A 60,948-nucleotide genomic window follows, 5' to 3' on the forward strand; every position below is an offset into this window, starting at 1 on the left:
AATCTATGGGGATCCTGGGTTGCTAATGCTTACTAACACTTGTTCTCCTGTGTTTTCACCACTATTGTTACCTCTGCAAACTATCATCTATGCTAACAAGTACTACCTTCATTTCACTGCATAAATATGTCCCTGTCCTTGTTTTCCATCAAGCTAATAAATTGGTTGGGGTTTCAAAAAAAAAATTTTTTTTTAAAAAGTAAGAGTGGTAATAATTATTATTTCAGGCAATCAATGATCATTGACTATTCTTGTGTTTCTTACTGCTGAGCATGTCTTGGTTTGTAACAAATAAATAATAACATAAGGAAAGAGAATGAATTCACAGTGAAATCATAAAATGTACATATCTTACATGAATTTATGTAAGAGAGAAGTTCCTTTAAAAAAATGCAGATATAAGCATTTTTAAAATTAAGCACACTTTTTAAATTGTGCATTTTATATGGATCAAAATGTGTCTTGGTATTTTTAATCTTAGACCAAATGATTAAAGATATTTTGACAGGAATGTTTCAAGTGTGAAATCCTCCACATAATATCTCAACAATCTCTACTGAGTTTAAAAAAAAAAACCAAACCTGATTTCTCTAATTTAAGATGTGCAATATTAAACTTTATAGCAACAAAATCATCATAGATGCAAAGATCTCTAGATGAATAACGGCAGCAGATACTTGTGTCATTCTTACAGACACAACTAGTAAAATTATTTTTATGTGAAAATAAAATTATTTAAAAATTAAAATTGTAATTTTCACCACAGGACAATTTGCACAAAAATCTTATGTAAGCCACCTCTTTGTTTCTTCCCCCCCTCCGCCCCGTAATGTGACTTATTCTTTGGCTTATTCTTTTTAAACCAACATTATAAAACAAATGAATTTATATGGCATTATTTTTGCATTACATGCTATAGTCATGCATTTATATGAATTTCTAAAATCATATCTATCAAATCATATCTAATCAATCATTTTGATTGTAAAATCAAAACATTTAAAATTATTTTGTTTTGATTTTACATTTCATTGCATTGTCTGAAAAAAATCTTGTGATGTACTTAACAATAACGGAAAAAGCATAACTGGAAGTGAAGAGAAGACACTTTGTAGTTAAAACCAAGACAGCAGAATGTATTTGCTGTGTGCCTTCTCACAGTATCAGGTAAATCCAAGTTTCTAAATGCTTACTTCCAAAGAAGAGAATATACTCTATTCAACACTTTTTTTTTTTTTTTTAAAGTATGAGGATTCTTTTCAGGTAGGATATATTATAAGAGGAATTAATACAAGTATCAAATCCTAGCATCAGATAGAAAGGAATTTTAAGATAACAACCAAAAGAATGACTATGGGTATGTGAAACATTTGTTTGCAAGATACAATGATGTTTTAAGCACATACCTAGTGCTTTCTCCACATGCTGAGTAACCAGGCTAATTAAAAAGCCCATACAGCTCTTGTTAAAATCTGTTCAAATTTTTGGAGCACCTGTTATAACAGAATGCCCACAGACTTGATAGTTTAGAGCCAAGACACCTGCTACCTTATGTCTCACAGTATGTTCAGTTTTATACTGATAGTAAAAAAAAAATCCACTTTCTGACATTTAACAATCTCATAAATGATAAGAAATAAATTGCAAAATTTCGTAATTTAACCCTTGACTGCCACTTCTCTTTACCTATAGCTTGTTGAGAGCAGGCAATACAATGTGTACTTTTGGAACTGTAATTTCTTTCTTGCTGAATTTATTGTATGTTTATTACACTGACCACAGTGCATAATTCTTCCATAAATTTTAAATATATGACTAATATATAAGTAGATACAGTTTATCTGGAAAAGGGAAGGTACTTCATGTCTGCAGTAAAATCCAGCTAGTCTGTATTTCTGTCTCCTTCAAGTGGACTTTCTTCTCCACTACTGATCAATAACTAAAATACACCAATGAAACAATTACATTTTATTCCAAAACTTTGTTTAAATATGATTTGGGAATATTAATGGAAAGGTACCTTAGCACACAATTTGGTTAATAAACATGCATAAGCACTGATCTCTCTAGAGAGGAAGCATATTCCAAAACAGGGAATGAGTTATTAACAAGCAGTTACCAACAGGTATAAAAAGTAGTGAAAGATTTGGTAAAAATAATAAATCATTAGCACAACAATAGCCTTGTGACAGTGGCTCAAACCTTGTCAACATTTATGTATATGACTGATTTTACACATATGTAAATATAGCTTATGACTATCTGCAGAACCAATGGCAGTCACCTTTTTTAAGTATCTGAGTCATGCTGGAATCACTTTATGTAACTGACCTCATTGAGAACAGGATTTCATCTACGTATTCTATAAGAAACCATTGTACTTATGTAGCCATAGCTACTGGTTCAATCAGAATTCAGTATTTAGGAAGACACTGGGAACTGGGTTCAGTGAAGAGACTCCACAAGCACATCTTGAAGTCAGCGTACTTTAGCATTCTGCAGCTTAGATCTATAAAAATACGGATTTATATATTTTTTCATATAATAATGCTTTAGGTATATTGATGAACAGAAATACAGGTGCAGAACTACATTTTCTTAGATGAATGTTTGAGACCTCACATACTGAATACTCTACCAGACATCAAGCTATTCCCATACTAGAATGTACTACGAACTTGGAGAAAAATCTGAAAAAACACCCATGGGAAACACTTTGTATATCTCTACTGTGGTACGAATAGTAGTGAATGAAAACCTGGGCCTCAAAGCACAACATAAGAAAAAATATAAAAGAACAGAACGTGAAGCAGAAATGACAGAGAAATAAAAATAGCATCAGCACAGTTCTTCAACAGGTAGATTTAATCCATCCACAGCACTGTACAAGTACTGCACAGTGAATATTTTGCCAAGAATAATCACCTAATACTTAAACAATTATTTAAATTCTCTAAATATGTCTTTGTATTTCAAATTTCCTTTTCATATAGCTTTTCTATGTATTAGAAGTAGAAATGCTGATGTTTTAACATATCCCATTTCCATTTAGAATTTATTTTAGTATAAGCCAAGAAAACTAATTAGTAGCAGAAATTAAAAGTTCTTGCAAGTTCTGTAAACTGTGAGTTGTGGGAATGGCATCTTTTCCGTACTCTGTCTATTGATTTCCCTTTGAGATAAAGCACAACAAGAAAGCAGGTGATAAGCCTTTGTTAATGCCTCTGGGATGAAATGCTGGAGCTACAGACTACTGTTGATAAACAGATTTTGAATTAATTAGTTCTGCATAATTATCTGAATTACCAAGTCTTAAAATTGAATGCAACTGGTCTTCATACATTTGTTTATGCACCGCCTGCCAGCCATGAAAAATGTTTTTATTTTCTAAAAGATCATCAATTTAAAAACCTAATTTTAAACAAGGTAATAATAAAATATTCTTCTACTGTAAGATGGCATATGGCAGAAGAAATATTAATTGCAGTTATTTTTGTTGAATTCCAGAGGCACATAGGACAGCTCTGCAAAATTCAGGTCAATCTGTTGGCAAACGAAGAGATACGCTCTGTGCTGAGAATTTTTTCAGTATATGTAGTAAATTCTCTTTGCCTTTTGGGCTTTACATTGATAAAGGTGGGCAACTAGACTTCTAAATTGAAGGGAATTAAAAGAGAGGCACTCTGTACTTTCCTGTGTCCACTTGAAAGTCATGGATTTGAACCACCTCAGGTGACAGCAATTTTAAAATATTGAAACATAACAGCTATATCCCTCATATTGCTTTGAAAAACTAAGTGCTTGGGGATATTTTAGATTTATTTATTTTTCTGCTAAAACCTGACTTCAAAGCTCAGGATGACTCTTGTCAAAGCTTAGAAGGCTGTTAATATACAAAGCAAGAACATAAAGCTGTATTCTTTAACTATAATCTGCATTTTAAATTGCTCTTTTTCCGGTTTTCTTTTTTGGTGCGTCAAAGACAAAAAGTTGAGAAAAAACGATCATTGTGTTTCTACCTCCTGATCGTTGATTTTGCTGGAGGACTTCTTACAAAATTTGCCTTATCTCTGTGCTATTCAAGTGACATCCTCTCCCTCTGGCCAAAAAGTATGCATTGCAACTAAAAATTCCGTAATTGTTCCAATGTCACTCTTCTGTGGTATCAATACTTTGCCAGTTCTCCAATTCCTAACAAGTCCTTGGGGAAGATAAGACTGACATTCTTAATATAAAACAAACTTTCGGGGGTTTAGGCTTTAAAGGACAGGAATACATGCAAACTTGGCTACATTTTCCTTTGCAGCTTACTGTATGTAAAGCTCTTGCATCATTTAGTCTAGGGGGAAGCACATGGGACAGGAAGTCCTGGCATATATAAGCAAATTATGTTATTTTGAATAGGTCATTTTTAAAGTGTATATTGTAAAACATGCAAATTAGATGTCAACTAATAATTAGGATTTAAATCCTGTCTGTTGGAACAGCATTTCAGTCCAACTTCTTTGATATGACAAAGTCTTTACTTGAGCCTCAGCAATCTCAAAAATTTCCAGGAACAAATGACACTAATAGCCATAACAAGACAGCAATTTGCACTTAGCTCTGACCTTCTCTTCAACGTGTCATACAGAATTTGACCAATACCCATGTACAGCATATCAAGAAAGAGGAAGCATTGTTACTTTCACCCCTCAAATAAACACAAAGAACAAAATCATGTGATCTGTGATTAAAAATTTTGACAAAACATTATATCCATCAAGCAAGAAACACACAGATGTACAACTTCTCTGTGGATCACTTTCCACCCCATCTCCTACTCTCAGCTTTCCTTTTCTTCTCATTTCATTACCTTTCTTTTTCCAGTCCACAATTCTCCCACTTACACCAGCTGTTGCTTCCTTTTTCTTTCAATTTTTCATCCAGTATTTTCTCCCCTATTTTTCACAAGGATAGTAGGTGTTGTATCTGAACCAAAAACATCATAAAAGGAAGCTGGCTGCGGTCAGTACAAAGAAAGTGTGCTCACTGCAGTCCAGAGTGTACTGGCTTCCAACAGAAAGAGTCATTTTGTGTGGATGGTAGTCTGGTCATCGCAAAGAGACACAATGCCAGAATCAGCACAGATTCAGTTGATTTCTAGATTAAACAAACTGATTTCTAGTTTAAGATGTATTCAGATATCTAAAATGGCCAGAATGCTTCAAGGGTTTACAACTAAATCAGGAGGATTTTCAGAGGGATGACAAAAGCATATCTATGTCAAAAAGTATAGTTGCAGTCAAATTCTCAGTCCTTCCCTTAATTCATGGTTCATTTCAGCATCTCAAATAAATTCTTCCATGCAATTTAGAAGGAGAAAGTTATGTACTTTTCCCCCTGATTTATTCTAAGAAATGACTGCTGTTTGAAATTTTTTTCTAAACAATTGTGAAAATCTAGGATGAGGAAGTCACTAGTTAAGTGACTAATAGTTAAATCACTAACAGTTAAGATTATGAAAAACTATAAGGAGCTAGAAATAGATCATATACAGAAAGGTTTTGGGAAAAGTGATTATTAGGCCAGTACTGTGAACCCCATATATTTGAAGAAAATATTGGTCTCTCCAGTGTAGAAGCTTCACAAAATAAAGAACTTAATAAGAGCTACAGATTTTCCAAAGAGAGAGAGATATTCAGAGAGCTGGTTATGTCCCACTCCATCTAGCCTTGTGTAGCACTTGTTTGTAGAACTCCCCTGCTCTGCGACCAAATGTACCGGATGTAAATGACCCACCTCGTTGTGGTGGGTTGACCCTGGCTGGGGGCCAGGTGCCCACCAGAGCCACTCTATCAATCCCCTCCTTCACTAGACAGGGGAGAAAAGGTATAATGAAACGCTTGTGGGTCGAGATAAGGACAGGGAGAGATCACTCACTAATTATCGTCACAAGCAAAACAGACCAAACTTAGAGAGGGAATTCATCTAATTTATTACTAAGCAAAACAGAGTAGAGGAATGAGAAAATAAAATCAAATCTTAAAACACCTCCCCCCACCCCTCCCATCTTCCCAACCTGCACTCCCAGGTTCAACCTCCGGCCCCCCTCAGTGGCACAGGGGGACGGGGAATGGGGGTTATGGTCAGTTCATCACACGTTGGTTCTGCCGCTTCTTCATCCTCAGGGGGAGGACTCCTCTCATCGTTCCCCTGCTCCAGCATGGAGTCCCTCTCACGGGAGACAGTCCTTCATGAACTGCTCCAGCATGGGTCTCTTCCATGGGGTGCAGACCTTCAGGAGCAAACTGCTCCAGCCTGGGTCCCCCACGGGGTCACAAGTCCTGCCAGCAAACCTGCTCTGGCTTGGGCTCCTCTCTCAATGGGTCCACAGGTCCTGCCAGGAGCTTGCTCCAGCATGGGCTTCCCACGGGCCACAGCCTCCTTCGGGTGCCTCCACCTGCTCCAGCATGGTCTCTTCCATGGGCTGCAGGTGGAATCACTACACCCCCTCATCCTTCCTCCATGGGCTGCAGGGGGACAGCCTGCCTCACCATGGTCTTCACCACGGGCTGCAGGGGGATCTCTGCTCCGGCACCTGGAGCTCCTCCTGCCCCTCCATCTGCACTGACCTTGGTGTCTGCAGAGTTTCTCACATCTTCTCACTCCTCTCTCTGGCTGCAAAAGCTCTCTCTAACTGGTTTTTTTCTTCTTAATTATGTTATCACAGAGGCGCTGATTGGCTTGGCCTTGGCCAGCGGCGGGCCCGTCTTGGAGCCAGCTGGCATTGGCTCTATCAGACACAGGGGAAGCTTCTAGCAGCTTCTCACAGAAGCCACCCCTGTAGCCCCCCCCGCTACCAAAACCTTCCCACGCAAACCCAACACACTCGTCTATGATCCCTTAATGTCTAATCTCTCTAGAGAAGCTGTGGTACTTCACTAAACTACAAAAGAGTTTGTGTTACTTAGCACGACCCTGTGCTCAACCAAGTTGTACTAGACGGTACATCCCACAGCAGCAGCTTAGTTTCAGAGCTTTTTTCCCCTTGGTGACTTGCTCAGCTACAACTCCTATACCCAGCCCTGAATCATAGGACTCCAATATATGATGTCTTGGATACAAGGGGGAAAAAAAAGACTTGAGATTTTAATGGGCAAACATGACAAGAGTTCCTATGGAAATCCCTGTGACAACATAAACTGGCTTTTAAAACCTTCTGTATTTTTAAGGCTACTTCAATTTCTTTAATGAGCAGGGCCAAACACCAGAGCCCTATATTTCAAAATCTGCCATGATAACTTGACATAGACCTCTACTGCACCAGCTCTTTCCAGGATATTTCCCCCCCTTTCAAAAAGTGCACACATAGTTCCCCAGCTTCACTTTCAAAAAACTGGACTTTTCCAGTCTTCGGAGGAAAGTATTAGAATACAGTGATCCTAGTTTACTTTGTTAAGGAGCAGAATAGATTTGCGCCTTAATGTGGGTGATAGTATTTGTCATTCAGTGAGATAAAAATATTGCATACTTGGTACATTTTATGCTCTGTAAGTACAGAAGCTGGACATTCCATCAAAGAGATTTCATTGTAAAATTACAAAGAGCTAAAAAAAATAAATCCATTGAAGTTCAGTATTTATGCAACATATTAGCAAATACAATTCAATTTCAACAATTTTTATAGAAAATTTCCACATTATAAATTTAATATATTTTATCTGATGAAAAACATCCTCTAATAGAGGGCATTCTTAGTTATCTGGTTTTGTATTTTGCCTTTATTACATTTAGAATGTATGCAACACTGTGATTTTCTGAACCATATCTGAAAACCAGTTAAATACTCTTATTCAAAATCCTGTGAATTGTCATATGATACATATGGACATCAGTTAATGAGATGAAATACTTACATTAGAATGAATCATAGTTAGAAAGAAAGATGAGTTAATTATTTTTTAAATTAATGAAATGGCAATTTTTATTTCATAGTTCAATTTACATCATATTTTGGAATGTATTTCACCCCATTTCCACAAAGTTGGTTTTCAAAAGTGTTATTAGCTTGATGAGGCTAATTTTTTTTCATATGCTTTTCAAGTTGCCTGAAATGGCTGTAATGTGATTATATATTGGCTTGATAAGAGTGACTTATCCATTTCTCAGACTCAATAAGAATTTTATAAAAACATATTCTTTTGCTGTCTTAGTGTGTGAATACAGAAGACTCTACCCAGGTCCACAGAATGACTTCAGCATTATAGAGCCTATCTACTTAGCTGTTATGGGCTGTGGACTCTTGGAATATATCCATGGTTAGGCCTGGGCTGGATTGGATATGCAGACACAATCCACACACAACAGGGTGAATCAAAGCCAAGAACTGGAGAGAACAAGGGAAGCAACAGTTCAAAGCAAAGAACGGTCAAGGACAAATATAAGGCCCAGTTTGGGTGCTAGAGAATCCACATTCTTTGATCCAAATGGAAAAAGAAGAAAGATATGCAGAAGTCAGTCAGGTCAACCAGAAGAGCCCAAGGTGAAGAGCAGGCAGAAATGGAATACATCTAGGCTAGATGATCACCCATAAGAATCAAGGCTAAAAGACGAGAAGGTCAAAGCTTGGATTCCAGGATCAGAACTGAAGAGAAATCAGAAATGGACCAAGATGGTGGGATGGTACTCCAGGAGTATTTCTTCAGACCAATTTCATTTCCACAGAATAGCTATAAGGTTTGAGCACAGAGACTTCAGCTACTGCATGATTCCTGCTGACTACAAGTTTCTAGGAGCCAGTAAAGAAACTTTTAAGTAAGAACCTGACTTGAGACTTGTGATAAGAGCATTTCTCTGGGAGAAGGGAGACCTGCGCTCGGGTCCCTAATCTGCAGGACTGCTTCTTTTTCCAGTGTTTACACACAGAAAAACACAGAAATAGAGCATAAGTTCTCGGGGAGGAGTAAGGAGTGGGAGAAAGGAAGGTTTCTTTGAGGAACTTTGGAATTTAGGAACTTTGAGTATCTAGGCTTGTAATATGGTGGGAGGGAAACACCTAGAATGTAGAGACACACAGATTTTTAGACAACCTTTCTCCTTTAGCACTTTTACTTATGTAAGTGTGCTGTCCCCTTCTTCATTATTTTACTTTTCAAATGCAGAGTCTCCCAGCTATTGTGATTGCCATTGTGGGATCTGTGTAAAAACCATTGTAAAAACAATTGTAAAAACTATTTTCCCCAAGTTCCAGTTCTTAGAGCTCTTTGAGAATTGAGCTAGCTAGTAGGTAGGATACATTATCATAAACATCTGAATTAGTAATACTATATCGAGTCCTGAGGACTCGCTATTAGGAGCTAGAACCTGGGCAAAGACACACTCCAGTATGTAGCACACGATGGCAGTAGGTTGCTCGCACAGTACTTCCTGTGCAGAGGCAAACGGAGCAGGAGGGAAGTGGTTTCTGGGGCCACTGCATGTTAGGCAAGACCTCAGCACTGCCCTTCTCATCTTCTGTGAGTCAGAACAAGGAAAGTGGTAAAAATAGGTGTGTGAGAGGTGGGGGAAATGCATTATAGTTCTACTTTAATTACAAATGGATCATTCAAGTCACGGTGCCTTTACAGATGTGCCATTTTGAATTGTGCAGAAAATAGCAATGGGATGCTTAATGTACTGCAGAAACTAGCAGTGTTGCTAAATGTGGGGCAATCCTAAAATAGGTGGGTGTCACGGGTGTCTGCATAATGCCAAGGGATTGTCAGTTTTTAACAGAGATCATGGTGGTTACCAAGCTGCTCTGATCTGCTGGGTTTTTTCCTCCCTGGAGCTTCTTCTCACAGACACATGAAATAAAACAAACAAAATAACACCAACAAATTGATTAGTTAGTTACAGTTCAACCTTCTCTTGAGCTTCTAGGTGTCCGAAGCTCATCTTAACTACCTCTGAAATAGATGTGTTTCTTAAATAATGTTTGAAGGGAGATTGTAATTTTGGATTTTCCAAAGTGTGGGAAAAGGTAAATCAATTCTTCTGAAGTATACTGATCTCCCACCATTCAAAGCTACAGTCAAGGATTTGCGCACAGTAGTTGGAGCCAAGGCAGAACATTTTATGTTCTAGAGCCATTGCAGGTGCAGGAAGTTTCTCTCTTTACTTCGAAAAGTAGCTATTTAAAAGTCTATTTTCCCCCTTTGATTTTAATATAAAATCCAGAGAAATGCTGATTTGTACTTTGTATACAAACTAGAAGTCTGCTGTTCCCTGAAGGATGATGGTATTATTCATCATTTGTATGTGCTATAAATGTGTAAAGAGCATTGCAGTACAGAGTGAATTATTTGGTACTGAAGAATTATCTATCTAAACTAAATTGAGAGCTTAAGCATGAAACATCAGCCAAAGGAAAAGCAGGAGAAGGGGAAGATGAGAAGGAAAAAAGAATTTTTGCAGGGTCGTGTGGAAAGCTAATCCTGGTGCTGGATAGCAATGAAGACTTCCTATTTGAAAAAAAGACTTTATAGCCTGTGGTGACAGTATGACTATTTAAGCTCTTGGTTTCTCAAAATTACATCTCTAGCATGTCTAACTATCTATAAAAATCACCCACAAAACTCTGTTGGACTACCTAACTGAATCTTGTTGAAGACAGCTTGCTTTTTTCTTCCAAAAAGCTCACTGAAATAAGAGCTACTGAGTAACAAACTCAACATTTGAGCCTTGCAATGCACAAAAGCACTGTGAGACTTCCATGCTGCTCTCTGAATGAAACTTGCATTAGAGAGGAAGACTTGTGCAAGATGAATAAGCAACTTATATCTATTCAATACCTAATTCTCACAGTTTAGTGCCCAGGTCCCAGCTGGTATTCAGCACAGTGCTAAATTTCTCCTGAGGGTCAGTTACACATATTGGATTTGGTTCTCATTTAGTCTGTTCCCAGAGGTATTCTCACCTTGATTTCTCATACATGACTGTTCTTCAGTCATAACTCTGAAAAGACCCTCGCTCACTTGCTGTACTGACCCTGAAAGTGGAGCCTGTGTGAATCTTTAGCCCGTACCAGGGAAGCCTTTGTACTGGTTGTGGTTTCAGAAAACTGTTTTGCCTAACTTGAACTTGTCTGAGTACACACCTACAGCTGAATGCAAGGTATAACTGAATACTTGTGACAAAATTTTCAGAGCAAATTCAAATCATTGGTATTGTCATAGATAATATTAAAATATGAATGTAATTGTAATGGCTATCATATAAAAATAATATATGTATATGAAATTGCAGCTCAGTTCAGAACTCAGCAATAAAAAGGGCATCTTAGGGTATGTTTACAAGTATGCCTGCCATATGCTACACTTAGGAAAAATCATGTTAACTACTTAGCGAAGACATAGAATTATTTCAGACCTCTGGGTACATGAAATACCTGCTTTTTGCAACAGGATTAGCTTTGCTCAATTCAGAAACTAAAATAGTTTCAGGTGTTTAACCTCACAGGCTTAAAGACATAACAACACAACAAATCAGAGTTGAACCATCTAGCAATACAAACAAGATCAGTACATGTCTCTGACAGCCAAAGTCTGAGGAACGTTTCTGTTTTAGAACTCATTTTTTATTTAGGCCAAAGAATATGCTTGGTGCTTTACAAAATGGAAAATTAAAAAGTTCCTACTTCAAAATAAGCAATACATAAACCTTGGCAGCTGGAAAACAAAAGAGCTGACACAGAGAAGATTTGAAGTACCACTTGCCTAATCCTGTATTCATCACTTTTTGGCAGAACTTATTTCAAAATCAATGTGAATTACACTTATGTAAAAATTACAGAATTACCCCCTACTTTGTTAGCATCATTACTACTTCAGTTATTTCTGTTATGACAGCGCACTAGAGATCTCAGACTTTGAGAATTCACATACCGTACAAACACACAGAGAACAATACTGACTGTCCTGAAAATCTTAATCTGATTTCAAGAAATTGTGAAAAGAGGAGGAGAATGAGAAAGTGAGGGTCATTTATTTATATAGACAGAGCGGGAGTACTAGTATACATAAAGGTATCAGTATATGGCTTCTGTTTTCATATGACCATAATTTATATGCAGAATGTACTTCTGTTTCTTGTAATTAATTTCTTGTGAGGAATCCATTTTTTGGACAGGTTTTGGGGAGGTTTTTTGTTTGGTTTTTTGTAAGTTTTTTTTAGCTGCAATTATGCTTTGAATTCTTACTGATGTAATGAGGTATGTTATTTCTCTCTGCTTTTTATGTCATACATATGTACCTTTCTAAATGTTTTGCACACAAGGAGAACCTCCATTTTTGAGAGAAAGTTAATACAACATATTAGAGAGGAGACATATGCAGGGATTTCATTAATTCTTTTGTTTTCTGTTTAGTTTTTTTTCTCTTAATTTAAAGGAAAATTAATTCAGACAGAATGTCTAGGGTTGATCTTTGGGTAGGGAAAAACATGATTATTATTCATGCAGCAGTGTTTATTTCCATCTGTCACCATAGCCGTTCTTTTAATAACTTCTTATACAATTAGTTCAATAGCGTTTCTGCTCCTTTTCTACCACTGCAACATGGAACTCTCTTATTCCTACAATGCTTTCACTGTCCCCATTTTACTATCCATAAGTAAATTTCTTTTGAAGGTTTTAATGGTATGCTGATTATATTTCCCATGTAGTTTCTAAGATGAATCTCCTAAACACTTTTAGAAGGTACACATACAAAATACATGCAAGGTGAATTGTGAGAGAAGAAACTAAGGACCATTTCTAGACTCTAATGAAATAGTTCTTACATCTCAAATTAAAAATAAATTTTACACCCATGGAACTTTTATGTATTTCTTCATAAGGACATGAAGGCTCCCATTTCATCTTCAGGGAGGTGGTTGAGCTCCTTCAGGTCAGCAGCTTTTGGAGGATTCACCAAGGAAAAACAAAATGCATAGGCCTTGCAGTCCTTCACAACCCTATGGGCTTAACATGAAGTTTTATAGCAGAGAGAGGACATACATGATAAGTTTATATGTACAGAACCAGCAGACAATCCCTTACAAAAAAAAAACAAAAAAACAAAAAACCACAACTGAGTGAAATGGTATTGGGAAAGGAAGGGAGAAATGAGGAGTGGAGAGAAGACAGAACAGAAGACCAACTGGCTAGGTAGCATCTAGGCAGAAAAGGACTTGGGGTCCTGGTGAGTAAGTAAGTTGAACATGAGTCAGCAGTTGTGCACTTGTGGTGATGAAGGCTGTATTAGCAAGGACATAGCTAGGGGGTTTAGAAAAGTGCTTTAGCACTGGAACAGGCTGCTCAGAGAAGTTGTGGAATTGTCTTTTTTGAGATTTTTGAAACTCAATTGGATGAATTGCTCAGGAACCAGATCTAACTCTGAAGTTGACCCAGCTTTGAGCATGAGATTGGGCTAAATGATCTTCAGAGGCCTCTTCCAACCTAAATTACTCTGTAATTCTGTAAGTATAATGCTACAGAGGTGCATCTCTTTTCTTCATCATATCTCATCTTTTTGGCTAGGTCTGCTTGGTTAATATTCCTACTCCTAGAGGAGAAAATATGAACCTGAGACTAGACTTGATCAGTTCTATTCTTAATTTCCAGCCCATGTATCTCTAAAGATCTGATATCCAGTGGATAATTTCCTGCAAAATCTATCCCACAGAATTTCAGAGGAAAAAAGTATAAGAATGTATTAGCTAAGTAAGAATGTTTTATTTCTATTTGTTTAAAACATTGGGAGATTTTGATATAAATGTTTTAAATGATCACACTAGGCCATGAGATTCATTTAAAAATCTATTTGAAATGTATAAACACAGCACAAGTGGACGAAAAAGCAGTTGTGACTGCCATCTGGTAAAAAAAAAAATAAAGAGGCCAAGGACACCTATGGCCTGTGGAGATGCAGATGAACAAATCCAATGAATAGATACTGATATTTCAATAGTTGTTATTTCAGTAAAAAAATACAGAAACCTGTTAATGAGTGTTGTACTGCTGCTTATTACTTCTCACTGTAAGGCTAAAAAAGCACCCATCTGCCATTCTGAAACTTTAAACAGTCTCTGAACAGGAAATGTAACTAAAAATTTTGTATCAGATAGCACAAATGATAGCATCACAGTACCAAAGAACACAAAGCTTTACAGTTTTATATCTGTAATAAGTTGTACATAGGTTTCTGCAGTCCTGGAAGAATGAAAATGTACTAGTGTTATTCATTCCGTTAGATACATTCTAGAAATGATAACAGGCTTCTAAGTGACTCTACGGATGGTCGTCACTGAAAAAGTCAAAGAACCACATTAGCAAGAAATAGCAAAAAACTTGCTGGAATTTCAAATCTCTCATGGCTACCTGGCTTTAAAGCATTGTGCAAATAGTAGTAGTAACGTGTATTCCTCAGCTTCTGCCAATACTTCTGGTCAGCCAGCTTTTCCTGAACTTACCCCATCCCCACTCAGTGTTTGAGAAACATCCCTTAGTTAGTTGCCTCAGATGAATGCTATGAGATAGGTATGACATTCTCCTCCTCTCTCTCATAGGTCAGAACGTGACATCTTATGCTGCAGCATACTGCTGCAAAGACATTTCTGTTTGTTTAGTTCAAAACAATTCAAAACTCATGATCAAAAATCTAAATATGTTGAGAGATAGAGAGAAACTCCAATAAAAATATGCATCCTGATAGAATATATATATATATAATGCTTAACTAAAAAGGCTTTCTTCCTGCTGTAAAATGAAGATAACCAGTGTTTTATAGGCAGCTGGTAGCTCATATGCCAGATCTACCAGATCTGAGCAGACGAGTTTGGACTAATCTAGTAAGTGTACCATGGGAGAAATGGGGGAGATCCTGCAGCATTTTATTATATGAAGTGAAATGCGAAGAAATGTAGCTATTTTGGCCTGACCTGAACACTTCACTGGGAGAAAAGGGACCCTGACCATGAGAAACTTGGCCATCACCAAACCACATATCACGTTTTTCTCTTCACTCCTTTTGTCAGACTTGGAACCTTTTCTTTCTTGTATCTTACAGGATCTCAGTTCTTTTTGCTCTTTCTGTTTGATTTTTTTATTATTATTATTTTGTATTCGAGATGTCAGCTTTTTTTTTTTCCATTTGAAGTTTAGAAACAAAGGTACTTAGAGACATGGCATTGCAGAAGAAATAGGACAGCTTCTTATGAAAATCCATGGTTTATAATAGAACCTTTCTCTAGTAATTTTTTCCTTTGTGCAAATATATTTGGATTATAGGTTTTCTTTCTATCACACCTGATCCTGCAGAAGTTCCTTTCAGCATATACCCACACGTGACTTCTCACTGTAGTCGCCCACCCCCAGTGTTACTTGTGCTGAAAAAAAGTACTTTTGCAATGCTAGTAACATTCTTTCAAATACTTACTGCCCCTAAACCACAGTGTTAGACTGAGGGGGGGAAATAAATAAATAAATAACTGTTAAAAGACAGCTTAGGTATTTCTGTATGGTATCAGTTAGGAATTTTTGACAGCTAAACTTTATTGGCCATATTTACTATATTCAAATCTGAAAATTTCCCTTATCCTTCCCAACAAACTTTCAGATTTGTGACCAATCCAATAAATTACCTATTAACTGTTTGATTCAGAGTTTATCATAATGCATTGTACAGTGAATGACTCTTCCTATTCCCAGTTATAAAATAGTATAGAAAGACAACTCAAATCTTGACAGTACTTTTCTAATAATACTTTTTCACCTGAAAAATGGATATTGCTACAGCTGGACAGAAGCTTCAGCAAAGTAAGATTCATGGAAGCAGTGTAATTTCAAATAAGAAGAGATATGTTCAATCTCTGAAATGCTGATACGTCAGAGTTCCCTGAATCAGAATACGCAAATGTAGATGTGAAACATCCTTCATGACTATTCTAACACAAAGGGCCCAAAAAATCTCTAGTTCATTGAAACTGAAGAAAAACTGGTACATAAATTTTTAACATTACAAGCACAATCTAGTGAATGACAGATGCGGAAAGAATACCATATGTTTTGTGATCCCTGTGTTTTTCTCTTTTAAAAGAAATATACATGTGTGTATTGCTTACAGCTTTGTAAATGTAGTATCCTTTCTTTACATTTAGCTTAACCATATAAATAAGAATGACTTACCTGGGAAAGATCACAGGATCAAGCACTTCAATAGAACTAGACTGTTTAACATTTTAATTAATGTCACAATCCCTGTGGTTTCTAAAGAACCGGTTTGGCTTCAAGAGTAGGTAGCGGAAATAACAGCAGTATCCAAGTTTATGTCATGAATAATCAGTAAGAGCCTGTATTATAATGTGCATAAAAAGGTATTTGCAAATTACAAAAAAGTTCTCTAAATGTCAAAATATAAAATGATATGATGAGTTGCTGTATTGAGGAAAAATGATAAATTGACATGTAGGATTCTCTCTACCGTATAATTCATATTTAACAGATGAATCTGAGGCTTAGTGAGTGTAAAGGAAATGTTTTCAAAAGCACCTTAATTAGTCAGCAAGAGATTGCACATAGAAGACAAACTTATTGTACAATAAATTTATAACATCATTATCACCTATCCTGTGAAGTCAATCATTCTAGCTTGGACACTTATTTACAGCACTATTTTGATGAGGAGTCTTTTGAGTAGGCTTACTGGTACAGGGGAAAAAGACCTGAGCAAACCAGAAAGCCACCTGCCTGAAGGTTTCCCTGCCAGTACCAAAGGTGCAGGCCAGATGATTGTGATGATGGGGGAACTTGGTAAAAACTGTCTATTTTTGAGAGGGCCAAAAAGTCAATGACAAATAGTGTACAGAACATTCAGAATGTTTTAACTCCCTTGTGAATTGGACCTTTCTTTCAGTGTCCTCAGGAGAAGTTATCATCATCAATATTGGTACACTGGGCGTAGGCAAAGAAAGCAGAGAATGTAGCAAGCATCGAGACAGACTATGGTACAATGCAGGGATTATTCTCATCTACTGTTGCATATTAAATTACAAGAGTAGAACAGAAGAAGCAAAGAGAAATAGAGGACTTCTGTGTTAGTTGTGCGGAAGTGAAATCTGTGCACATTTCTGTGTGCTAGAAATGTTTAGGATGTATTTATACTGGAAATCATAAAGCTATCAAGCCTATGTTAGATCTGCAAGCAAACAGAAACCTAATTAGAGTCACGTAATTCTTGGTTATCCTAACTGGAAGAAGCATTTTAATGACACAGCTAGAAACAATCATATAAACAAATGGCACTAGATTGTACACAGATACGATGAACAGTGATGCTATAAGCCAAGGTTCCTCTTTGGAGTGGCTGCGAATTTTAAAAAGGCCAAAACAAGGGCCAGCAAAGTGCAGGACAGACACGTGCTAGACCTTAGAAGGGAGTCAAGGCAGCTGCTTTAGGAAGCAGGAGTAACTGAGAAGTCAGACACAGAAATTGTTAGCAAAGAACTGTCTGTTGTTGTTTATTCCTAAAGTATTCACTGAAAAAAAGACTTTGTATTACCTGACCAGAAAACAAAACTAAGAACCCCAAAACATTTTCAACCATTAACTAACTCATTCATATAACAACCAATCATATAAGGTCTCAAATGCTTGCTCACTGCTTGGGCCAGGGAGCAATAGTAAAGCCTGTTGGTAAGAACTACATGGTTTTGAGAAGTCTAGAATACCAGTTCAAAGAATTTAAAAGAAAACATTCATTTAAGATGTCATGAAGCTCAATAATATGAAATTCACCATAAAGCACCTTAGCAAGCCCAACGCTGTCTTAGCTCTGAAGAAAAACCACACAGACTATTGCCAAAAGAAAGGGAAGCTAAACTGCTCTACCCATCCATGGTTGATGAAAAAGAGGAGTGCAGGAAAGGAGACAAAGTAAACCAGGGTCTACCACCTTTAAGTAGAAGGAAAAATAGAACTCTTTTTAAACCAAAAGAGAACCTGCTCTCTCTCGTTGCTAGCTCTGCTTTGTAAATATTAAGCCAAATTCCAAAATTAAATTGTATAATTTTGTTCTAGACCAGGCAAATTATTTACAAGGAGTTGAATCCATAGTTCCAAGGGCAAGTTATATCCAAGCTGGTGCCCAACTAGTAATCCTCAATTTGTAGTCCCTGGCTATCAGTATTCTGTGGAAGAGACTCAGTATGGAAGTCAGATGCTGTGTGGAGACATTTTCACAGGAATTTTTGCAGGAAGAAGTATGATAGAAAGAAAATCAAGAGCCCAAACCTATTTACTCAAATGCAATAATAAAGACTTATGAAAACCTATGGTTTAGAACAAATCATCCTATCTCTTTAGAAATTACAAGTTTATAAATATCTTGTTCCTATACTTTGGGTAGGAGTATGGGTCTGTAGTTCACCAGATCCTCCTCCTTTCCTTTTCAGAAGATGGGCACAATATTTGCCTTTTTGCTAGTCATCAGGAACTTTTCCTAATCATCAGAACTTTTCAAAAGATTTTTAGAGAGGCCTTACACCGACAACTAACTCCTTTAGCACAACCAGATAAATCCCATCTGTCCCATGGACTTACATATGCCCAGTTTACTCAAGCTGATTCTGATCAATGATCCATTGTGGACAGTAACTTTCTCCCCCAAACTTTGCTGCTAGGAACAGAGAGCTGAGAGCAGACCTTGCCAATAAAGACAGAAACAAAGAAAGCGCTGGTGTCAGCCTTCATCCTCATTATTAGATTTCTTGCCTTATTCATCAAGGGGCAATGTTTTCCCAGGTCTTCCTTCTGCTGCCGGTATACCCACACAAGTTTTTTTGGCTTGCTCTTTTTTTTTCTTTTTTTTTCTTTTTTTTTTTTGCTGTTCACATCCCTTTCAATTTCAGCTCTAGCTCAGCTCTGGTCTTCCTAATTCCATCCCTGCAAGCCCAAGCAACGCTTCAATATTCTTCCTTGATAGTCTGTCCATGCTCACATCTCCTATACACTTTCTTTTTGTGCTTGAGTTGCCAAAAGCAAGTTATGGGATTGTGAATGGGTAGGGATGATCTGTGAAATTACGAATGGACAAGACAAAATCCAAGTTAGAAGACCATATGGATGCAAAATCTGATTAATTTGAGAATACCTTCCACAGAGAAAGCTTACAGGGCTCTATGTTATTCCTTACCATTAAATAACTCTGGGTTTCATGTGAAGTTCGCCATTGCTTCAGTGATCTGACACAAAGTCTTGAAATCCATTAGACAACTTAAGAAAGTTATTTGGAAAACTACAAACCTGAAATTTTGTGAGCAATCAAGGACTACCATCTGTAATGTTCTGTTCAAAGTATGTTATAAGAAAAAAAGCTATTGAGGTCAAATCTCTATCATTTTGATATTCAAAAACATACAGTGAACCCCAATGCCAAACAAATAAATCATGCTGGTTTATTATATACACGTATTAAAAAAATGAAAATGAAGGTCATAAGAGGACCGCATTTTTAATAATTTCCCAAAACACCTTTTGTATTTGACAGCATTTCAAATCTTTTAGTGCTTTTGTATTCTCCAGTAACCTATTTTTATTCTTTGTATTATTTATGTAGCTGCTAGCTGAGACATGCTTACTAGCAATGTATGCATGTTCATCTTCAAGCGTTAGCAAGAGAAAAGTTAAAAATAATAGGAAAATGGTACCTGCAGCACAGATGGGAAAAATCCCAAAAGAGCTGGATAAGCTTCAGGTAAATGCCATATTTTTTAATTAAAAAAAAGAAGTTCAAGTCAGTTCTTGTTTTCTCAGAAGCAGTTCAATCAGTCTTAGCCAAGCTGTTTGTTGGGTTGTTTTTTTTAACATTACCCTAATGCCAAACACATTCAGATGTCAAAATGAAATAGGGGTGGAGATAAGGAAGACAAATAAATCTGATAAAATAAATAAATCTGGTAATATAATCATTGTATATTCATTACCCTTGCTGCCAGGCTGACATTTGTAGGGCCTTCAGACAGCCAAAGAATGTAGATAGATGTTTGCTTTCAAGTCAATTTGTTTTGAAAACTTAAAGGTTTAAACGACGAGCACAACAATTTGGTTAAAAATCCAATCTAGTATACTTTGAATGCTGAGTGGATTTAAAGATTCAGTCTGAACATCACGCTGAATGTTGTGGAGGGGGTGAGATCAGACAGTAAAAAATTTGCACGACAGTGAAAAGGTAAGGATGGCCAGAGAGGTAACTGGCACTATGCAGAACAGAACCCAAGTAGTCTTCTCTTTTACCTTCTGTCACTGCTAGAATTTGCTTCAAGACTCTTCTCTTTTAATTTTCCATAATCCAGTGTCCTTTGTTATTCTTACAGTCACAAGCAAGCCTGCATCTTTGCAAGTAGGATTTGTCTTTCTACAACTGCAGCCGCTCTTTAGAAAGACCTCAAAGCTGTCAACAGTCATGACTCCTTCCAGGTCGCTAGTTGAAAACTCAGATTCATCATCTAAGTACACATGATCTCGCCACATTTATCTCAGCCTGTACCTATGAATCCCTTGTTACAGCAGTGTTTTCTTCATCTCAACATTTTTGTTCCTCTTTCATCATCTCTTAAAAGGCAGGTGAATTCCTGCTTTCCATACTACTTTTTCTGCTACTTTTCCACTTCATGTATTTTTCTACTGAAGTATTAAGGCAGCAAAAGAAGAAAATCTTCTTGTTTCCTTATCTCAAGCACCAGGGAAGCTTCTTTATGCTGCCAGTTTATGGGGCTGCCATTTGTCACGCCAGAAAACATATGCTAGAAATATATGCAAGCCACTGAGAAAAGTCATGGTGGCCATAGAATTCAAAGGCTGGGAGGTTTCTGAGGTATAAAAAGCAGAATTGGAGGGAGTGGCTGAGTTAGAGAGAGTTGGTGGAGTCTGGGCAAAGTCAGAGCAAAAACTGAGAAACTCTTACAAGCCATGCAGAAGCAGCAGAGGATGAAGACGGGAGGATCTAGAAGGAATGGAAATGATTAAGGGGAAGAAAGAACAAACAGAAAGATCAATGCATGCTGAAAGACAGACAATGTCTGGCTGAACAAAAGGAAGCTTTACCTAGCATTCCTCAGTTTCGTTGGCAAAAAATTCCCAATATACAGGACCATTCCTAAGATGCTTTGCTAAATGTAGGAATAGGAGTGAAAGCTGTATTTATAATGTAACAGAACACTACTATTATAGATTAAATAATTGGTGTCTGACATCTCTCCATAATTAACCTTTTTCATTATACCGTATACCCATCTTAGCCTCTTGTCAACTGTTTTTTTCCTGTAGTGTAAGACATTACACTCTTGTTTCTTCTGATATAAAAGAGGCCAAGAGATTCATTATCGCTGTTTATTATCATTATTCCTAATGATATAATGAGGTACTACCCATGGCATTTTACTGTATGTCTGCTCAAGTAGATTGGGATTTGCAGCAAGGTCCTGTTTAGACATTGAATGAGCCCAACAGTCATGTTTAATAAGTCTTATGTTCTGTCAGAAAAAGCAGCTTATTACTAATGAGATGTATTACACTATTCAATACTCAAGTAAAACTGTATTTCTCAAGTATGCATGCCTAGGGCACAAATCTGACAAACACTTAGGGAAGCAAAATGCTGTCCAAAGAGACAGTGATTAATAAAGACCAGTTGGGGGGAGGTTGTTTCCATGTTCTAAAATACTGGCTTTGCTATACTTATTTCTTGGAGAGAATCCAGTGTGAGAGAACAGTGTAAGTATGCTAGGAAGAGCTTCAGGGAACCGAGGAATACTCGCAGGGTCTCTGCCTACTGGCTGAAACGCCGGCACCTTATATGGCTATGTTGCTGGAAGCAAGAAGAAAGATTTGCTCAGGTACTAAAGTGATGCCTGGGCATCTTCAGTTTCTTTAGTTGGGGCTGAAGCATGAATAAGAATTATGGTGAGCTAGCATTACATTTTGCATTACATTTACATAAGATTGTAGCCTGGCTGCACACTGTGGACATGGCCTTTACATGGCCACAAAACACTGTACACAAGCTACACTATGGAAAAAAAAAACATAAATGTTTTCATCCTTTGCTGGGCTACTAGTGGTAAAACCTAAAACCTGATACGTCTATAATGAGCTTACTCAACTTTCTCACACCTTGGAACAGTCACATCTACAGAATCGACGGTACCCAGTGCTAAGTCACAATCACCTAGTCTTTCCTTGCTTACTTCCATGTAAGTAGATGTTTCTGTGCAAGAATGTCCTTATTGATTCAGAGACTCCAACAGCAACTAGGAGTGGATGCCTAGGGAAGCGAGTTCTATGTGCAGAAGATTCTCTGAGTAGTTTACTTCACCCTTCCTACTTCTGCTCCATTTTATTTAAAGCTCACCTCAGCACACCTGCCAGGTGGCCAGAAAACATAGAAAAGCCCACACCACAGAGGAGTCAGAATACAGCAGAAATGTTTTGGGAGAAATACCCAGTTGGTGTAATTATAGATAATATTTATTTTCAAATTACTTCCATGTAAAAGCAAAAATTCCTACAGAATTTAAGAGAAACGGATTTTTGTTATATATTCCATAGCAGTTACAAAAAAATTAATAAAGGTGGAAAAATGCTAAAAACTCTATTAAATTATATGAACATACAGAATTCTTTCCTACTGAATTCCTCTTCAGCAAATTCTACAAAAATTGTCCACAAAGGTTTGTAACTTCATATTTTTATCCTATGTTTAGGTTTCTCCTTGAGATTGTCCTTTTTTTGTTGTTGTTGTTATTTATGATCAGTATGATGGTATTCACCAATTGAAATATTTTTATTGATATGATAAGGATTTTAAAAATAAAATAATTAAACCATGCCGTAATCTTAAAATGGCTGGCATTCCATTTGGCACAATGGAAAAGAAACATAGTGATTATGTTTTTGCAATACAATTGATGTATTCAAATAGAAGGTTTATTATTTAATAGACAATATATTGTCTTGAAGTGGCTTTATAGTGGAAAAAGAGGTTTAAGACTCAAGAAAGGCGATACAGTGATACTTGATTCAGTCTGGTATTGCCCAGATATAAGGAGGAGCTGGCCTTTGGAATAATGAGTAGGGAAAGCAGTCTGGGCAGAGCATAAACTACTGGGGAAACAGTAAGGAACAGGTTGTGCCTATTTGTGCTGCTTTTTATTGTTCCCGAATAAATGAATGTTAATTGAGAGGAAGTGCCATTACATATTTTATGACGCTCTGGGTACATGCTCTGAAATCCCATGAGGCCTGGTTTAAATTCAAATTAATCCTAAACTACACTTAATTAGCATTTCTGTAGTTGATTTTGCTTCTTCTGTTGTAAGGAAGAATATGATATCTTACAGTTTTGCTGTTTTCAAATGTTAAAATATATGATGGAGGTGAAGAAGTGATTTGGTAGCTGAATGACTTCCTGGCAGGAGAGAATCTGACAGGATGGCATTTTACTAATTAAGAAGAGTGCTGGACTAGCCAGATGGGAAAAATACATACTGAAACTTTTTTCTTTCTTTCTTTCTTTTTTTTTTTTTCGCCCAAGACAATGTAGAAATAAACAAGAACAATGAAGGGCATGCAAAGAAGGACTGGTAAGTAAAGCAATTTGCTAGCATAAAATAAACCTACACAAATCAGATAGTTACCAAATAACCCTGCTTTAATTGGATCAAAGATTAGGCAGGAATAAGGAGCCACTGATGTGAGCAAGACATTTCTGTGCTTCAGACCCACCTCTAACAGAAATGTACAGTGTGACTTCTGGCAAATCGGTCAGGACTAGATCTATACAGACATTTTAAGTGCCTAAATCCAGCATGCAGAATCATTATAATCCTCGGGGGGGGGGGGAATACATCAAGGAGTTTAATAGATTTTCCATGTCCTTTAGAAAAAGAGGAGACACAAACCACCCCAATGCTAGGAAGAAAATAATAAATGTGCTTTAAAAAATCCCAACATGCTAAATAACAGTGAGAAATTTTTTAACTACCTTAAGCTCAATAAAGTTTCTACTTTCTATGCTCTAAGTTAAATTACTGAGGAGTGTAAAAGAATAATGCATCAATGTAAAAAAGATGGCAAAATCAGAAATGTCAAGGTACAAAATGGAGTAAATAGCGAGGCAGTAAAAAGGTATATTCTGGTAATACAACTGTAGCAAGACAAAGCAAAAGGAAAGAGAAATCTGCTACTCAGTGGAGAGAAAGGACAATTAGTATTGAAATGGCTGATACTTTTTTACATTTCTTCACTAGAAGGGTCAACCTCAATCAACTGGCTAAAATAATTTGTATCAGTGACAAGGGAAGAGAATACAGGCTAGAACAATAACTGAGATAAAATATTTTCAAACCAGCTGGGCTTGAAGAAATTCCTCTCAGAATACTTAGAGAACAGAATAAAGACATTTCAGAGCCATTAGCAATTATATTTGAGAACTTGTGGAGAACAGATGAGCTTCTAAAAGAATGAAAAAGGACAGACGTCATGTTTATCTTTAAGAGGAGAGAAGAAACCAGGGATTTACTGTTCTGCTTTACTTTCATTCTGAGAAAAGTACTGGAGCAAATAATTGAACAAGTTTGTTTAAAAGCTTTTATCCTGTTTTAAGGATATAAAACAGTCAGCATGTATTTGTTGAAAACTATGGTGGAAAATCTCAGATGGAGCATATTGTCCAGTTTGTTCATTGTACCTTGTGGAAAGTGTGGTTCAACTGAAGAATAATTAGAGATTTAGAAAAAAAATCTGTAAGAAAGAACAGAAGGTCCCTCGGGAGGCTGTGAAATCTTTATCACCAATATAGATCTTCAAAACAGGCAAACATATGTTAGAAATGGTTTAGGTAAAGCTGATGCTGCCTTTGGCAAGGATGGTATCTTCAGAGGGCTGGTTCCAGGCACCAGTAAAATAGAAAATCAGTCAGTAAAGCCGATTGTCAAAAGCAGCAAAGCGGGAATAACCTACTGCCTACTGTGCCATAAAACATGCAAACATTGTTAGAATGGAGGCTGCAACCCAAAGATTGCTGTAGCCATGAGACTGGAGAATTATATATATAATCTCTGTGATCTGCCCTAATTAGTCCATGCAAAAATGATTTTTTATCTCCAAGAGAGATGACTAGAAAGGATTCAGGACCACAGAGAATTACCCAGAGACAGCAGCTCTACTTAAAGCATTGCTTTTCAGCAAGCCCCATACTCTGTGTAGGAAAGAACTTATGTATTGGAGGCTGTAGCAGCCTCCATGAAGCCACCGGTACCATCACCCTAAATTCTTTTTGTGATTCTTGTCTTTAGCTCCTCTACTATCTGTCAGTAAAGCAGGAGTAGATAGGTTGGAAGATACAAATGTATCAGGGGTTGGACTGATAGAACAATACTTTATCAGCCCATTGCCTCTGAAGAGTTTGGAGAAGAAATATAAGATCACTTCTTAGTGGTTCAGGCCATAATGTAGGTCAAATCTTCTAAAAGAGGGCTTTAGAGACAGCTGTCAATTTGGTTGTACTTCAGAGTATGGATGGAAAGGTAAAGCTGAGCACCAGGGAAGGAGGGCCTTTGGTACTTCATTTTCTTATTCCCAAATAACCCAACATCTATCACTTTTATCTTTCCTGGGTTTACTCCCCATATCAAGAGTTGCCTTTCTTTAATGTTCTTTTTGCCTGATCTCCCTTTTGTGATCTAAAATGCAGTTGTTACTCACTGCTGCAGGGAATGATTTTTCAGTTCTGTGTAGAATTCTCCCATTTGATTTAATACACAATAAACTGTTTGCAGTGCAATTTAAGAGCACTGGCAGTTATGTGGTAACACAATAGCAACGGTCAAAACCCAGTCAGATAAGCGTGTTTCCAAATGGTACAGACAGAAAATAATGTGAACAAAATGCCACTTAGAACATTTAAGTCTAGACCCTCAATGTGTATCTACTGAAGGGAACTGGTAATTAATACAGACAAATTAACGTACAATAGCTTTATAAAAGTGTGGCAGTTTTGAGTTATCCATACTTATTCAGATCACTGATACAAGCCAAAATTCTCTTACATCTTTTGCTTCCAGGAAGCCAACAATAAATGGATACAATGCTAGAAGAGCAGGTGTGTTTTCACTTGGAGGAAGCAGCTACGGATATGAAAATGACTTAGCAGCTGGTGAATAAGAAGACTGAAGCTGTGCCAGACGAAGTAAGTGAGCGTGTGTGTGTGTGCGCGCGCGCGTTTTGCCACTAATTATGCAGAAAGGCCCAAACCCATTGATCATGTGTTTCTCTCCCTACTTTACCAGGAATAAATCTTAAACTGTGACAACTCTTTCAGAGAGTCAGAGTTATTACCAGTGATGTATTTTCTGTATTAGAACAGAAAACACAATGAATTATCCTTTTTTTTTTTTCTTGATCTTTTTGTACACGTATCCCTGTTTACAGCATGGTAAGAACAAATATCATTTGCAAGAAGCTGGTCTGCATTTTTGTTTATCATTTAGTCCTCTTAGCTTCACAGACAATGAGGCTGTATTCAACCAAGCACAGTGTCAACACACTGTAAGCCACTACACAGCACATAGATTCAAGCTTTCTTTTCTTGAATTTGGGAAAGATTTACCATAAAATTCAGCAGGCACAGCTGCTGATTTATCTTTGGTGCATGTAGATATCAAGAAATTTTAGTTAAAACTTGAGCAGCCTGACTGCTCAATGACTGCTCAAATCTTTTTGATTTACTTGGTTATAGAACTTCACTGCAATGGTACATTGTAAGATTTACAGAAACACTCATCTGAGCATCTTATTTTGTCTTACACACTGTAATTAGTCAGGCTTAGACCCACCAAACTCTCATAGGATGACTATGAGTAAGAATCAAGCAAAGCACTCTGTTGAAGTCACAAAGCCATGTTTCATTTATAAAACAATTTAAAAATTAACATGAGGAGCTCTAACAACCATATCAACAAGAAAAAGACTGCAGAGATGAATCATTCCAAAATATTTTTTCACTGTGCAGAGAAACAGAACTATTTATTTTCAAATTCCACTATAGTATACAATCAAATAATGTTGAAAGGAAGCATACCAATTCCATGTGTCAAGGAAGTTATAGATATATTTTCAGTTGTTCTATCATCTTTTAAAAATAATTAAAGGGCATTTGAGCTTTCCTTGAATTGAAACAGAATCAAAGCATTTGACTAGCTTTCCCTATAAATTTTACTTTAGGAGGAAACCTGGGAAGTTTATTCTATCGTACAGTTTTTAACTACGACAACATTAACTGGTGTATATGAAGACCCAGTTCAAAACTCCCACACTAAATAAACTGCATTAAATGGTTACATGCTGTCACCAGCTAAAGAATGGGAAAATATCTCTAACTACTATTTTTTTGAGGCCTTTTTCTCAAGATCTGTTTACAATCCATCAATCAAGAAGGTTGCCTTGTTATGTATTTACATAGACGTATCTTCTGTCAAGCTTTGTGTGCAGTTAGAATGATTACTAACAATGAAAGCCATGATATTATCTTGGTCATCACAATTTAACTGTAAGCGTGGCCAAACTACACACAGCGTCTTTTCAGAAACCAGATAAAATTCACTGATTATCCTTAATAAACCTGCTCAAAGGTTTTACCTTTCAAATGGATATTCTAAAATAATAAGAAATCATTTGGAATGCATGTTCCAGGATCTTTTGGAGCTTCTGTTCCCTATCCTTCTACAGTATCCTGTCCTTTACAGGAGATTGTTTAATGCAGAGAAATTCCTATACATTCGTATCAGCATGAAGTCATTAGCATAAGAACATATGCCACATTGGTTCAGACCCATCTTCTCTTCAGCGGTGGCTAGAAATCAATGCCCTGGGAAGAATAAGAACAGGGCAAGCATATGTAATACTTCCTCAGAGTCTTCTCCCAGCTGCCAGCTATTTTCAGGTCAGAGAACTTCCTGAGATTGATGCTGCCTGTCTCTTTAGTTTCCCTCAGTGAATATTTCAAGTATTTACTTGTCCAATCTCCCCTTGAACACATCCAAAATTTTCACATCCTGAACAGTTTTGACAAGAAGTTCCATAGGTATACTAACACCAGTCCATTAACTTAATGACTTTGCATCAACACATTTCTCTTCCTTTCCCCCAAACTTTGGAATTTTATGAGAGTACAGAAAGAAAAATAATACCACGGAATCTGTGATCTTGCTGCACTACATAGCTCCCCTTTTTGCAGAAGAGGAAAAGAGGTCATAAGATCCCAGAAATGGAATGTATTATTTCAAATACATCTCTTCTTTGATTTCTTCCATTCTAACTCCACACTGACAGCCTAAATAAAGGCTTGGGATCAAAGAACATTCAACAAATAGTGCAAAGGCTCTTTATATCAATCATGTTTTCTTAAATTAGATACTGAATATAATGTAGGTCTATCTAAATCATCCACCAAGATTTACTGAATTTTAACAAGGAACAGAGGGAGAAGGCCTATGTAATGTCGTTGATATCGAAATATCTCACTTCTTCACACTGACAGGTCTGAGGAATTAATGCTTATGTGTAAAATCTCCTGAATACTTGTCTCTATGGCAAAAAGGCACTGATGCTAGAGAAAACAGATTTTCCAAGGTAAGTATTTTCCCTCCGTAGTTATACAGAAACTCAGTTTCACTATACAGTGGTTTGGGGGGAAGGGAGAAAGACACAAGAAGGATAAAACTTAAACAGACCTTAAGGGTCTGCATAATTAAGTTCCTTTGGAACTTAATGAAGAATCAGTGGATTGGCTATTCTCTAAGAAGTATTTCACCCTCCATCTTGTTGCACTCCCTCTCTATGTAACACAGGATGCATTCTATATAGATGAACAGCATTAGTTTTACAAAGCTGTTGCTATTTTCTATTGGTGTCATTATCATCACTGGCTTTTTCTTCACAACATGTTAAAAAGTATGTATTATATTTGGTACAATAGTTGCTATGCACGTTAACTGTTCCCAAGCATGCAGGGTTGCCTGTTTGCGCACTGCTCCCTTTTCATGCAAGGTAACCTTTTCCCAGGGTAGCGAGCCTCCAGAAATCATTGACATCACTTACAGAAATAAGGAATGTCGCACTGGGTCCAAAGCCAGTTTGCAGGATGTTTCTGCTAATGTCTCTGCTTCAGAGAACGACTGTCTGCTTGCAACCGCATTTAAGGAAGTTCTTCGGTTGGGTATTTCTCAGTGGAAGTCCCCAGCTAATATTAGTCATAAGCAGTACTGAAGCACAGAACCGCATTTCATAATCCTGCTGACACTCCTCCCAGGCAACATAAAAATTGCCTATACTGTTACTAACGAGATGAGAAAAGAAACTCCAAACCTTTGGTTTCTACACTTTGTAAAGACAATGAGTAAATAATGCTTATCAACTTCAGCATTCAGATATATAGAAAAAGTACTAGATGAGCTACAAGCTTTATAATTGTACTAACACTGCTTTTATGTTGCTTATAGTGCACCAAGTCTGTATGTCTGCACTTTAATTAAATATTCTTCAGTTAGGTTCTAGAACCCAGGTTTTGTCTGTTACAACCTATAGGCAAAATACATACCTTATTGGCATTCAATATACTAAGATTTCCACAGGCTCATCAACTAACTACTCTTGCTGTTGGAAAAAAATAAAAAGATTCAGTCTCACCTTCTTTCTTACTATGGAATGACAACATTCGGTCTAAGTTAATCCACAATTCTCCTTTTCTGTCCAGGAAAGGCATTTCAAGACCAAAATACACTTTTTATTTTGTTAAAATAACAACAACAAGCTATTGAAAGATCGGAGAAACACCACAGAGTAGCACAGACTCTTTCAGCACCCAGCACCATGCCACATGTTCCTTTGGGACCACAGTTTAAAAGTTCTGGAAAAGGTTTAAACATCGGACGTGAGCCACCTAGTGTCTAAACGAATGGCTACATTAAGAAGTTGAAAGAAACATTTTAACCTTTTTCTGACAGCTTGCACAAGCCAATTTGTATTTACAAGCTTAAAACTGTACAGAAGAATCAGATTTAAATCTTTACTGAATTACAGCTTTTTGGCAATTGCCACACCACAAACCTACCTTAAGAGCAATTTAACCTATGAGCACACTGTTAACACAGTAGTAAAGGCTAAGTAAAATTCCTGTTAAAATACCATTTCGGAAAGTAATGTCAAACAGTAAACTGTATACAGATGATGTGAGGTATGTAAATAGACTTGACTCACTCAGAGCAAACTTTCAAATTTTCACTCTGAAAAAGTATCAACTTGCTAATTCCTCCCCCCACAAAAAAAAAAAAAAAATGTTTCTAAGTATAATTAGTCAAAATAAGACTCTCTCTGAGTCTGAAGACAGAGTGAAATAAAATAATAGACATGAATCTCTTCACCACCACTCCCAAACTCTAGATAAGTGGTTTGCAACTGTTTTTAAGATTAGTAAATTCCTAAAATGTTAAATAATTTTTAACTATACTGATATACATTTGTTCTTTCCGGTTATCTTGTGAAGACTACATATAGGAAAGCAATTCTGCCTTAACAATGACAGAAAAATGTGAAGTATTGATATGGAAAGTCATTACTGGAATAGCTGTAGAGAAGGAAATACAGACTGAAGAGGAGGAAGCAGAAAAACAGAAAGAGAAAAAGAAAGCAAGATGAGGAAGAAAAGGACAAAAAACAATTGACTGTAAAGCAGAAGCCACTCTGAAAGATCAAAGTTAGAGATCAAGTTAGCTACACAATGTAAGTTTTGTATTATTTTTACAGACATTTTTCTTGTCTTCTATTTAACAATTTATTCAGAAGATTGGAAGTCTCCCAGAATGTCAAGATGGGTTACTGTAAAGCTTGAAACATACATCTTACTGTATCTGGGGACAAAATGTAGTAAAGAAAAGAACACTAAATAATGAAGATGGAGGAAAGACCAGCTTCTTTTGTGCTTTATTGTGAAAGAATATTATCGATAAAGTACTAAAAAAAATAATGCATGTGATTTGAAAAGTCATGTTTGTAAACGGTTGTCAGTTTTGCTTTGTCAGATTCGAGAGACTCACAGCAAATTTACATTAAGTACATTTCTCAAATTTAATAAACAAACTTTTGTTTCCTATAACAACTAAGGTGCAATGATAGTGTTTCAGAGGTGGTATATATGTTATGGCTCTATTCCAATTCAGGTAGCCATAATCTTAGTTGATACATGTTTATCATCAGAAAACACCTGCTTGTGCTTTTCTGCATATTATCTCTTTTTAAATATAGCATCAGTTAAATTATATTTAGATACATTGATCTGAATTTAAGAATTGCAAGTTTTATTTCAGTTACTGAGATATCCATCACCATTTTAAGTGCAGAACTATTTGGCAAGACTGATTAAAAATAAAAAAGGTAGAAATTAAAAAAGAAACAACAGCCTCTTTTGACCTTTTTTTTAAAAAAAAACCAAACCCTGGTTGAATGAAACCTTAACTTGGATGTCTCAGACACTCTGTCTCTGAAAAAGGAAACTGAATTCCCCTTTCTTGGAAACATGCTAACAGAGCAAACCCTCTCTGAACCTTAATAGTTCATTAGAACCTCACCTGAAGTTCTTAAAAGTGGCTAACCAGGAGGTATAGTTATTGTCCTGTAAATCTCTTTAGTCTTAGTACAGGCCAAAACAGACCAAAGAGCTTTTAAGGACTTAGCAGGAAAGGTAAATTATAATAGAAATATCCTTCAAAAGAGTTACCGAGAACAACGCCTGGCTACTCTCCCTGTGGCTACGTTTGAGCTCAGTCCCGGGGCTGCACCCACCCGGGGTAGGTAAGGTCATAGCTGAAATGCAAGTTCTGATCTGTGAGCGGGCAAAGGGAAAAGTTCTGCTCTAGCAGGAGAAGCACCAGAGCCTGGCTGCGTGGATATGTTCACTGGGGTTCAGAGACAGCTGAGCCTAATTCAAAAGCTGTAATGCTTCTCTGCCGCTAGCTGTTACTGTACCCTGTGCATGTAAGAAAAGCCTCATTTTCTCCCATCAACTCCCACCCTCCTACACACCTTCAGGAAAAAACTTGGACTCATACATGTGACCTAAAGAGAGATAGGCTTGTAGCAGTAGCAAAATTAAAAATGTGTATTTCCATTATATTCTTATCTATAAAATTCATTGCCTGCATGAATTAAATGCAGGGGGGAAAATGCCATCTTAGTAACCTACAAAAGTAAAAGACCCTTTAGACAGAAAGTACTCTGGGGATAATTATGTTACAAATATAAGTACTGTTATTTACAAATCACGCTGAACCCTGAAAAGCCTCGAATAGGAAGGGACCTGTGGAAGTCAGGGGCAGCACAGACTCTGCTTGAGGGGGTTGCCTGGGTGCAGCCAGGCAGAAAAGGCGCCGCAAGACAGATAGAGAGGAGCCGAAAGACGCTCATCCTTGCGTGGGGTCGGAGAGGCCAGCTTTGTGCTCCCATAGCGCCGAGCGGCGCCGGGGAAGGCGCCTAAGTGCCTAAGCGGCCAGCCCGGCGCTGCCCCCGCCTGGTAGCGGCGCCCGGCTGCTCCGGCGGCCGTTGCCCCGACCCGACCGGCGGAGCGGGCAACGCCACGGCACCCCGTCACAGGGCGGGGAGAGGCACAACAGGAAGTCAGTTCTGGTTCCTGGGTTAAGGTTCTCAGGCAAGAGTGAGCGCCCTGTGCCGGGAGCGGCCGTGGGCTCCGTGAGGCGCTCGTAAGTCTGAGTAGCTTTTAAAACCGGTCCTGTCACTCCCGCGGGGAGCAGCGGGCGCCCGGCCCGAGGGGCCGGGGTGCGGGCCGTGGCGCCGGGCTCCCCGGCCGCCCCTTGCCCTCGGCCGCTCCGCACTTCCGCCCTCCGCTCCTCAGGACGCCGGTTCCCCCTTCGGCGCCGCTTTGCCGGGCTGCGGCAGCAGGGCAGGGAGCGCGTGGTTTGGGCGCAGAGGCGCTCTTGGTGTCTGGGGAAGGGCCGGGGCGGGTGCCACCGCCCCCCGCCGCTCCGGGGGGGCCGTGGGAGCGAGGGCGGCGGGCGGAGGAGCAGAAAGAGGTCTGTTATTCCAGGGACAGTAACGGGGGCGGGGGGGGGCGGTGTACAACCCCAGCTCTCCAGTAATCGCCGTCTCTTTCACTGAGTGCAGCGGGGCTGTCCGCGCTCCGGGTTGTAATGCTGGTGTGGCATGAGGGGCTCCTACTGGGTTTCCCACTCTTGCTGCAGTCGGGCAAAGCAGGAATTTTGTCCGTTAGACACACGCCACACACACATCCCCCAAAAAAAGACAAAAAACCTCACCAAAAACCACGACCAAAACAAACCCAAAACAAAAGTGCATCGAGCGCTCAGCCTCTCGCAAATTATTACCTCAACAGGTTTCCAGTTTCCAAGATGCTGGCAGTGTAACTTACAAAATATTTCCATTGAAGAAGCTGTTTTGAAAGCAGAAATATGTAGAGAAGTACTCGCTTCTGGATGGCATCTATGTTCTTATATGAAGCTATGAGAGGTAGGCATGTATATTATGAATGAATGTGTATGTGCACATGATTAGCTAAAACCTTGTCTTTTCAGAATTGAAGGTGTTTTCTGAGGCACTATGAAAACTCAAAATGTGCCTCTAGTGATCTATGGAGCTGGGATTTCAGGATGTATGCAGCAGTATGTTGCTAATCTTTGTGTTGGGGGTTTTTTTGCATTTGACTCATAGAAAATTCATATTACTGCTTTTTTTCCCCACATATATCAACAAAATGTTTCTCATTTAAAGCAAGTATTTTAAGAGCATTTGCAGGTTTCATTGGGTTTACTTAAAAATTTGTCTTACAACATTTGCTATACCCAGTTGTTTTCCAGTGTTCAAATCTTTACTCAAAGATGAAATTCTAGTTCTCATTGCCATAGCTCCGGCAACACAACACTCAGGTACTCACGTTTGCAGGACCCCCTCATCAGACAAACTCTGGAGCTAATCTCTTTCTCTAATTCTGTCCCTGTTAGAATGCACCATTTTGTATTGCTGCTTCTGTTCTGAGTACCTATTGCTGTTAGTAACTGTGGAAGTCTTAAGGATCTAATGAATATCTAGAGTGTCAGTTGCTAAAGGTCAGGGTTGTCCACTTTGCACTGAATATGTTCCAGTTGCTGTATGGATACAGCATACCTAAGCCTGATTAAAATAGTGGGGATATTTGTTTTGGAGGTTGGTTGGGTGTTTTATTATTATTTTAGGGTTGTTGGGGTTGTTTTTCTTCCTCCTAACTGGATGCAGGGAGAAGAGTAAATGACAAGGAACAGTTGGCAAATTCCCTGATAAATATTGATGCCTGTGGAGGAGAAGCAGAAAAAGGAGCCAGTTTTTCTAACTGCAAGGAGTTCTGGATATGAGATAGATAACATAAGAAGCAGTTATTTATTCCAGCAGCAGGCAATTCAGGGTGTGACTATGGAGTAGTTTAATCCAATCTAAATCTAGACTGCTGCAGTCCTGCCCACGACTAGTCTCATGTTCCCACTGCCTCCTTGTCTTGGTAGTAGTGCTCCAGCAGCCTCACAGTGAGCTAGCTCCGGTTTTAATTTTGGGGTTGTTTTTTTAGGGGGTTTGTTGTCTTTTTGAGGAAGCAGGGAGCTACTTTGGCATGCTCAACTGTGTAGCATAGAAATGCTAATACCATTACAAGTTAAGTGGCAAAAATACATGGCCAGAGATGGGGGAAGGCAGGAGTATCCTTCATGTGGCAGTGCAGACTTACATCACCGTTACATAACCATGACTTCATGTTACACTTCTGAAGCTGATGTTGCCATTGAACACAGTTCTGTCTGCCTTTTGCTCATGTTTTCTGCTCCTGTGCTGGCTTCCTTGCATTAGCATGCCATTTGAAGTGGTCTGTGGAGCTGATCTGCGTTAAAACTAACACAGTAAAAACACCTTTAGTGTTTAGTTTTAAGCAGGATTGGTTTACTGATACAGTTTGCCGTAAGGCTGCTTGTGCTAGAAGAAAGGGAAGGGTGAGGTGGAAGCAGAAATGAGTGTCTAGGGTATGGGGGAATAAAGGACCAATTCTTCTACTTACAGTTCCATCTTAAAGTGTCACTAGTAATGACTTTTATTGCCCCTTTCTTGCTGCATGGAGTCTGGATTTTAGGGAGCTACCAGTAAATTAGCTACCGTTCTCCTTATTTTTCCCTACCAAGTAGAAAATCAGGAGCAGTGCTACAATTCTGCCTGTTGGATCAATTACTTTTGGTACCAGCAGTCCAGGTAAGAGCAGAACTCTTTGTTAAAACTCCCAGTCTCGGTCAATCAGTGAGTAAAATGCTGGAAGTTAGGTATAAATTTTAAATACTGTTTTTCAAAATGAGATTTGAATTTGCATGAATGAAATTAATGCCTTTGTTTTCTATGAACTGTGAGTCATATGGAGCTGAACCCCATTCCCTCTATTAGAAGCTGAACATAGTCTTAAATCCCATTGCACTCATTTTTTTAAGTTACCTTTTATATGTACAGGACATTGCCATTTACTAGGTAAATTGTTACAAGTGTCTCTGGAGAATTCCAGAAAAGTACAAAATCAACATCGGTGCAAAGTCTGGAAGTTTTTAAAGAGTGTGACAGCACACTTTCAATCACTTTCAGCCATAAAAATACCCTTCTGCAGTTTAGTACCTGCCTTGCAGTCAGCTGTAATATCTGATTTTCTGCATTGAACTACATAAAACAGTCCTTCATTTGAAACTGAAAAAAGCCTACCCATTTATTTAAAGATTTGCCCCAGGTATTAGAATGAATATTCCAGTTAGTGGAGGGATACTCTTTGGGGAGGAAGGGGGTGGATGAAGTAGCCTGTGTCACTAACAATGCTTTGAGACAGTATGCGTGGACCTGAAATGATAAACTACTGAACGGGTGTTGAGGAAAAAAGGGGGGGTAACAAACACATCTTTCATATGAAACAATGTAAGCATTTTACACAAAAATTATAAACTTGGATTTCAGTAATACTTGTTATATCAAAGGATCCCTAAATGATTCCAAGCTGTGAAAGAATTCACTTTGCCACTGTTAAAGTACAACAATGCCGGACTTGAGGTACAGTTGCTTTTGCAATACACGCACATCATTAAAATAAAGTTTGCAGGACAAAAAGGTGCGACATCCATACAGTAGTCTGTAGCACCTTCTAGGAGATTCAAAACACATTTCTGTATTCAGGCTCTGTGATATGGAAGATATTCAAGAGCAAGAAAACATGATCAAAAGCTTCAAGCTGCAATCCTTAGAATTTTGACCAGGGTCCAAGACAAGTTATCCTCATACTCTTCTTACATGGCTTATCCTCTTCTGACTGCAACACTTTGCTTAATAGTATCTGTGGTTTATGCATAATCCCAGAAGACAGTGGCTGCCCATACTGTGTACTGTGAAGTAACCATGCTTTAACTATCAGGAGAGATGTGAATTATTGATTTTTTTTTTTTTTTCTTATAGCTGGTACTTTGGGATTGGGGTTTTCTTGAGACTTCATTAACTTGTCCTCTACTGTACTTACATTATGATAAATTGTGATCTTAAAATTCATGTCATATATTACTATAGAAGCAAAGGACCTGTGTTTGCAAAGTTCACTCTGTCTTGAAACTGAAGTCTGTGACATTTTAATAGAGTTGTAGTCTTACGTGTCAAGGCTTATAAGATATAGTTTCAGGAATTGTTATTGAAATAGTTTACAAAGTGTAAAAAGTTGATAGTGTGGTGTGAAAAGGTGAGTCTTGCTAATTCTTACTGGTTGGTATTACTGATTTTTAGGTAAAAGATGTTTTAATTCACTTTGTAGTGTTGCTTGTGTTGCCATTTTCAAATATGTCATAGAATAGGATAGGTCCATGTGACCTAATGTTATTGAGCTTTTGTCTTTTTATTGCTGAATGCCAAAAGCTGAGTTTGGTTTGGTTTTTAATGCTATTTGTTATTTCACAATTGAGAAAACATTAAACTGTTGGAACTGTCATAAAATCAGGTAACTGGTGATCTGTACCAATTTTAAGTCTTAGTCCTCAAACAGTGTAACTACACATAAATTTACACATCCTGTACTTCCAGAATTTGATTCAGAGTTAACGTGCTTTTATTTGGCTTTTGTTTAAACCTATCTGTAGACATAAAATTAAATGTTGAGGTGAGCAGAGCTATAATTCAAAGTATTATGTGACTTAATGCTCAAACATACTGCACATATTACTTGATTTGATATTAATACAAGTCATGTTATATATGTTTTTAATTACATACTCCTGTTCCTTAGCATTCTGTCTTTTTCCTTCTGATTACTTTTCAGGTCTGTTAACTTGACCATCTTTTCAGTGATGAAACAACATTGGGAATTATGGACAAAAACATTGGAGAGCAGCTTAACAAAGCTTATGAAGCCTATCGGCAAGCATGCATGGATAGGGACCATGCTGTGAAAGAACTACAGCAAAAAGTATGTGTTGGGTTCTGAATTGCTCTTTAAAGCCATCCTTCCCATGGAGGACTGTGGTACACGTACATTTCAGTTTCGCTTTAGCTGTGCGCACTTTAGTGTATCTGTTGAAGTTGGAAATTGCTGTTATGAAACCAGGCTAGTACACTGCAGAGTAACTCATTAGGCTGTGAATGTAGTAGGTGGGTTTCAGATTTTTGACCTTTAATTTTTTTGTAGTTTTAAAGGCGAGGAAAGTGTTGTCTGTTTTGGAGGATTAATGAAGTCTTTTAATGTAAACAGCAAAGACGTATATAAAATTTACCTAGCTTTAATGAAGTACTTTTTGAAATTTAATTTGCTTTATTAAAAATTATGTTTTAAATTACTAATGTAAATAGCTTAAATTAAACAATTTTTCTGTTAATAGGAAGATACACTATATGAATTACTAGTTTACTTGATGTAAAGGTCAAAGACTTAATATATTAAGCACTGCGCAAGCTGTTAGGACAACAAAGTTTGTGTGTTGAAACATTTACAGCAAACTAACCTTAAAATTATTAGAATTAGTATTGTGTTTTTTTTTAAAAAGAATAATCTGTACAATTATTCTTTGATTATGAACAGAAAGATTCTGGAGGCGTTCTGACCAGGAAGGAGCACCTTTGAATTTTTACTTAGTCTGTTGTAGAATACATTCCTTCAGACAAAACTTTTCTAGGACTTCTCATCACGTATGCCAGCATATTGCAAAGCTAGCAGTTTGGGGCTTTGTCATACTAATTTTATCGTGCATATTCCGCCCAGCAATGGAACCTCTGTTACAGGAAGACTTGAACATTTTTGATGCTACAGGACTTTCTGATACTTCCATAGAACTGGTAGGCTGGGACTTTGTTCAGGGGCAGGTGAACCATACTCGGTGTCAAGTTATGGAAACAGTAGTAGAACTCAGAGCAGGCAAAGGTCTACCAGAGAATATTCTGATATCTGGGCACAATCTTGCCATCCCTTTGCATGGCAAAATAAACTAGCCAAGGCACTGCAGAACAGGCATCAAGTCAGTCGTGCATGCAATCATCCACTGTGCAGTCTATCTCCATTCGTAGTCTGTTGCAGCAGTGCTGGTGCAAGTCTGTAGTGTTTTCTGTACTTAACAAGCCAAGCACAAGTAGTGTGTCAATACATTTTGCACTGAAATTGCAACTAACTTAACAAAAGGCAACATATTTTAGAATGATTGGGTATCTTTTAAATTCTGTCTTTTATGATGAACAATTAATTATTTGAAGGAAAACCAGTCACGTTAATACTCCTGGGTCATCAGCAGTACACGAAAGAAACTTCTGCCCAAGAAACAAGACGTCAAGTACAAGGTCACATAGCCCTTATAAAGTCTATGGAAGAAAACCAGAGAAGTGTGTGAAGTCATCAGCATTAAGGAAGCTAAATGCTTGCAAGATTTCTCTCTGCATTTTCTCTGGTTCAGAAATTAAAAATTAAAGTCTTTCATAAAGGATTACTACCAGTTCAAATCTTTGTCCTAATCAAACTTTCAGTAGTTGGATTTCATGACTTCAAAAGAGAACAAAAGTATTTTTTCAAGAGTTGACACAATAATTAGTTGAGGTTTTTTTGTTTGTGTTGTTTTTCAGGGTTTTTAAACAAACTCCTGGGTTTTGAATGACCTTTGTACAGTGCTTTACTCTAGTAACTTCCTCTGTTCATTGTGTGGCCTTCACACATTGTTGGATTGTCCACCATTCTGTTGTTAACAGTTTACTACTTAAGTTACCGATAGGCCACTTGTTTTGCCAGTCTCTAGAGCTGGGAGCCATGTCAAGCACACAGAAGCCAGAGTCATCTCGGCCAGATGGTGTTTGATACAGATGGATGGTTGGTTGTCATGCAGATCTTCTAGTTGGTAACTTGTTGCTGCCATCTGACTCAAGGAATAATTTGTGCACACTGGCTGTCAAAAGCATCTTCTCTTCTGTCTGTTTTAGCTGTCATGTCTGTGCTCTGTACAGAAGTGTTGACAAGACATTGCTGTTGTACATTTTCAATTTGGTTCTCAGTGATTTTTCTGCTTCATGAGGTCTCTTAGAGCTGCTGGAGTGTACTGCTCTTGGATCACTTTTTTGGTGTTGTTTTTTTTTTTTTTTTAAATAAACTCTCGTAGTACAGCTACTACCTGGCCTTTTAAAATAAATTTTGCTTGTAGATTTTTTCCTGCCTGCTATACAGACAAACACATTGGGCAGTAAGGGGGTGTGGAATTTAACTGTCATTGAGGTTTGAGAATTAGATAGCAGTATGGATAAACTATGAATAGATGTGAAAACACTGCCTAGTCTTGTTCCAGGTCGTGACATGTTCAGTAATAGACATATTCTTAATTTCAGAAAAATTCAGTGTATTCCTGTAAGTTTCCTTGCTGGGACTTAACAAGTTTTCTTGCTTGTTTTTAGCACTACTGTAACTGCAATATTAGGCATGTGCTAATGAAAGAATAGTTTTTGAATCTTAGCATCTTCCTGCCACCTGACCATTTGTTCAATTAACTGGCTGTATAACAATATTTATACACTTTGGTGAAATGTGAGCAGTCTTACTAGGTTCTGTATAGCCTGTTTATAGCATGAGATGGAGCATGGCTAGATGAAAAATGGGGCTGTTTCCTTGCCTCCACCCTCACCCCATTTTCTAGGTTAGAAAAACAAGTCTGCTACACTCAAAGGAACAGACAAAACTCTGTTCACAGACAGTTAAAGTTACTGACGAAATATCTGTTGTATCTGAATAAGCAATGTTGTTGTTTTCCATTTAAAAGCTATCTTTTTGAAAGCCTGTATTTATATAATTTATTTGTTAGAAAATATAGGGGAAGAAAACTGCATCTTTCTATAGATAAACTAACTGACAGCATTCTGAAGAATACTAAAATTCTAATTTTAAACCTGATCTGTTCTATTGCTGTGAATAAAGAATCCTATACTTAAAAGTTATTCTGTTCTTTACAACTGCCACAATTGAAACAGTTACTGAAAAGCAGGATTTATTTCCTATAATACCTTTTCTAATCAGGGCAGTCTCAAAAATATGGACTTGCCAAAGGTGACTGTAGTGGGGTTTTCACACAGAGGTCCACAACTACAATTATCTTTAAAAATCAGAGCTGTTTTTTATATGCCAAATAGGACACCCCTAGTCAAAACAGAATAAGATTAATGCTAATTAAATTATATTTGCAGACAGAAAACTACATGCAGCAAATACATGAACAGCAGGAAAAGATAGAGCTTCAAAACAGCATTATTGCAAAACTGAAATCGCAGTTAGCTGCTCTGAATGCTAATAGAGGTATGTACTCCAGTTTGCACGTTTTTTCTTTTTATGCTGTGTTGCATTGATGAATAGTTCTGACTTTGTTGCTTCAGTTTTTACAATACACATCTTTCAAAGCAGTATCATACTTTTCTGTGAATGTGAGAGTTAACGCGAATGTGCAGTTTCAAAATCTATTTATAAAATGCAACACTTCTGAGGTCTCTCTTTATCCTCTTCAAGAAATGGTGAGATTTCCTTTAGATGTAGAACCTGCTTACACTGAAGCCAATAAAAGTTATGAAAATATGGGTTCAAATCATTCACTAGAATTAAAACCAAAATTGTTACATATTAATTTTACAATTATCTGTTAATAAGTTTAACTCAGGTTGGTTGTTCTAGATGTGAGTGCTATTGTTACATGTCTTTTATATTAGGTGAGTCTTGTGATGCTAATCTTACTGGATAACCAAAGCTTTATAAGCAGGTAATTCTCTTTCAAATCAAATAGTCATTGATGGATAATTTTCCACTGTTTTTGACTGTATTACACAAATAAGAGAAAAGAGTCAAAGTAACCATGTGTTAATCTGCCATGCTCATTAAATATTTATTCACACTAGCCTAACACTCCTGGTTTTCATAAATACTAGCAAAGTGGTTCGCTTTTATTTTTAAGCGTACATGTATATTTTTTTTATTGCTGGTTTAGTCTTGCATTATCTCTAAGCACAGAATTGGGCTTCTCTTGCTTGTTTAATATGAAGACTTGCTGAAAGAAAATAAAGAAGTTAATATAAGCCTGGCTTCTTTTAATTTTGATTGTACTTAGGAGGTGGTTGGGGAAAAAATGCAGTGACAATCAGCTGCTTTTTTTTTTAAGGTAATGTGCATCCCTACATTCTGATGCATGAAGATATTGAAACCTCCAACTTATGTTTCAGCCAGCTCTCTGAAAAACTGAACGTAGCAAAGCGAAGAGAAAAAGTCTTAAAGGTATGGTCGCCTGCAGTATGTCTAACATAAGATCACATTTGTGCTGTGATTATACTATAAGAACCTAAAGAGATAAGTGAGACTCTTACTGGTGCCTTTGAACTGCAGTTCTTATCATACAAGATCCTCACGTGAAGTGCATGAGTGTTGTGCTACTGCGGTCTACTTAGGTGGACTAAGCATCTGTCTTGGATCCTTCCCAGTGCAATCACTGGCCATCAAGCTCCCTAGAATAGTTTTGATCACAAAGTAGAAACTTGCTTATTTATTTCTTAACCTGCCAAAAACAGTGGTCAGGAAGGGACTTCCTCTTTCTCTCACAAGAGCTTTTCACATTACAACCAGTCTGTGTATTTTTGCAAGAAATTGAGAATCTCTACTCAAAAAGTGGAGTGGAAAGTGAACTATCCATTGCTCTGGAGATGCTGATGATTTGGATTTTTTTAAATAGCCAGTTTTAATGTGATATCTCTTCTGCCCCTCTTCACTGAAGTAACACTGAGATTTTCACTACAGCCTGTTGGGAGTAACAGGAATAAGAGTAAAGCAATAGTGCAGAACAGATGGGAAATACCTTGAATGGATTTTGCATTGAGGAAAGACAGTAACAGAGATGCACAAAGTTGCATTGTTCTTAGGATAAGTCATTCTACTGTGTTTTTGAGAACTGTCTTGTAACATAAAATCTCTTATTTTTGAATATGAATCTCCATAGCAGGGACCATGTAAGGGTCTTAAAAAGACCTTTATATGAAATCAGGCATTGGATTTAAAAAGAATTAATTTCAGGATTTGTTTCTTAAACCTGAGCTATGAACTAATTAATTATGCTAAATTTACAGAAATGCATTTTTTAAATCAGAAATATTAATTTCAGAATGATTTCATTGGATTACTGATGCTTGCTTAATTGTCTTGAAGGAATCTCATTTGAGACTAAGCTTTTGCCAACAGTTTAAACATACTGGTACCAAACTTTTATATACACTCCTTTTTTATTTAAAAAAAGTCTTTATATAATTTTCTACACTAGAATCTCTAATCACAAGATGTCATTTCTTTCCTGATCTTTGCATTTATTTGGAGTACAACACAGCTGAAGGGTTAATTCTTTGATGGAACATCTTTGCATGTTTTTGCATTTCTGTTACGGTTGCACATGGAGACCTGATCAAGTCTAATATTTTATAGTCTTGTTTCTGAATGCTTGCTGAACGACAATAGTTTAAAGTAATATGGTCATATAATGAGTAGGAGAAAGGAAGTTGTTTTATCTGCTCTTCTCATGGGGAGACACTGAGAAATTATGTGATCTATACAGATTACAGGCAACGCATGAGAAGCTGAAATCATTATTTCAGGGGCTATTTTCTTAATGGAGTGTAAGTTATTTGTCTTTATCTGCATTTTTTTGTGTGGTCAGTTATTGCAGTTACCTCTCAGCAATAGGTAGTTCATCTGGATTTTGCTTCGTCTATGGCATGAACAGAAATATTTCTAATGTAACTCCATGCAGAATGAACTACAGTCTGTCTGCGTTTAGACCCAGGCGCAGTGCTATACAAATAAGGTCTTTTCAGAGGGGATCAGTAGAGATCTAAACCCATGCAAAGTTTGGTTGACCCAGCCTACTGTATGGTCCTGTTACTGGGAATGTGGTAGCTCTTTTACTCGAAGTGTTGAGGGCATGGAGCTTGAGGAAGACATGTTTGACTGGAAGAAAGCTGGCTTCTGCAGAGGCATGTCAATATCTTTGCACCATCCTTCCAATATAAGGAGGACTCTAGTATTTGGTGTTGTGCGTAGTAAGCTTCCGCTAACCTGGCAAGAGTGATACAAAGATGTCCAGACAGCACAGCAGAGGTACACATGCTTCTATGAGCTCTGGCTGTGTCTTGGCCATGCCATTCATGGGCTGGCTATGAGTGGAGATACACAGCAGTCTCTGTACACAAGTCCTCACTTTATTGAATAAACTCAGGGGAGGAGAACCATATAACCCCAACTTGCTGTTGAAGATAATGGAAAATTAATTCTATTGTGATAAATGCTTTCTATGCTTTTATGGCAGCTGCCAATTTTTGCATTTTTTAAATGTAGGCAAAGGAGCTGATTCTTCACAGGATAGGTAGTCAACCAGTGGGACTTCCTGCTTCAAGGGAAAATTGGACAACTTCGTGGAAGAGAAATCTCTTGAGAGTTAATAAATACATAGAAACTCTTACTAAGAAGGTCTGTGAATTTATTAAAGGATGTGTCATGAATGCCTCCTGTTTTCTTGTACTATTCCCTAGACATCGTATTTTGACATCTGTTAGACCAAAAATCCATCATCCTGACACTGACCCAGTATAGTTGTGTTGTATCTAATTCAATGAAGTATTGGCTTTTTCAGCTATTGAAATTTGGAAACTCAAATATTCTATTTGAAAGCCTGTATTTTTCTAATAATATTCAATCCGCATTCTGCTCTAAACCAAATAAAATATGTCTACAGCCATTGTCCTCTACTGCATTAACTGCTTTATTCTACTTCTAGACCAAAAATTCCAGACTTGCAAAATGTGCAGTTCCAGATAATAAATTATGATTATGGTCTTTAAGTTAAAATGTTGCTGTTTCTTCCTGTCTGTCTTGAAACTCCCATCAATACCTGTGAAACTGGTTTTTGCTAAGTCAAATGGGATTTCCCTGTGGACTATATACTGTCCTCCTGTAAAGTTTATAGAAATCCCGGATTGATTGTAATAGGTGCATGGTTAGAGCTTAAATTTCAGAGGTTTAACGTGAGGGAGGGGTTAGCTTTTCTGTGTTTTCTAGTAGATGGCCATACTTGTGTATTTTACCTGCTGTTGTCAAATTCTGTTGCCAGTGTATCATAAAATGTTGTGAGGTTTTTTGTTCACATTCGTCTTCCCTGAAAGGAGTGGCCAAAGCTGCCCAGCAAACAGAAAACCTTAGTGAGATGAGACAATGTCAAGTAAAGCTTCTTCTGTATGCTATTTTTAGTACAGTCAGACATCAGAATCATAGAATCTTTGTAAACTCCATAAAACATGAAGCTAAAATTGATAACCCGTGACAAGAAAACATGTTCATGTTAATATTTGCCTGGGTCAAGAACCTTAGTATTAAACACCGTGTGGAGTTTGTTGATCAGAATTTCTTGTGCAGTGGAAAAGAGGAGGAAACTGTATGTCAGGAATGAATGATGCATATGGTATACAAAACCGCAATAAATGTTTAGGTCTCTTTTTTGTGCAGGACATAAGCAGAGGAATGGCAGATGGATGGTAGTCATCTTTGTGCTCAAAATTATGGTGCTAAAATGACTTAAGTAACTGAGAGCTGCTACTGCAGCAGTCTTCTAGAGTTGCGTGTTCTGGTCAATACCAGCTTCTCTAGTGTCACTTTGTTTCCTATCGTTGACACAAAGAAAGCTGTACTGTGTGATTTTATGCTAGCTGACAATTTTACACATTTAGCTGCTGTTTGCTGCTGGTATGATGTATGCAGTAAGATTAGTTAGGCCCTGCTACCTGATATAAGAAATTCTGGTATCAATAGCCTTTTTTCTTATTGCTTCATCTGTTTAAGCTATCTCAACTGTAACTTTTAATTCTTTATTATTGGGTAAATATGCCCTGAGTAGTTCATAGCTTGAATAGTATTTTTCCTTGAAACCACCTGACAGTTTGTTTATTCTAGGAAGCCACTGAAACAGGCCATTATAGCACACTTCAGGGAAAAATATAAGGACCTGCCTTTGCAGCAGTACAGTCTGGGGACTGACTGGCTGTAGAGCAGGTCTGCTGGAAAGGAGCTGGGGTCCTGTTAGACAGCAAGCTGAACAAGAGCCAGCAGTGTGTCCTGGCAGAAAAGAAGGGCAACAGCTTCCTGAGCTGTATTAACAGGGGCACAGCTAACACTCGCTTCCCTGAGTGTATCTCCCTCTATTCAGCATTCATTGGACTGTATCTAAAATACTACATCCAGTTTGGGGACCTCCAGTACAGGAAAGACATTGATAAACTAGAGTAAGTTCAGCAGAGGCCCCACTGAAATTGGGGGCTTGAGTACATACCCTGTGAGAAGAAGCTGCAGAAACTGGACTTCTCCAGCCCAGAGAAGAGATGGCTTCAGGGGAAGCTAATAACCTCAAACTAGGTATTAAAAAAGCTATCAGGCAGATGGAGCCAGGCTTTTAATGGTGACGCATGGCAAGAGAATGGGACGCAATGGGCAGTTTAAACCTGAAAGGTTCAGTCTGGACATAAGGGAAAACTTTTCACCGTGAGGATAGCCAGGCATTGGAAAAGGTTGCCCGGAGAGGTTGTGCAGTCTCCATCCTTGGGGTATTCAAGACCAAACTGAGTAACCTGATCAGACATTGTAACTGACCCTGCTTTGATTAGGAGCTAGAGGACCCTTGAAGTCCCTTCCAATTTGAATTATCCTCTGATCCTATAAAGCCTCTCAAAAGAAAAGTTATTGATCTGTTTGTAATACAAATGTAACCTCTTTGCTGGTTGCTAATACCAACATGCGTAACAGGTCCGTTATGTGACCAAGTACTTAACTGAGCCAGTATGATCTGTGTGACATACTTACGTGTCATGACATTAGCTTTATAAACTTCAGCCAGTTTATAAATGTTACCTCATTGTTGCAAACACCCAAACTCAGTCAGTATTAGAAACTGTAAGATCATCAAGCTGTGAAGGGCTGTACTATTGAAAGATTCCAAAAGGATTCTTTTGCTGGGTTGTCGGGTTTTTTTGGTTGTTTGGTTGGTTTTCCCATCTGCTTCCCTGGGTTCTTATCTACCATGATGTGGACAGATTCCACAGTAGAAGAGTATAGAAAGTGTTTCATGGTCTGTCCTAGGACTATACATATATTCCCCACACCACCTGCCAGAAGTGCAAAGCATGGAAGAAGGATTAGCATTAAGGAAGTCAGCAACACCTAAAGCAGAAATACCTTGTCAATTTAAAAGTTGAAAGAATGGGATAGAAACATCCCGTCTTTAGACAATGTTTTGAACGCACTGAGCAGAAGAGGCTTAATCTGGATCCCTGAGATACCACCCAAGCCCAGAGTTGCATTGAAGCTCTTACCATAGATTTATTATTCAAAGTCACAACTGAAACTAAAGAAAAAAAACAGTGCCTTCAAAGCTGGTTTTCTGTGGTTTTTTTATCCAGCTAGTGTAACTTTTTGAGGCTAAACTGTTATGTCAGCTGCATATACACACATCCATGCTTAACCACCGGGTGTCTCTGTAGGCCTGCTCTGGACCCATTCCTACATGGCTGTCATTGTCTACTACAGTAGCCCCTACCTACCTAATCTCCAAATGCACAACCTCACCCTATTTAGGTCCTGTTTGTAAATAAAACAAATGTTCTTGAAAAAGCACTTCTTTCTTTCTTTCCTCTTCACGTTGCCCTACCTGTCTACAGATGATCTCATTGCATTTCACATACATTACATCTTGCAGAATTAACCCTTTGGGCTTACTTCTCTTGCAGAGACAGACATGAGGCTTCAGGCCACTTTTTCTGACACTTGATACAGTTCAAGATCAGTGTTTCTATAGATTTCATAAACTGACAACTATAAAGTTTTTATAGTCATAGTTTTTAACCATAGGTTGTTTCTTGAAAATTATCCAAGGACGATCTTTGTGCATATTAAAAAAAATGTTCATTGTAGTCTTCTTCATTCTGCCAAAAAGCCCACATAAATAAAAATTCCATTAATTACTAGATGGATAGTTAAAGTGGGGCCAGCTACTGCTTTTTATTTCACAAATCTTTATAGCATTGCAATATTTGCAATGTAATCCCAGTTATACATACAAACTGGGGGACAAGAGGCTGGCAAGCAGCCTCACAGAAAGTGATCTGGGGGGCTGGGTTGACGGCAAGTTGAATGTGAGCCAACAGTATGCCCTGGCAGCTAAAAGGGCCAAACGTGTCCTGAGGTGCATCAAGCACAGCACAGCTAGCCAGTTGAGGGAGGAGACTGTCCCACTCTGCACTGGTGCGGCCTCACCTCAAGTACTGTGTGCAGTTTTGGATGCCTCAGTAGAAGGACATCAGACTATTAGAGTGTGTCCAGAGGAGGGTAACCAAGATGGTGAAAGGCTTTGAGGGCAAGAATTAAGAGGAGCAGCTGAGGTCACTTGGTCTGTTCACCTTGGAGAAGACAAGGCTGGGGGGTGACCTCATCGCAGTCTACACCTTCCTCAAGGGGGGCAGCAGAGCGGGAGGTGCTGATCTCCTCTCTCTGGTGACCAGTGATAGGACACAAGGAAATGGAATGAAGCTGCGTCAGGGGAAGTTCAGATTGGACATTAGGAAAAGTTTCTTCATGGAGAGGGTGGTTGGTCACTGGAACAGGCTCCCCAGGGAAGTGGTCACAGCACCAAGCCCTTCAGAGTTCAGGGAGCATCTGGACAATGCTCTTAGTCATATGGTTTAGTTTTAAGTAGTCCTGCAAGGAGCAGGGAGTTGGACTCGATGGTCCTTATGGGTCCCTTCCAACTTTAGATATTCTATGATCCTATGATTCTGTGATTCTACTCTTGGGTTTGCTACATTAAGGTAGCTGCAGAATATCACCTTCTTCAGAATTGTTTAAGATTGATTGAAATTAATGAAATATTATTTTTATATATATTATTTTTAAATGTTCATGTAAATGATACAGTAAGTGAACCAAGAGAATGTCTTTATTTTTTATGAACACTAATATGACTTTCATAAATTCAAAACATACAGTTGTTTTGAGTAACCATCTATGATGAGTTACATCTATGTGTAGTGGTAGAAGGCCTTTACTACGAGTTTAAAATTAATAATGTAATAAATAAGACTGACCCTTACTTACGTTGCAAAAGCTTAATTTAGTTTATTCCAAACTGCTGAATAGTGATATTCCACAAGCCTCAATTCTATTAATTGTACTGGTGTTTCTAAAATTATTTTTTAGGAGCAGTTAGAAAGTGAGAGCATGAAGGTCAAGCAACTTGAGGACAAAAACAATCAAAAGGAAAGGAAGTTTATATCTATTATTTCCAACAAAGACGACAAAATAAGAACTCTGGAAAGTAAATTGAAAGAATTAAATGAAGCACAAAAGGGTATGCAGATGCCAACATACAAAAGGGAGGTAAGATAAGCAACCAAGTAGAGAGAAAATAAAAAACCAAACATTTGTAAATTATTACTTCTTTCAAACATGTTTATACTAATTATTCTAAGAAACTATTTCAGCGTTACATAATTATTAGGAAATTGTTAAAGTATATAAAGCACATAGGGAACACCAGTTGGTTCGGTTTTGTGTTAATTATGTTATGTTGTTAAAATTTTAATATTTGTGAAAACCCCAGATTAGCGTTTCTGTTTTATAATTTTCAGCTGGAAGTTTTCACCAAGATTGGCTTTATTTGGTCACTTTTGTGCCACCCTATTTTTGTTATAGAATAGCATCCAGAGCGCTATTCTGTCCTCGTGGGATAGCTAGATTGCAGTCATCGATGTGAATCTAACGATGTAAACCTATTTTAGCTAGCTAATTTAAAGTGAATGTAGGTAAGGGTAGGAGCACCGCAACACATAACTTGCTATTAGACTTCCCAAGCATTGCTTAACTTCTGCAGCAAGCATTTGTTGTTAGGTATGAGGCAGCTCAAATGCGTCTAGAGGAGCTGCAGTTGCACTTCAGTGCAAGGTAAGACAAACTGTAGGCTATGGGTCTGTGATTATAAACAGTGTATCATTGAAGTCAGCTGATTTGGCAGACATATGATCAAGTTCTATGTCTGATTTGGAGCATGTATAAACCACCCAGGCCATCTGGTAATGTAGATCTAGTGAAACTGCAGCTTAATGACTGGTTATTATAAAAACTTTCCTTAATGCCTGGCAGATTTAAAACTCTGTAATACTAGAGTGAACCACAAGGTGGTAGTCAAAGTTAATAACTTACTTAAAAACCTGCTAGAACTCTTGACATACTAGCTTGTGATATGTTCATTGAAAAATTCAGTGAATAAATTGATTTTTAAGAGCTAAAATAGCAGGATACTTCACTAACAAGCTTATACACAATACATGATCTTACCTTATACATGATTGAAACAGAATCACAGTCAAGCAATATTCTTAGAACCAGTTTCCTTTCAAGGTGCTATGAGCAGAGGAATGCCACACTGAGTTGCTAAGTTAAACTAAAAATAGGAATTCATACAAACAGTAAAAAATTGGTTTTGTCATTTTGTGAATGTTTTGAGAGCTTCCAGAAGGGCTAGGTGAAGGATCCCATGACATGTTTATTCGTATCAGAGTGAAGATCAAAATTAATATGTTAACCTGTGATCAATATTTTCATATTTTACTTCAAGGTGAAAAGTAAGAAAGTTGTTCCAGATAAGCCTGAATTATCTCTAGAGATCTCTGGTATTTCTCCTATGCCTGAAAGGTAAATAGTTTTGCAGCATTATTAAAATTGCTTTTAATTGTCTTTTCTGCTATTAAATAAGACCAGCTATTTTCCACTTTTCTACACAGTACCTTAAAAAATGGATGGGGGACAGGGAGCAACAGAGGTCAAAGAGCTGGTGTGGGAAGGTAATAAAGCCAGCAACTATATGGAATCATAGCAGGGGCTTTACAAGTATGTAGGGATAAGTTAGGAGGAATAAAAATAGCCACTTGGTTCAGCAGGAGGTTAAACTCTGTGGGAAACTGCAGTGGATGTTACTGGTGGGTTTTGGGTAAGCATTCACTCCCTTGCATTAACTCTCTTCAGAACAGGAATGTACAACCATAATGGATTAACTGATGGCAGCACAGCAGAGAAGCCTGCTGCGCTGCCAGGAGGAGGTCTGATAGTCAGCATGAAGAAATAATTCTTGGCCTGATCCATCCTAAATGAGAGAGTTTGAAACCAGGTTTATGTGTAAGCTGAAGCTAGCCAGCTCTTGCTATGACCAAGGGACTAAAAGCAGTATATTTCCTAAGCAAGTATTCCCTCTTCTGCCAGTGTTTTGGGAAAAATATTGACCAAAGCTTTAGGTTTGCATTTTTCACGGGATAGACAATAAAACTACTTTTAACAATTTTGCTGAGGTCAAGTAGAAGATTCTCTAGGGTGAGGCTAGCATGGTATTAGGGAAAAGTATCATAAATTCCTGCTGTCTTATCTCTTGCCTAGGCATCTGCTTTTGGCCACTCTCAGACATGGGCTAGGTGAACTACATGGATCTTTAGTCTGACTCACTACTGCTTTATGACAAGAAAGAGAGGAAATAAGACTGTGATGTGATAAAGACTTTTTTGTCTTTACTGATTTATATCTAACAAATGAAAAACCTTTACCTGTCTTCTGTCTCCCTCCTCTCAAATAGCTCCCTTACTTTACTGTTTTCTTGGAAAGAGGTATGTGACTGGTAAGATTACTGGTAATCTTACACTAGTAAGATTATAGTATCACAAATGTCTAGCAAATTAAGATTAATCTACTCATATGTATATTTTCAAGCTCTGATTAGAAACATGTTAAGAGTCTTTTTTAATTTCTTATTTATCAAGCCACCTAAAAAATGGTCAGGATGTAAGTGTTAACAGTAGCAACTTCAACTCCTCCTGTATTTTTTTTCAAATGAGATACAAATAGACATTTGTGTCTTCAAAAAGAGAAGCACAGCAGAAGTAGGAACATAGCTCATGACACTCCTGATTGCTATATGAATAAGCAATAAAAAGGAAAACAATTCACTAGATTAAAGAAAAATCCCCTTTTGAGCTCTTTTGATACAAAGATGCAAAAAAGAACACAAATCCAGTTTGTCACCAAGTTCATTTTTTCATCCTTGAAGTTCATTTTATAAAATCCATGATACTGTGCTTAGAAATAGAAATTACTCAGTAAGTTCATCAAAATTTCACAATGGAATTTTATGGATGCATCACTAACTGAAGAATGTAGTGCCTTTGGGCAAATAAAACTCACACCAACACGAAGAACTGTTCTCACCATTCTCAGTGCAGATAACTAAATATCTGATGTCCATATGATACTCTGGAAAAGATATAATTAAAAAATGCAAGTGGTGTGGTATTGTATAAAACAAGAGGAGTGAGTTCACGAACCCCTCTCCAAAATGTCAGGTAGAGAAGGAAGGAGCAGTAACAAATGCTTGTGTGTTTCTTCTCCTGCAAAGTCTGAAGCACACAGAAAACAATGGAAAACAAATGTTCACAACAGCAGCATCTTATTCTCCCTGGAATGAGATGGAAACAGTACCCTTGTGAAAGATAAGCTATTCCACAAAATACCTGAGGGCAGTCAAAGAAATGTAAAGGCTGGATTTTTGGGGGGGACGTCTTTGCAGGGTCAGGCCTTAAGCTCAAACGTATGTGATAGGACTAAACAGCTCTTTGACAACATTTTCTTTTCCCTTTCTGCTTGCTTTTACTGAGGAGAACAAAAATATGTATACATATGTTGAGGAACAAAGTATACAAGAAAAGTAGCTTACACTATTGTTTTTTTCTGGTTTGTGGGTGTGACTGGATGAAAGGTCACAACAAGCTGAATTGGTTGACTCTTTAATTTATCATTTTGATCTTCCAGGGAGAATCTGGAGACTATTTTCCAGGACATGAAAGAAGAGTGTCACCGAATATGTATGCTAGCCAGAGAACAAACAGACCAACTGAGTAAATTTAAGATAAAGCCAGAACCTGAAACTGGTAATATCATACTTAAGCTCTTATTGTGATTCAACTGTTTGAAAGCTTTGCTTTATATTTGAAAATACTGTAAATTACACATACATAGAAGTACTTCCACTGTTTACCATCTGCCTTTTTCAAGTCTGTTCACATGGTGCTCAGTATTTCACCAAGAAAATGCACCGCCAGTTTTGGCATTCTATGATGAATGCTCCAAATCACATGCTATAAAAGACAGTCATCACATCAATGGCTCTTGTAATTGTTTTGTCCCTTGGAGTGAGAGGCAGGCACTTACTACATGTGGTATCCCATCATACTGTGTGAATGACAGCACTTGCTTGCTTTTAATTTAGCTGTCAGTTGAAAAGATGTCTGTTATGAATGTCTCTAGCCCCATATCTGTTAGAGGAAAACTGCTGGACTGAGGAGAGTCAGAGGACTTATTTTCTAGACTTCCTTGTGCAAACTTTTGAATACTGTTTTGTTATATGGGACAAGAGCTTAATCTTCCTGAAAACAAAAGAAAGCCTTGATTTATGTTGCAACTGTAAGAGATCCTGAATGTCCAGTTTTGCTAATGCTTACATTTAATACAATATGAGCTACTATGGGTATTCCCTACTAGCTTTTCTTAATAGTAGGATCAGACTCTTAAGTGATTTCAAAAAACACCTGCCAAACCTACATGGTTGAAGCAAAAGACGCTGAGTTTAGTGCTTGCTTCTAATTTAGGTTATACCATTATTGAAGTTTTGTTACATGAAGTGCTAATGTTTAGCTTGTGGCTTCAAATTGCTATGTCTGAACTGTATTGTTATATTCTGATTATACACTACTAAACTATTATTTGGGGGTGGGAATTTTGGGGGATGAGTGCTTGGCTTATTTCAGAATGGATTTGTTTGTTTGAGTGCCTAACTGAACTGTGCAAAAAGCTATACATGATACAGATTTAATCTGCTTGATTTCTGTTACTCCTGTGGCCCACATTACTACAATATCTGAGTGATGTCAGAAGGCTGCTGTACAATAAATGTGTACTGAAGTTATTCTCTCACCTGATTAGGAGTAACCATGTATATTATTACCATTTTTGTTAATAAAGTGCCAAGAATGAAGGGGTAGTTCTCAAAACAAAGGGAAAATATGGTCTCACTTCTGAATAGTTATTCAGTTAAATATTTACCTAATTTGGAAACCAATGGGACTTTGGTACCTGAATACCTTCTAAAATCGTGCTCATGGCGCTTAGTGTGTTCTTGGCACCATGTGAAATGGTTTTGGTTCCAGCTTCTATTTCTGCCAGAACACTTCAGTAAATATATGCAAGTATGTGTTAAGAGTATGGGACAACATAATTTTCAATAAAATGAAAATGTTTGTAGCCATAAATCAAAAAGAAATAGAATTATTGGAACAGAATTATTTAATTTTATTTCTTTTCTGATAGTTTTTGTGTCAGAGCTGATGTTTGTGAAAGAGAACTACGCCTCAAACTGATTTCAAAGAGAAAAAATAAAGGTTAAAAAGCCAAGAAGGAAGACCAAAAACCTCTCAGGAAAAATACCCCAACACCACACCTTTAATAACTATACTTCAGTGGACTATTTAATGTTTTCTTCATTCTTTCTTCACAGAAATACAGTTTTCCATGCCGATACAGTGTACTGATAAAACTGATGAACAAGCAGAAGAGCTTTTTAAGCCTCGGGTTATAAAGGATATAAATAGAGGTGCATCATGCATCACATCTATCACACCAAGAGGAGTGGGCCAAGATGAGGACAACAACTCTGTAGAATCACTTTCTAAATTTAATGTCAAGTTTCCACCTACAGACAATGACTCTGCTTTCTTGCAGAGCACTCAGGAAAAACCAACAGTTCCTTGTACTGGTATAGCTGAAAACATGCTTCAAGATCATAATTTTAACCTGGAGCACAGAGACCGTGCTGTTAACCCCAGTAAATTGGAATCTAACTCATTTGAAGCTCATGGAGTCGATCTTATGACCTCAGCTTTACAAAGCTTAACTACTGTTGACAAAACAAACCCCCCAAATCATGCAAACATGCCCATAGAAAATATCCGTGACAAAACATGTTTAAAAACAACAGACACTGGTTTCACATTTGTACCTAAGCACACAAACCAGGGTGTACCTGAAGGAATGTTTTCTTTAGAAGTTGCTGGGACAACCGTCAGAGGTCCTCATCAGGTATCTTTCTATAAATACTGTACATTTCAAAAAATGGTAATGGTTTGGGCAATCACTTTGCAAAGAACTTTGAGACAGGATTAATATATTCTATGAAATATCTCATCAGTCTTTTTTTAAGACAATATCTCTTGTCAGTTCTTTCTGATACTGAAGTATGTGTACAAGGCACTTTTCCAGTGAAAGGGCAGGAATTTAAGCAGATGTAAGCACTGCATATGCTTGCACAAATTTCAGTTCATTTAGATATTAATTGCCTCTATATCTATTTCAAAGCTGTCATTAATCGTAAGTTGCCCCCTAGATTGCTTTCTTTCTACCCTTGATCTCAGTTGAATAGGGCACATAATTATTTTAATTGTTTTTAATGTACAGCAGAGAATTTGACAAATGGACTAATTAAAAAGCTGAACAGATAAATACTTCACTGTAGAAAAATGATCTACTTATCTTGATCTGAGGTATAAACAGCACCCTATTCCTCCCCTCTAAGAGAACTTAATTTTTTTTCCTCATAGTTTAAGCAGTCAAGGAGGAAAGCTTTTTTTTTTTTTTTTCAAATGAAGGGAAGTTCACTAAAATACTTTATTTTAGGTTTATGTAGATACTTTGGGCTTGAATTTCAGTTATAGTTACTTGAAGTCAATGGGAACTTCTGAAAGCAAGGCCCAGTTGCTGTAATGCAGAAAATATTTCAGCAGGTTCTGACAATCACATCTCTGAATACTTTGCTGCTTTTGTGTAACGTCCTGTCTCAACTGAAATTGCTGGCAAAATTATTATGGACCTTTACAGACTGATTTTTGTATATTTCTGTGGCTTTTCTCACACCTTGTGAGAGAACAGCTTTTCAAGAATAAGCAGATAGTGATATTTAGGAATTCTGTGAGGGTGTCTTTGGCATATTTTTACTATTTACATTGATGCGGTTTTGTGTTCTTTGCTAATGACAAGGTACATACAGCAGAAGAGCTTTACCTCTCAATTTGGCCACTGCGTGACATGCAAAACTAGTATTTGGAAAGTGTTTGAAAGGTTTGATGTTTTCTTCTCCTAAAATGTACCCAGTCTAGTTTAATTTTCTATTGCAAACCAGTTTTGGATAAAAAGTTTAAAGCATGGAAAGTTTGCTGTTCTTCATCATTGTATTTTAAACTATAAGCCTGATTTTTCAAAATGTATTTTAAATATCTATTTGTAATGTAGGAGATCTCAATTCTATACCAACTTACTAATCACAGTTTTTATTGTGCTTTATTATTCATCGGATCCTCAGTTAAAGTTCTGACTGAGTTAAACAAATTAAACGATTTATTTTATCACTGGGAGAGTTCCTGTGGAGCTGTGAAGCATTCACTCCATTGCTTGTTACTATCCTTTTTTTCTGTATTCCCTCTCCAGCTTGTTCTTTTACTAGTTAGTCTGTGTATTCATTTTTCAATAGATGGCACCCTGCATTGTATATTACAGCAAATGAAACAGCTGGTATGTGATTATAAATTGATAGGGCAGTATGCAGCTTAAAAAGTAGAGAAGAATTGTGGTTGAATAGCAATATGCCTTTGGTTTGATCATTGGAATTTCTGCAAAATAAGATTAATTTGGAGCCATCATTTAAAATGTAAATTATCTACTTTGTGGAGAAAATGTAATAATGCTAACACTTGAGAAAGAGAAAGGCAATGGTGAACTGTTTCAGTATTTGTAAGTCATATCGACAATAGCACTGTAGAATATACAGGACATTGATTAAAATGTTCTATCTTATCCTGAAGCTTGTTTGAAACAAGCCAATATTACTTTAGTAACCATTAAATATACATCTGTGTATATCAATATATTTAAACATCCTTTATTCAGCTGCCTTCAAAAGAGGTTTTTAAGTATTTTTCCAAGTGAATCGGACTCAGCTTTAGAGTTTTTTCTGACTCTTAACTATGCTAGAGATTTGATTCACAGATAACATATATATGTGGCTTAAAACTAATGTTTTTTAAAAGTTACTTGCATACATGCCCTTTTGACTGTATTAACCTTAGCAAAATTTATGCATAAACTTGTTCTCAGTATTTTTACCACCTTTCTAAGGGGACGTTACACTGCTTACAGCTTCCATCATCCCTGCCACTGGTGAAGCTCCAATAGGGAGGAATTATATACCTGATTTTTTTTTTCCTAGTGTAGATAAAACTTTCAAGTATTTACTACATATGTTAACTTATAAAATGGAAAACCCCATAAATGCAATAGATTTGGCAACAGTAAGTTCTTGGAACTGCTCTCAGTTGCTGTAATAAATTTAGCTCTTTCCTTCTATGTGGATACTAAATGTGAAAACTCAGTACTGTTTTCTTAGGATGTAACTTTAAAAAAAAAAACCAACTATGTGACTGAAAAGAGCAGCAGATTAAAATAAACATGGATATTAGTGGACCTAGGATTTTACAGACTACATTTAAGTGAGACTTGCATATAGATGCATGTGTTTATCGGTATTCACAGTTTGAGGGGGTTGTTTCCACAAAAAATATTTCAAAGAATGTTCATTATTTTAAAAGCAAATCAATAGCTTATTGATCTCAATCTAAATATTGATGTTTTTGAAATGGCACATCTGCTTAAATATATCCCTGTCCTGAAAAGCATATTAAGCACATGCTTAACACTCAAAGAAAGAAATGTTAAGTGCCTGCTTCAGTGGGTTGCTGGATGAGTACCTCCCCTTGTTGTGCTTCCAGGATTAGAAATCTATGTCCTTTGCGTGGTTTTTACAATACTATTTTATCTTTCTTTTTAAATGGTGCTTTACATCATAAGATACTAGAAACAAGTGATTCCAAACACATTTCTGTAAGGATGTTTAAGTGTGTCAGTGTCTAGATAGATTTAATATGCAATTTACACCAGCAACATACAATAAGTAGACTCTTTGAGCTGAAAAAAGTGGTGTGATTGCACTTAATTACTAATTAGTCAATTTAATTATATGGATTGCTGACCATAATGAAAGACAGTAAATCTGCTATTGCTATTTGATAAGCTAAACACTGTTTTGGGGAATGGACAGGAAATTGACTCCAAGAAGTTTAGCTGGTTTAAAACCAAGAATTAACCACTATGAAAGCCAGGTTAGTTGTACAGTGAGTTACCAGGGGAGGAACAAACAATAGAGTCTAACTATTTGCCATGATGAAATCTGAATAAAATATGAAAATTAATGATAGCAAGACATTTAAAACTTCTAAAGAAACTACTTTCTAAAGTATTCTTGCTTGCCTTTCCATGTGTGAGTGAAGCAAGAGAGAAGAAAACGGAGCCAAAAAAACTGTAGGGCACTCTCCTCTTCTAGGTTCCATCCCCACACAGAGCTCGTACCAGCTTGCTGCCATTCTGTCTACTTTGCAGTCACAGCAATATGCATTCAGTTTTCAATTTACTCAAAACCTTATCGTCCAGGCCATATAACACAAACATAGGTATTTTATCTTGTGTTGCTAATACTAAAGTAATAAAACTTAATTTTTAACTTTACTTTGAAAACTGATAGAAGATGTTGTGATTGCAAGTTGATATGATGCTAAATAATTAGTGTACACTCTGACTTAAAGTGTATATCAGGCTGAAGTCCCTTGAACTCCAATGTCAGGTAAACAGACTTGCTGGCTTTAAACTAACTAGCTCAGGGACCAAGAGCAGTACAGCTGCTGAACTAAATTTAGCATAGTTTACAGAATTGCCTGAACGCATGCATAGATATTCAGATAGTCCCATTGAGTTTGATCCTGTCATGGCATAAGGAATCCCAAACCAGATTATTGGAGACACATTTACGCTAAAAGGCAGTTGGAGCAAATAAGTAATTTAAGCAATATGACATTGCTCTAGTCATTTTGTAAGTAAACTGAAAACTAGTTATGTGTCAATAAGAATAGAAATAAAATATGATTCATATGAACTCTGTATGAGAACCACTTTAAGGTAAAAATGTGTTTTCTCATTTCTGTTAAATGGCTATTATGTACTATGACTTCTACAGTAAAATACTGAAACACAAAGTTACAGAAAAGCCTTAATATTTATCAGACTGATATTACAGTCTTTTGCTCATAGCAGTATCTATCATTAATAGATACCAAGGCATTCTACCTGTTTGCAAGGATAGTATGTTTATAGAACTTTTAAAAAAAACAAAGTCCTATCTTGCTTTTCTTAAATGAGAACTCTAGTTAATGTCTCTGGCCAGGCAGGTGTAAAGGACACCTAGTTTAAAGAGGCAGGTATTTTTTTAATATAAATCACAGCATAATGTAAACTATATTGTAAACCACAGCAATAATAATTTTCTGTTTCTTTTAGCTCATTTGGCAGCCTCAAGACAATGATTTGCTGGCACAAGCTTATACAGCCTCTGAACTGAATCAGTGTGGAATATGTGAATTCTGTCGAGAAGTTTTCCCACCATCTATAACATCTAAGGAAGATTTTCTTCGGCATCTGAATTCCCACTTTAAAGTACAGTCTTAATGTATGAGAATTCAATGGATCACTGTTTTTGCATACATTTGGGGGTTTTTTTATTCAATAGATATGCTAAGAATTTAAGAATTAAGACTTTTCGTAACCAGAACTCATGACTGAAATTATGTGTCAGATAAGCACATTTTAATTGTCCTTTGACGAGGCAAAATGAAACTGTAAGTCACTAGTACTGTAATTGCATTATTGCTTGTTATGCTTCAATATTACCTTTGAGAGTGATGTTAAACAGCTTTTTTTTTTTTTCAATTAATCATTGCCTGAATAGGCCCAAAGTCATGATTATATTTATGAGTGTAGACTTGCAGGATTAATGCTTTAATCTGGCTGGGGAAATTGGAGTAATGCTAGGATTTTTTTTCTCAATATCCAGTGATGTGATTATGTTCACCTTGAAGTAAACAGGAAGAGAAGCAGGGTCTCATTTTTCACTTCTGTTATAAAATTACCAAATTTAATTTACAATAGTGAACATCTTAATTCAAATTCTAGTAAAATCATCACAGTAACTGAATGCCAGGTGTGCCAAAATTAGGATAGGCTTGCTCACTGGTAACATAAATGAATGGTTGACTTTCCTAGATGAATTGTTTACTAGACAGAGTAAGCAAACATACCACATAAATGACCCTTTTGCCAAAATGTAACAGTAGCAATTCTATGGATATCTGTTACTTGTTATGAAAAATAACTATTTTGTTCGTGTACCTTTCTAGCATTAATTAATAATAAAAATACTTTCATGGAACAAGGTTATATTAGTATGAAGGACAGAGTAAGAAAAGGTCAAACTTTCCCTAAAACTAAAAATACCAAAGATTATTTACCTTTCCTTCTGGTCTGCTATGAAGGATTACTCAAGTCTGTTACAGCTTAGAAAGGAAAGGGGAAAACCTAATTACCCAAATCTCAGTGACTTCATTTTTAACCTGAATATGCTTAGTGGCTTTCTCAATGGCATTTAAATTTGTGTTTAGTTGAAACATTGCATTCTGATAAACTTTGCACATTTTCTGGATTTATTGGGATCAAATTAAAAAGTGAGGGGTTTTTACTAAGTAATTTAAATTAAATTATAAAGGGTGACTTGCAGCTTTTTGCATCTGAACTGAATATAGGTTTTAGTCCTGATATTTGATAATTAGCATTAATGTTTTCATAGCAGCAAAGCACAACAGTTTCTCTTTTTAAAGACTTGTTCGCAGGTGACCAATTTCTGGAAGAATTAACACCTGCATAATTTTTAGAAATTGATTTTTCTGCAATTATTTTCTCTATTTTAAACATCTCATGTTTATGACTGGCTGTCAACAGAGTGTACTGTAATAAACAGCAGTGTACAGTGCACGTATGCTACATGACCTGGAGAAAAAGTTTGTTACTATTACCAGCTCTAAACCCCGCCGGTACCCAGCGCTGAGAAGGAGACGTTCGTCCCTGGACTTGCCGTACGGCGTATGAAGTACCTCCCCGGGGAGCACGGCTGGGGGTGGTTCCTGGGAGAGGCAGAAGTTCCAGGATTGGGAGGAGGGAAGGGGATTCGCTTATCTCCAGCCAGCCCGAT

The 60,948-nt window shown here is 37.3% G+C and overlaps 1 protein-coding gene across 5 annotated transcripts; it reads left to right on the forward strand.

Moving 5' to 3' along the window:
• The first annotated feature begins 32,678 nt into the window (after positions 1–32,678).
• On the forward strand, positions 32,679–60,740 carry TANK (TRAF family member associated NFKB activator). Of its 5 annotated transcripts, XM_054830407.1 has the most exons (11): positions 32,679–32,805; positions 33,456–33,589; positions 37,422–37,568; positions 40,805–40,913; positions 41,764–41,876; positions 48,876–49,055; positions 50,293–50,369; positions 52,527–52,645; positions 54,268–54,848; positions 55,803–55,883; positions 59,205–59,323. In XM_054830407.1, the coding sequence occupies exons 3-10, from the start codon at positions 37,470–37,472 to the stop codon at positions 55,860–55,862; spliced, it is 1,338 nt and encodes a 445-aa protein (XP_054686382.1). In that variant the 5' UTR covers positions 32,679–32,805; positions 33,456–33,589; positions 37,422–37,469; the 3' UTR covers positions 55,863–55,883; positions 59,205–59,323. The 5 variants fall into 5 exon arrangements, with proteins under 5 accessions (XP_054686382.1, XP_054686380.1, XP_054686381.1 ...); XM_054830405.1 differs by lacking the exon at positions 55,803–55,883 and having other exon boundaries at positions 59,205–60,740; XM_054830406.1 differs by lacking the exons at positions 32,679–32,805; positions 55,803–55,883 and adding an exon at positions 32,887–33,135 and having other exon boundaries at positions 59,205–60,740.
• The last annotated feature ends 208 nt before the right edge of the window (positions 60,741–60,948 follow it).

Source organism: Grus americana, chromosome 6 (assembly GCF_028858705.1).
Source record: "Grus americana isolate bGruAme1 chromosome 6, bGruAme1.mat, whole genome shotgun sequence".
NCBI classification, from domain to species: Eukaryota; Metazoa; Chordata; class Aves; order Gruiformes; family Gruidae; genus Grus; species Grus americana.

Bases quoted from the DNA above. Each gene is read 5' to 3' on its own strand.
- TANK (XM_054830405.1), top strand. From the start codon at position 37,470: ATGGACAAAAACATTGGAGAGCAGCTTAACAAAGCTTATGAAGCCTAT. The intron at 40,914-41,763 runs GTATGTACTCCA...TTTTTTTTTAAG, and splicing joins TGCTCTGAATGCTAATAGAG to GTAATGTGCATCCCTACATT. The intron at 41,877-48,875 runs GTATGGTCGCCT...ATTATTTTTTAG, and splicing joins GAAGAGAAAAAGTCTTAAAG to GAGCAGTTAGAAAGTGAGAG.